The sequence below is a fragment of the Lissotriton helveticus genome, chromosome 5_1 (genome assembly GCF_964261635.1).
Source record: "Lissotriton helveticus chromosome 5_1, aLisHel1.1, whole genome shotgun sequence".
Taxonomy (NCBI): Eukaryota; Metazoa; Chordata; class Amphibia; order Caudata; family Salamandridae; genus Lissotriton; species Lissotriton helveticus.
The window spans coordinates 1498996421-1499068509 of NC_136065.1; positions in this window are offsets into that span (position 1 = coordinate 1498996421).

Genomic DNA, 72089 nt, shown 5'->3' on the forward strand with positions numbered 1-72089 from the left:
TGGTTATAACCCTAGAGGAGGTTGTTACTGGTGGTCTGTTTCCTGGTTCTTATTGGCAACTGGTGACCAATCTTTTCGCTGCACTCGTATGCTTTTTCACGAGCGACAGCCCACTTGGAAGCGGCTTTCTCTGCCAAAATTGAGCGGATCTCAGCCCTAGTGATGGCCACTGCCAGTTGAGCTGGATCTACCTCTCCCTTGGAGGCTATACTACAGCGATAAGGTTTTCTTCGGCTTTAGCTAATTTTGCCTGTAGCTCCACTAGCTGAGCTTTCTCCTGCCTATTTTTCCTCAGTGAAAACTGTAAAGTTTCACCCCGAACACAAGCTTTTAACGTGTACCAAACTACCATCCCGGGAGATGAGCCAAGGTTATTATCATGGAAGGTCTGAATCCACTGTTTCATGTGATTCTGATAACCCTCGTCTAGCAGAAGTGCTCTCTCAAAGTTCCAGGATGAGATTTCCTTCCGGGTAATCAAACCCCGAATAGTAAAGCTTAAGGGGTTATGATCTGATAAAATGTGGGGAAGCATATCAATTTCACTATTGCGATTAGAGCAGAAGAGACCAGAAAGAAGTCCAGGCGTGCAAAAGATTGATGGGGTGCAGAAAAAACTGTGCAGCCTGGCTGAGTTGGATTTAAGTGAGACCAGGCATCCACAAGCCCATGCATATGTAAAATATTTTTAATAGCTTGTAGCTCCTTGGGTTTACGTCTAGTCAACCGTAATTGTGAGTTTGTTTGTTCCCCAAAGGTATTCTGAATTATGCAGGTGGGAATAATCAAGATATTATCTGTAAATCCGTGTCAAAGAGTAATGTGGAATTACCAAAATTACTAGTATTTCTTTGGCGTAATTAAATTTGCTCCCAGGCCTAGGTACGATTAAATGCTCACCAGTGTTATGTTCCATATTGTACCCCAATATAGGCTCAGGGAATCACCAACCTTTCACCTATATTCTCCCCTACCATTACACTGCATAACGGTTCTTAACTCATAAGCTGATGTTTGGAGAAATATGGTTGCTTTTCAAAATACAAGCCTAATATCACACAAGCCCGTGAGTTCAGGGCTATAATCAACCGGAGAAGACACCCATTCACAGGGCCTCCCTGTCTATCCTTGGTGTGTGTCTCCAGTCGGGGAAAAAAAAGTGGGAGCTTGGCAGCTACTTTCCCCCTTTAAGCAGGGGGTTCAAGAAGCTCATCAGAAGATCACTGAAAGATTGAATGCCTTCGCCTAAAATTCGGCCCACCCTGGGGAATCTCTCTTGTTACTGGGCTGCAAAGGCCGAAAAGCGGGACATAATTAGAAGAGCAAATTCTTTCCTTCAGTGGTGGAAACTACCACACAGACTATTCAATCAGTTACTTGCTAACATCATGGCAAAAGGGAGTAAAAAATCACAAAGCCTAGGGAAAAAATTGCTCAAAACAACGGATGCATGCATGGCTATCGAAGAGGACCCACAAACATTTAAATCCCAAAGCGACAAAAACTAAAATAACTCTAACGAGACAGCAACATCAATTTCAGTAGCCCCTGATGCAGTTCCTGGTGTAAATCAACCCATTAAAGAAACAGCCTCCTCACATGACCGTAATTTTCCAACGATGGTGCCAACATCCGCAATCACACCAAGGGATGGCAAGGATATAATGAAGGACTTCTTCAGTAATAAAGGCATTTTGGGCACAGCGAAGAAAACAACAATAGCTGACTACTTCAACAGACAAACTCCTCAGCTGGTCCATTCACATACAACTCCTTCGACCATCAATTGGTGAGCCAATGGAATCCCTAGATTAACAACAAGCCCCAGGACAGACATAATATCTCTCATAACCCCGTCTCCAGGAACCAACTGCAGATCTAGCCAGGCATTGCAGCAGTCAGGAAAGTGCTCCGTAATAGAAATTCCACCAGGAAGCCTTTCTGACATTTTATTTGTAGAAATGGATCGGTCTCCTAATGATCTGGAAAAGGACCAAAGAAATGAGACTGAAACTCATGCCATAACTGATTTCTTACCCCCAAATCCCATGGATATCCCACTGCAGACTCAACCTCTACTGAAATAAAGCTGCAAAAAAGTAGCATCATCACGATAGCCCAGATCCATAACTTAAGGGGAAAAAGAAGACACCTTCCCCACATCAGAACTAGGCAATTCCGCAAGTGGCAAATGGGATCAATGGAGCCCACATCTAGGACAGGGCCTTGATGGGGAATCCCCCAGTAGTGGGGAAAAAAAGGAAAATCCCAACCACAGAGGAAATTGTTGAACTAGACAACATCCCCACGCAGAGCACAACCTTGTTCGAAAACCAATACTCTACTGTCACTACAGACACCAATCCCAACAGAGAACATGACAAACTACTAACTTCTATAAGCACCACATTAGCTACCACAGTAAGAGCTCTGACATGACAGTAAGACAAATTAGAACACCAACTCGACTTAGTCCAAGGCCTGCCAATCGCAATACTAAAAATAGAGGGAAAAGTCGATTCCCTAACAGAGAGGTCAAAGAATGTCAGATATATCTCATGCCCCTGGTGCTCCATATCACATGCCTTCATATTGCAGAAAAACTGTGTACTCTACCAGAGGCATTACATTTAATAATCATGGACATAAAATCAGCTCTACAACTGCCATCAAGAAGTAGCCCAAGGTGGTCTGGCACAAAACCTACAAAGAATGTATCCGGTCAAACTGAGCAAAAAGCTGTCCAAACACAGGAGTCTGCTTATAAGACAACCACATCAACACCATCACCATTGCTGGGCAAGACACCAACATCGAAAGCCACTCTAAATAACCTTCCGTCCACTGTATCGGGAAACTCAAACAAGGGGGCTCCCCAACTTATGATAGAACAAGATTCTGCCCCAAAAAAAAAGGCCAAACCTCCTGCAGGCATCCTGAGGACAGGACAATTCCTGGTGAAAATCAATGGTCTGTCACCTTATCAAAACGAGCAAAAAAAGACCAGAAACAAGGCTGAGAAAGAACGACTCTTAAATATACCTCTACTCAACCATAAAGCAGCAAAATTTTCCCAAGCATCTACCCAATGTTCAAAAGCAGCGGGAAGGAGAAGAGTGAACCAAAATCAGTATCAATGTCTGCACCCGCAAACTTAGAAACCTTGACTTCTGTTTCCACTTCATTTAAGCACACAACTTAACTTGGTAAATTACCGTAAGGAATCCACAGGAGACACAGCATCAATGTAACCAAGAGCAGACAAAAGCCTTGCCCAGAAACAACAGCAATGTAAAGAAAGAGTGAAATTAGACCAACTACCATCTTGCCCACCCCAGGGCAGTGATACATCAGCTGCCTCAGCAAAACATACAAAATACAGGTTCTACAACAAGTCAAAGCTCATCAGCTCCAACTATAGCACCCAGCAGCCACATACAGAGGACGTAGCATCTTCCAGGCTGGGTTTGACCTATGACCCATAGGAAGCGACATGCACCGTAAATAACTATGATTTTCTATGAGGAGCATCGACCCCGCATGCCAGGATTAGATCAACCTCTTCTGATCATTTTAGTCAAACCTGAGATTTTAACGAAGGCCAACCCGGTGTACGCTCAACTGGGGATGACCCCAAAAACTGGTACTCAATCCATGTTACCCATCAGAAGGGAGCCACAAAATGTTGAACCACTCGGATCTACTAAGGCTGTTCCATGCTACCCAAAGCCTACTCAAAATCAATTCTGAAGAAAGTGTTGAATTTATAATCACATCGGAGTGCAGAAATGGGAGGGAAGTTACAGTCATAACACTAAAAACAAATCAAGTGGCCAATACTAGAGCAAAGGCCGGTCCTTGAGAATTGGGGCATTGGAATCTCAAAATCCAAGCAACAAAATATCCAGTGCCATTAAAAAAGTTAAAAGATTAGTTTGAAAAAAAAGCTTACAGCCACAGCATTTTGCAAGGGACTTGGCACTTCTACAACCACTCACAACTAGAAAATATACACATAGTTCGCTCCTATTCTCCAACAAGGGGAGACATCAAGAAAGTTGCTTAGGAAAAACACTGGGAGAACATACATCAGATTGGGGCTGGGTTCCAGTCAGCTTTTTCAGGGCGATTAATAGCTGTGCCTAGCACTAAGACAAGGCCAGTCAGGACGCATCAATAGATAAAGTTCCTGACATGCCGCCGGACTTGAAAGACTACTCTGACCCCGCAAAAAAACTGCTGATGGCAACCGATGCCCTCTGTTTACAAGAAACATGGTCACTCATGCCACAAACAATTACTGGCTTCCATGGGGTGCACCAAATGGCAAGAAAAAATAACATCTTCAGGAGGCGATCGGGGGAACTATCAATCTTTGTGAATCTCAACTTGAAACTAATAGTAACAGAAATACCGAATCAAGACAAGATGCTCCAAGTGATCTCAATGGAAAGATCTATCACAACACCTCATCGAGTCAGGATCCTCATGATTAATATCTATGTCAATAGCTTTGGCATAACACAAGCAAAAAGATTGTGCAAGTTAACCGAAAACTTAGTCCAAATCCTCTCTGACCATATTAATTACGACATAATACCCTGAAGGGGTTTTAACTTCCTAGGAACTGGGATAGAATCATACTAGATGCTCACCAACAAATCGTCTAAGCAAACAACTTGACAAAATATTAGAAAAACATGGACTGAAGTCCATACAGATGATAATTGAAATCTCTAACCCATCTCTTCAGGTTCCATAAACATACAGGGGCATAAGCACCATTGATTACGTATTCGCCTCAGGAAAACTTATGGAAAACCACGAGAGCCTTGGCCTACTTCCCTTACAAGCTAATGACCACCTACCACTTCTCACAACACTTAACCTTAGTTTGGTTAAACTCGAAAGACACAGGACACTGCGCCTTTCTCCTAATGATGATACCACATCCCTATTTCGGGGAATAAAATGGGGCCCTGTCTGCGAGCAGATAATGAAACAATTGAAATCCACTATTGACCAGTCTCTCCAGGCCCAATGTGGCATAAATCTATTAGCCCATTGGGAACCAATAGTCAGGGGCATTCCCAAATCAATGACCAACTTCTCAAGGTGTGGGTGCACTCGGCAAAAAAACTCCAACAATAACCAAACTATCCTGACCAGTGCACAGCAAATTCGCAGCATGACAAAAGCATGCCATAAGACCAATAACCAAAACATTAAAGCCGCTCTACAACAAGCGCTGAGGGGACCAAGAAAACAACACAAGCAACTGGTATGGTCAGTAAAAAACCACCAGAGGGAAAAGGAGTGGCAGTATGTATACTCACTTATGAACAAACACAATCAGGTTGACCTATAGAGGCATATTAAAAACAAAACACGCCAGGATATCATCTGAACTAATGTCATTGATGAACCCACATGGACTCAGTAGGTACAAAAACTGTATACAACTGAGCACTTGAGTGCTCCTTTATTCTTATAAGAAAATTTAAACCCACGGATGATCATAGAGAAGTCAACAAAATGCCTACGATCAACACGATCGAATAAGTCTTACGTAAAATGAGAGCATCGGGTGCACCAGGACCAAACGGGCTCCTAGAATACTTGTTTAAAGATGACCAAATACTGTGGTTGGCGACACTCTCCCCATTGTCCGGCTCATGTTTCACACTCTTTCAAGTCCCGGACAGCTGGAGGGTCAATATTGCATCCAAATTTCAAAAAGCGTGATAAACAAAATCCTTCCAACTATCGCCTAATTGCCCTTTTGGACATAGAGGTCAAGATATATGCCTCAGTCATCTTAACAGATCTGGAGACCTGGGCAACAACAAATGCAATAATCCCATTCTGCCAAACTGGATTTAGAGCAAACTCTTCCACATTGGACAACATAATTACCCTCTCCTACCTTTTCCAACAGGCGAACATTCGGAAATCACAAGCTCTTTATGCATGTTTTGTTAACTACTCCTAGCCATTTAACCTGGTAGACAGGGGCATTCTATGGAGCAAACTCCAGGCATGGGGCATCACAAATGATCTGCTTAATGCTATCATTTCATTCTATTCTTCAACTTGGGTGAGGGTTAAGTTGTCGGTCACTTATATATAAAAAAAAATCAACACCAACCAAGGTCTAAAATAAGGATGTGTTCTAACCCCAATGCTCTTTAACCTATAAACGGCAGATATGTCCACATCACTGTACGGTACTACGGACTGTATAGTTCTCCTTGATAACTCCAAAATAGGGGTGCAGAGAGTCCACAATGCCCTCCATACCTATAATATGACAAACAGGATGGTAGTCAACACTTCAAAAAGAAAGGCAGTCTATTTTTGGAATGATCAATGAATCATCACTGGACACTTGGCCCCTTACAAATAACAGGAGCAAAATCATATAATTATCTGGGCACTTGGTTGTCGGCAAAATCGGGGACCTCAAATGCATCTGAATCACCTTAAATGTAAGATTGCACTAATCACCACCAGAGGTTGTATGATGTAACAACGTGTGTTATTACAACGCGTGCTGTTACATCTTAGTCGTTACAACGACTGCATGTTACCACGCTATGCCTTTACAACGCAAGTCTTTACATCGACTTGCGCTAGGTGGCGTGCTAACATTAAAAAAGTGTAATTTACTATTCCAACTCCAGTCCACTTATCAGTAGGGAAGGTGTTGGGATAGTAAACTACACCATTTTTAATGTTAGCACACCATCTAGCGCAAGTCGATGTAAAGACTTGCGTTGTAATGGCATAGCGTTGTTACATGCGGTTGTTGTAAAGACCGCGATGTAACAGCATTGCGGTGTACTGACCACGTTGTTGAGAATGTTTCCCACCACCAGACTGTGCCAATTGAATGCCTCCCTTGAAAGCCCTTATGCATCACCAATTCGAAAAGTGCTCAGTGCCACACTACCATCTGCCATCACTTATGGCAGTGAGGCCTTCCAGGGGCTTATTATCAAAAGTATGGCAAAAGTACACCTAAAAGCCTACAAAAGAGTGTTTAAGCTGCCATACTATACCAGGAGATCATTGGTGTGATTAGAATTTGGCCTAGAGGCCCTAAATTTGACCAGCTTGGGCTCTATCACAAAATATTATCACAGATGCATCTCAGCCTCACCTAGCACCTTGAAGTTTATACTTCAAATATATTTAAAATCAAAAATAGCCCATGGAGAGCATACCTAATGGCATCAACAGACGCCCTTCAAATTGGCTTAAGCTTAAGCGCATTAAATTCTCCATCTCTTCCTCACACAGCAGTGAAAAATATTTTGAAGAAACAGATATTATCTCTTTCGAAACTTGCTAATTTAGAAATCATCAAGACTCATTCTCACAAGCCTTGATAGCCTCGTACGAAATGACCACAAGGTCGGCCTAAAGCCTCAGCCATACCTCAGTTGCTCAATTCGGAAAGCTTCCCTCTCACAAATTTTTGCTGTGAGTATGATGACACTACAAAGTAAAGACTTTAATCCAAATTGGTCGCTCCTCTCCAATATTGTGAAGTGCAAGCTGTGTGACTACAAACTTGAATCCTTCCCACATTTACTCAGCTGTTGCCCGTAGCTACTCCACTCCAGGCGGACGTTAATAAAGCCACTATTTCTAATCTATGGTTTAAGGACCTGTAGCGACGTCACCACCTGGATATTTACTACTATGGCACCCTCGAAACTGGCACGAATCGGCAAATACTTCATGGTGGTGCAGGACCTGCTAAGTGCAGCCATGATGGCTGAACAATAAAATGCACATGGCACCCAGGTTATTTTTCAACAGATCCTAACCATATGATCTTATATGTAATGACTGCTGATTGCGAAACACATATTTAATTTTTTTGACACATTAAGTTTGTGACGGACATATGGTACACACAGATCTATTAACCTCAATGCACTATGCACTTTGACCTAATGGCAATTGATTTTAAATGATTGCATTGATAAAAGGTTAACTACACTCGTTTTAAATTCCTTGTGTCCCTGAACTAATCATTAATGTTATTTTTAAAACCTGTCTAATTCACTATATTGTTAAAGATTTAATTAACCATAAAATGTACTTATTTCTACTACTACTACTACTGTCTACCAATATTACATGTATGGTACCAGAGGCATTGCAGCTGTGGGTGTTACGTATTACCCGAGTAGAGGCATTACACACTGACAACGCCTTCTTTGCATTTCAGGTTGTAATCATGCACGAGGATCTGAGGTGGTCACTGATGGTACTCTTCATATGATGCCCACTAATGTAATTTGGTCAGCTGTAGCAACTCTTACAACCCTAATAACATTAGTAAATTGGGATGATTGTTATATAGGTATATTGTTTTGTTACTTTTACCAATGTTATTTAATGTATAGTATGCCTTTAAACTCTCGTGACATAGCGAGGATTATAATGTAACTGGGCTTTGTGTGTGTTCTGATTCTGGGTCAGTTGTTAGTGTAATGACTGTAAGCAGTCTAGCTTACACACGCACACGCATCCACACATCCGCAAGCCAGGCGTGGCCTGCGGCGTCAATAAAAGGAGGACGTTGCGCTCGAGCACGTCACTTCCGAGCAGAGACCCAGTGTCGGTGTACGTGCTTTGCTGCTGCGCGTCCAGCCTCCGCGCAAGGCCTTAGGCCAATTCTGGTCACAGGTATCCACACAAATCACGTCACAACATTGGCGACGAGGGGGCCCAACCCTCGCTTGCACACCTGTGCCTCGTCGGAGCGTCCGGCTCCACCCCGCGGTGCCTACCGCGTACATCCTGTTTGGCCTTTCCTGCTACCGTGGGCCCTGCATGCCTGTCCTCCGCCCTCAGTCCAGGGACACAACAGTACCCACGAGGCCCTGAGGAGGTAGCGGCGCCGGAGCGCGCGAAGCCGGCCTGCCTTCGGCGACACCATGCCATTTCCCACGCATCTCGCGTGAGACGCGGAACAACGCTGCACCCTGCCATTGCTCACGCATTGCGCGTGAGATAGGAATTCACCCTGCTGGAGGCTCCTGCATTGTGGGTGAGCTGTGGAACTTGCTGGGGGGGTACCTACCGCACCCCAGAGCACCCTCTGCCCGCATCAAGGGGTGGGGCAGCCTCTGGACCAGCGCGCGGCGTCCACACGCTGCTTGAAGACCGACGTCGCCGAGAGGGGAACACGGCCTACGGCGTGAACACCACGTGGCGTCCCTGAGGTCTACGATCCTCGCGAGGATACAAGGTGAGCTGCACAGCGACCACGCAGTATCGCAGAGCCAGCGCAGAAGGGGAACAGCGCCAGGAGGGACCCACGGACACCACCCTGACACGGCGCCACCATGGGGGACGAAGACGCGCCTGCGCCAATCATCAACATCCCATTTCAGCATGCGGCCACAGGGGTGCTACCGCCATTCAGTGAAGCGACTGACCCACCTACAGCCTCCCCAAGATGGAAGATATGGCTTGAAAGGTTGGAGAACTACTTTGTGGTGACTAGAGAGACAGACAATGCAGTGAAGCGGTCACTCTTGCTGCACTACGCAGGCGATGAAATATTTAGACTGTTCAAGCACCTGCCCAATACGGGGCCTCCGACCGACTATGACGCAGCAGTCGCCGCTCTGAATGGCCATTTTGACCCCCAACTGAATGTGGACTTCGAGGTCTTCAAGTTGGGGCAAGCACGTCAAAGGGAAGGCGAGACGATGGACCAATTCCATGCCCGTGTCAGGGAGCTGGCCAGCTCTACTGACGAAGACCAACCGAAAGCCATCAGAAGGGAGATAATCCAGGGATGTCGAGACAAGACATTGAGAGGGGCGGATCTACGGAAACCGGGCATATCACTGGAAGATATCCTAATCCTCGCTCGATCCCACGAACTCTCAAGCGTCAGAGCCACCGCCATGGAACAGGCACTACATAAGCCACCAATCAAGATAGAAAACATCAAAGTGGAACGGGCGGATGCAGTACGGTCCCAACCACGTGGACCACCGCAAAAGGAATACCGAAGGGACCCAACTCGAACACGATGTGGATACTGTGGCCATGAACCCCACGGGGCCAAGGACTGCCCGGCCCAAGGGAAAACATGCGCAAATTGTGGAATACCGAACCACTTTGCATCAGTATGTCGCAGGAGAAACACACCAAAAACATTCAGAAAGTCGCGGATGCCCAAAAAAGCTGTCCGCCAACTGTCACTAAATGACCCACCACCAGCAAGGGCAGAGAAACTCCTACCCACCATGTATGACAACTCGGAGTCAGAGGATGAGGAGGCATACATCGTCTCATTTGCACGAGAGCTTAAACAACGACGACGGCCACAGCCCACATGCATCGTACAGATGGCGGGAAACGAGGTCAAGGCCATAATTGATACGGGTGCCACGGTAAATGTGATGGGCCTGCAACAATTCAACAAACTACGCCCACGGCCTGAGGTAATACCATCCAAGACGAGAATCTTCGCCTATGGAGCGGACACACCGCTACCCCTCAAAGGCAAAATCACGATACCCATCCAGGCCGATGAGTCACAAGTGATGGCAACGATCCACATCATCAACCGGGAGGCCGACACATTGATAAGCAGCCACACAGCAGAGGACTTGAAACTTATAGCTTTTGCAAACCGCATACGAGCACATCAAGTAGACGAGCTATTGGCACGCATCCCCGAACTATTCAAAGGCTTGGGCTGCATCAAATGTGAACCCGTCAAACTCCACATTGACAGATCGGTCACCCTCACTGCATTGCGCCACCGCCGGATACCCTTCCACCTACCTGGAGAAAGAACTGGAGAAATAAGAATAACTGGGCGTCATTGAGAAAGTCACAGGGCCCACCCCATGGGTGTCACCCATGGTTATCGTGGAGAAACCCAAGCAGCCGGGCGCAATAAGACTATGCATCGACATGCGGCTTCCGAATGCCGCGATCCGAAGGGAAAGACATCTGACTCCCACCATGGATGACATCGTCGCGGACGTAAACGGGTCGAAGTGGTTTTCAAAGATAGACCTAAATGCCGGATACCATCAGCTGCCCCTAGCGGAGGAAGTCGCTTCATCACCACCTTTAGCACCCACATGGGGCTCCGACGCTACAAACGGCTGAACTTCGGCATCTCCTCGGCGGCGGAGGTGTTCCAAAACACCATCCGAGAACTTCTCTCGGGATTGCCAGGAGTCATAAATGTCAGCGACGACATCCTGATATACTCTGCCACTGCCTCAGAACACTACAAACACCTGAGGGATGTTCTGAAGAGACTGAGCACCCACGGAGCAACCCTCCATAAAGAGAAATGTCAGTTCTTTCAGCCCTCGATAGAATTCTTTGGTTATGTCTTCAACCAGGAGGGCATCCAAATTGACCCGAGGAAATCGAAGGCCATCAAGGACGCTTTAGCGCCGAAGTCCCCGACAGAAGTGAGAAGCTTCCTCGGTATGGCCACTTATTGTGGCCGATTCATACCGGGCCTGGCCACCAGGAGTGAACCGCTACGAGCACTGACTAAGACCGACGCCCCGTGGCAGTGGGGCTCGCGAGAAGACGAAGCATTCCGAGGGATCAAGGATGCACTCCTGGAGAAAGCCACACTCTCCTACTTCGACCCCACGAAACGCACGGAGGTGATCGTCGATGCCAGCCCGGTGGGGCTCGGTGCGGTCCTGACCCAAGAACATGAACCTGGCCAGTGGACGGCATTAGCGTTTGCCAGTAAGGCCTTAACCCCGACCGAGACAAGATACGCCCAGATTGAGCGGGAGGCCCTCGCTATCAAGTGGGCCTGCAGCCACTTTCATTTATACCTACAAGGTCACCCATTCGTAATGGTCACTGACCACCAACCACTAGTACCGCTCTTCAAGGGAACCGCCCCTCATCCGCCACCTCGCATCGAACGGTGGGTGATCCAATTACAATCATACGAGATGGAGGTCACCTACCGCCCAGGGGCCAAAAATCCTGCGGACTACTTGTCACGCCATCCCCCACAACAAGATCCTGAACCAGCGGACGACGACTGTGAGGAGTATGCTCGGTGGGTGGCCATCACGTCATGCCCGAACAGCATGACCATCGAAGACATCAAGGAAGCAGCAGCCACCGACAATACGTACCGGAGGTCGCTTCAGGCCGTCCAAGATGGTTCATGGGCTGACTACCTGCGTCCACCCACTTCCTGGGCTGCGGAAGATAAAGAATCGCTCACAAAATTCTGGCGAATACAGCACGAGCTGAGTGCCACGGACGACGGAGTGTTGCTAAGAGGAACACGGCTGGTCATACCACAAAGCCTAAGACACCGGGCGGTACAGCTAGCCCATGGAGGGCACCAAGGCATGACCAGGATGAAGGCACGCATGAGGGAGAAGGTATGGTTCCCGGATCTGGAAACCAGGGTAGAAGAATACGTGAGGAATTGCATGAGTTGCCAGCTGACGAGCGACCCGGAGAGACCTGTGCCAATAATCACGGAAGACGCCTGTACATCTCCCTGGACCAAAGTGAGCATAGACTTTGGAAGTTTCCCCGGGGAAGGACACACGCTAGTAGTTATCGACTCATACTCCAAGTACCCGATAGTGGAGAGAGTAGCCTCCACTGCTTTCACACACGTAGGGCCGGCGCTGGAAAGGATTTTCCCCATGTTCGGCTACCCAGTGGAAATACGGAGCGACAACGGGCCACCGTTCCAGGGGGCTGAATTCGCCACTTCCTCACAACAAGAGGAATTCAGCATCGCCGCATCACACCTCAGTGGCCCCAAGCAAACGGGGACGTGGAGAGGTTTATGCGGACCCTCAACAAAATATTCCGAATCGCCTTAGTGGAACATGCCGATCCCGAACAACGATTGCACGAGTTCCTGCGAGAATATCGGGGCACTCCCCACTACATAACCCAAAGAACCCCATGGACCCTCATGTTCCAAGGACCCCGGAGAGACCTCCTCCCCACAGCCCCGGGGTGGACACCACCCCTGGCTGACACAGAAGAAGCCCAGGCACGGAGGCGGCAAGGGAATCAGCCCATCAGCATGCAGAGGAGGGCCACTCCAAGAGACCTAAGCCCGGGGACTCGAGTGATCATCAGGAACAGACGTTCGGGGGGGGAAGTTCCAAACCCGCTACGAGCCGGGCACGTGGACCGTGACGGCAACAAAAGGCACCATGGTCACAGCCCAAAAGGGAGGAGAAGAGGTATCACGAAACACCTCGTGGTTCAAAGCACTCCAGCCGGAGTGTAGACAACGATCGGAGATAGCAGAAGAAGAAAGCCAGTCAAGTGGGGCGGCGATTTCAAGACGAGAAGACACAAATCCCCCAGAATGCCAAGTGGACGATCAGGAACCCGCAGCATCATCCCAAACATCGGCGGCTGCAATCAGAGACACTCACCAGAATGATGAGAGCGGCAGGGGAAGCGCCCGAAGATACAACTTGAGACCCAACCCACCACCGAGCCAGAAATTAAGAGACTATGCCTGCCTGCTGAGACCCTGAATCGGTCAACAAGGGACACGCAAGTACCCAGGCATTTTGATGTGAAGTATTATAAGACTGTCTTTATTTTCATTGATTTAAAAGAAAACAAATTGCATAGTTGGATAGGGATGTAATGACTGTAAGCAGTCTAGCTTACACACGCACACGCATCCACACATCCGCAGGCCAGGCGTGGCCTGCGGCGTCAATAAAAGGAAGACGTTGCGCTCGAGCACGTCACTTCCGAGCAGAGACCCAGTGTCGGTGTACGTGCTTTGCTGCTGCGTGTCCAGCCTCCGTGCAAGGCCTTAGGCCAATTCTGGTCACAGGTGCCCACACAAATCATGTCACAACAGTTAGCTGTGTTTGGAGCAGTCAGCTGTGTCCTGGCGCTCGCCTGCTTTGTTATTTATATAGTACTTTTATATACCAGTAAAGGCATTTAAATATTACCAGCGTCCTTCACTTCAAGTTGGCGACGAGGGAAACCATTTTTTATATGTATTTTCAAATTTTCATCAGATTTTCGGAAGTTTACAAAAAAAAAATCATTGGATATACTAGAAGGAGAAATCTTTATTGCGGATTGAAAGACTTCTCAACCGAAGTAAGAAAAGGAACGGAAATCTTTTTGAGTGAATGATTTGTTGACTTTTTAAGGTAAGGGAGCTTTTCCCTTGCATCGGAGTGGTGGCTGTTAGGGATCCGCCATCGACTGCATTATTAGAGCAGCGGCGACATTCGGAGAGGCGAGGACCGTGTCGTACTGCAGACACGCATTCTCGAAACGCGATTGCATCACGCTGCGTGACCTTGCGCAATGCCCATTTTGGATTTGACAATCTACTCAGCTTAGCAAGTACGAGTGTTCACCGGAGCCTTTTCAACTTGTTAACTTTATAAAAAAAAAAAAAAAGAAGTTGGAAATAAAAGCTGAGCGTATACATTAATATTCGTGACAGTTTCATGGAATTTACATTTACAAAAAGAAGAAGCAGGTGAGATTGTCGGGACCCGGCAAGAATACGGTAATTGATCTCTTATACTAGGAAAAGAGATTAAGTTAAAAGTTATGCTTTAGTTAAAGAAGAAACATTATATTAATAGGTGGTATTACCTTTTTATGGAACAAGGTGATCAAAATAGTGACACTGTAGAAGGAAACATGGCACAGCAACAATTTTCAATTAGTAATCCACACCCCTTTTGGGCTACAGGCTCACAACCTGACATTAAGTGGGAGGAGTGGAAAGAATATTTTATAAATTATATAAATGCAATTGACAAAGCAGGAAAAATGAAAGCAGAACAGAAAAAAGGGTTCTCCTCCATTCCTTGGGGCCTGTGGGGTTAAAAATACATTCCAGGATGAGTAAAATTGTTGATGCTGATTTGGACGTTTTTGAAAACACTGTTAAAGACATGTATAGATATTTTGCACCTAAAGTGTGCATCGGAGTTATTAGACACAGATTCTTCCAGAGGAAGCAGAATAAGAGTGAAATGGTTGATAAATGGTTTGATGATCTTAAGAAACTGGCTATTGACTGCAAATTTGGAACTCTTCATGATGATCTAATAAGAGACCAACTGGTTATGCACAATAATAACTCACCCATACAAGACCGTTTATGGGTAAACGGGGATGCACCGCTAGATGACATACTGGCTATCATAAGAAAATCGGAAATGTCAGATGGATGCGCAACAGTAATTAAAGAAGCAGGGAAAGATTCGGATAAGGGAACTGGAGCGGTGTTTAAAATACAAAATACAGTCAAAAACCATTCACAACCTAATCAAGGGAGATGGAACAATCAACCTTTAAGGAACCTGGAAAGAGATAGGAAACCTGCAGAAAGAAGATGCTATCGTTGTGATAGTAAAGAGCATTTGGCTTTTAGTAAAATGTGTCCAGCTTTAAGGAGGAAGTGTAGCATATGTGGTCTTTTGGGCCATTTTAGAAAAATGGGTCATAGAAGATCCAATGTGAAATGTATTTGGAATGAAGAAAATGGTTATGGATGAAGATGAGTATGATGAGGATGTGAACTGTGGGAAGAATGTGAGAGGGAATTTAGTGTTAAATATTAAAGAAGAGTCAATGGAAGGTAAACCCATTTGTGAGCTATCTCTTGGAGAGGTGACTGCAAGTGTTTATGCAGATTCAGGATCCCCCTACACGATCATAAATGAGGAGGTATGGAGAAAGAAATTTGTTGACAGAATTGGTGACAAGCTGTATGTGTCTGATGTGAATCCGGTTAGTTACACAGGCGAGAGGATTGACATGTTGGGTTTCAGATGGCTTGCATTTAATTTAAAGGGTAGATCTACTGGGGGCAAATTATATGTTTCAAATGTTGGACCATTTGCTCTGGGTTGATTCGACCAGAAAAACCTGCATATAATTTTAGATCCTAACAGTAAAGACAAGGTGCTTGTCATGGATGGTGAGAGTAAATTGGGTGATGTACTAAGTAAGAAATTCCCTAAAGTTTTTGGACAGGAATTGGGAGCTTTAAAAGGATTTGAACATATGATTGTTCTTAAAGGATGCGCGGAACCTAAAGTACACAAGGCAAGACATATTCCCATGTTAATTAGGGATGAAGTAAAAAAAAGAGATACAAGAGTTACTAGAAATGGGAGTAATTGAAGAAATCGATACATCAGAATGGATTTCTCCAGTGATGAACACACGAAAACCGAACGGAAAAATGTGTTTGTGTATTGATTTACGCCATCTGAACTATAATATTGGGATAGAAAGGTTCCCACTGCCAAAAATTAATGAAATGGTATCTTCTTTGAGGGGTGCAGCATGGTTTTCTACCATTGACCTCTCTGCTGCTTATCACCAGGTGGAGCTAGAGCCGGAATCTAGAAGTCTTACTGCTTTTATTACGCCTTTTGGTTGTTACCAATTTAGGCGTATGCCTTTTGGATTGGCGTCAGTCGCAGCTGTTTTATAGCGACTCATGCATAGGGTTTTTGGGGACATGGAGGGAATTTGTTTCTTCCATGATGACATATTAGTTGCAGCCCCCAACAAGGATGAACATGATTCCAGGCTAAATCAAGTATTTGAAACATTACAAGCAGCTGGGTTGACTGTGGAGTTATCAAAGTGTAAATTTGGGCAGAGAAGTGTGACATATCTGGGTCATATTATAAGTGAAGAAGGGGTTATGCCAAAACCTTCACTGGTTGAGAATATCGTAAAATCACCTGCTCCAACCTCTAAAGAAGAAATAAGATTGTTTCTTGGGATGGCAGAATATTGCGCAAAATTTATAAATAATTTTGCGTTCAATGTGCACAATATTCGATCTCTTTTGAAGAAGAATGAGAAATTTGTATTGTCCAAAGATTGTGAGAAAGAGTTTTTGCAAATTAAGATTGATTTACAGGCAGTGAGGGCATTATCCAGTTTTGATCCAAATTTAGAGTGTGTAATAACGACTGATGCGAGTGATAAAGGACTAGGGGCTGTATTATCACAAAAAGGAAAAAAAGGCACAGAGAAAATAATACTATTTGCTTCTAGAGCACTGTCCCCTGCTGAATCCAAATACCCCATTATTGAGCGAGAAGCATTGGCTTGTGCATGGGCTTTAGAGCATTTTCGTGGTTTTGTGTGGGGGAAGCCTGTAATCATTTGCACTGATCACCGACCTTTAGTTCGTATACTTTCAAGTGATGGAACTGCAGTTGCGTCAGCTAGGTTAGCGAAAATATCTATGCGGATGAAGGAGTACATTTACAAGATGATGTAAATGCCAGGAAGGGAAAATGTTGTGGCAGATTGTTTATCCAGGCTGCCCATTCCATTGGAGGAGTGTGTGGACGATTCTTGGGGGAAATTTAGTGTAGCTTTTATAAATGACTCGGGAGTACCTGCAATATGTAAAGAGGAATGGACAGAGGAACAACGTAAAGATAGTGTTCTAGGGAAAGTATCTAATTACATTTGTAAAGGATGGCCAAGAAAAGTTAACATCACTGATTGTTTGAGGCCTTTTTGGGAAGTTCGTATGGAATTGTCTTGTGAGAATGATACTTTGATGAGAGAGGACAAAATTGTTCCTCCCAGTTCTTTAAGAAAAAGGATTTTCGAATTATGTCATGAGGGACATTTTGGAGTGGTTAGAACTAAGTTAGTTGTGAAAGATGCATTTTGGTGGCCAGGGATTGACAAAAATGTGGAGGATTTTGTTAAAACTTGCCCTGTTTACTGTACAGCAGATAAATCGTTAAAAATGTTGAGACATAGTATGAGTGAAGGACTGATCCCTGATCTTCCTTGGGACACAGTAGCGGTGGATATTTTAGGGCCTATTAGGGATTTGAAAGAATTTGGGCTGGTAGCTATCGACCTTTTTACTAAATGGCCTATTGTAAAGTTTGTGGAAAAAGTTGGCACTGAGACTGTTCTGCAATTTTTAGATAAAATGTTTGTAATGGAGGGATTACCAGTTTGTATTCTAACGGACAATGGCGTACAGTTTTTGTCTAGAATGGTTAAAAACTATTTTGAAAGGTGTGGTATTAAACATAAGACAACCTCACTTTACAATCCAAGTGGGAATGGCACAGTGGGACGTTTTAATAGAGTGATATAAGGTGTCATACAAGGGTCCATCAATAAGCATTTAGACTGGAAAATAGAGGTGCAGAAGACAGTGTGGTCCTATAGCATTACTTCACATATTAGCACAGGGTTGTCTCCATTCATCATGATGAGAGGAAGAACACCTAGATGTAAGTTTAACCCTGGGTGGCTAGCGCAGGGCAAAGTTCAACAGTGGTCACCTAATGATGTAAAACAAGATTTGGTTTCAGTACACGCTAAGAGTAAAGAGTACTACGACAAGCACCATGGTACTAAAGATGTTCAAATTAAAGTGGGTGACTGGATTTGTGTTAAAAAACCTTTTAGAGTCCCTAAAGGTAAAAGCAGATTTGAAGCACCTAAACAAGTCATAGAAATTTTAAGAAATTCTGTTAGGCTTAATGATGGAAAAGTATGGAATTTAAAGAATATTGCTATTGATACAAATAATAATCATGTGGAAGAAAATCTGGAACATGATAGCATCCAAAACTTTGAATGGATTGAAGATTATTTTGAGAATAGCAATTTACAGTCCCAATTAGGTGGTGATGATTCTCAGAAGACGGTGTTTAGTCAGGATAAACCAATTGAGAATGTGAGATTATCCGCCACTAATGATATTTCAGGATATTCCTTTTCTCCTTTCACAGGGGGGGGAGGGTGTGATGCTGAAGATAATACAACTTCTGGAAATACAACTTCTAATTTTGAAATTGATGTTGATGTGGGCAATAAGAGGAAAAGGGTTTTACCTAAGTGGCTCAATGAATATGTGGTGTAACGTATTGTATTTTGATTCTTCTGGTTCTTATGTTGCCTTATGCATTGTTTTGTATTATCAGTATTTTAATTTCGGAGTAGTTATTATTATGTTATTCTATTTATTTTTCTTGCGTTTCGTTATAGGAGGTGTGGATGTGTTATATACGTATATTGTGTTGTTACTTTTACCAATGTTATTTAATGTATAGAATGCCTTTAAACTCTCGTGACATAGCGAGGATTAGAATGTAACTAGGCTTTGTGTGTGTTCTGATTCTGGGGTCAGTTGTTAGCTGTGTTTGGATCAGTCAGCTATGTGTCCTGGCGCTCGCCTGCTTTATTACTTATATAGTACTTTTATATACCAATAAAGGTATTTAAATATTACCAGCGTCCTTCACTTCAATGATTTTCATTTATCACAAATACCTAATTGCTGTAGGGCATAGTCTGTAGTTTAGGGAACAATTATTTATTACAACGTTCCTTCGGCGTTTCATTGATATGTCATGATAGTGACTACGCTTCCCAGTCCAGAAAGCTGAATTTGCTGATGTTCACAGCCGGCATCGTTGATAGAATCATGGAGTTTTCTCGCAGTCTGAAATTCATACTCATTCTTTTGAAATTTTTTTGTAGAAAAAAAGAAGAACACAACAATTCGTTGGGTAGTGCCGCCTTGACGTGGAACCCAAAGATATCTTCTGATGATTACCATGTAGTCTGGTTGTAGGCCGGAAACTATTTTCTCATAATTACAGAAATTAAAAGCGTTTTGATAGTAACCTTATCCAATAACTGGAAAAGGTTAAGTAACTTGCAAAGCATGTTTTCTTCACGGAGCATTCTCACTTCATAAACGACTTAATAAGCAGGATATTTAATGTGCGGATATAGGCAGATATTTCACACGATTGACTCATATTTCGCACTTATGGTGCTAAATGCATTAGGAACGCGAAAACAGCTGCAGATTGTGCTAAACGCTCCCATTGTGGTGTTATGGGATCTGCTTATCTACACGCTGCTGCACGTTTCATTTGACAGGCAGTGGGAAGTATTCCACATAGGCTCTCACATGCATGCCACCGCTAAGGGGAAAGCGGCCTGACAGGCAGAAAAGAAGGATTGGAGAAAGACTGGCCATGTTAATAAAATCACAAGAATTGTCCGTCGTGGAGGGATCGAGGTGAGGTCTGCGACCAGGGGCATATGTCACAGTGGTGCGGCAGGTGCAGTAGCACCGGGCCCCAGAGGATTGAGTGCCCCTTATTGAAACCTGATAATCATGGTATTTTACTGTCCAACCAGAGGTGAGACTGGCCTTCATCCTTGCTTGCCCTAGGGCCGAAACATCCTTGTTGTGGCATTTACTCTCCGCAACAAGGTACATTCACAGGAAGCCCGTCATTTGTACTCGGGAAAATAACACATGCTTTTCTTTCAGTGGGCGAAGCCGTATGATGACCGCCACAGTTGGAGATTGTGACAAGAATAGCAAACGATAATGAGGGCGTTAAAATGGTGGGGAAGGAAGAAGCAATGGGAGGGAGGAAGGGAAAGATATTGAAAGAGAAATGAGGACGAGAGAGAGAGAGAAGAGAGAGGAAAGAGAGAGAGAGAGAGAGAGAGAGAGAGAGAGAGAGAGAGAGAGAGAGAGAGGGAGAGACGGCTTGAACTGTTAGAAAGCAATAGAAATCTTTACTAGAGTTAAATATATTCCCATAAATTTGCAGAAGACTGAAATAGCTTCCACTTTGTGGCGGATCACCACCAACGAATGGTTCCTCAAACAATCTCCATCTTCGTCCCAGTCTTTAACACTTGAGAAGCACTCTCTCGTCTTATAATGTTTTATAGTGAATACACACTTTTCACCATATTACTAACATTTTATCCAAATATGTGTATATGTGTGACATAATGGGTCGTAGCAACTCTGTAGTGATGGTTGCGATTGACATTTAAACTTCTTTTAATTCCACAAATCGCCTTGATGCTTTTCGACAAATGTGCACACAATGTGCACACTTATGACCCACTCTACTCAGGTTCCCTATTTCAAATCTTGCCTGCTATATTGAAGGGCGGGAAAAGCCCTTTGGGGTGAGCTAAAAAAATATTTCCCATTTTAAGTCCCTAGTTATATTTTAGTGCTACAGAAAACAATACTGCACAGAATAAGACACAAATGTCAGTATTTTAAAAAAATATTTGGTATACAAAAATCGTTTAGTGTGGGTTTTTAAAGGTTAGTTGTTTTTATAATTGGACCACTGTTAGACCTGGCATTTCTTGGCATAGTAACCCCTAACCTTTTGCCTCTACCTCCTCTATTTTCTATTTTTGATACTGTGATGGATTTCATTTTGCTGGCTTAGATGCTTTGGACACTTTGCCACTGCTGATCAGTGTCAAAGTGCAAGTGCTCCCTGTATAAAGTGTAATGGTAATTGGTTGTCCATAATTGGTATGTTTGTCTTACTAGTAAAGTCCCTAGTAAAGTGAACTATATATGCCTGGTAAGGAAAATGATACTAGTTGACCCTCAGCACTAATTGTGCCACCCACATAAGTATCCATACAAAGAGATCTGACCTGCCACTGCAGTGCCTGCACGCAGTTTGTTAGCTGTCTTGTTGTCCTGACAAGTGCACCCACTTACCAGGCCTTACCCTTCCCTTTTTTTTGCACATCAGACACCCCTATAGTAGGCCCAAGGTACCCCCTGGGCAGGGTGCAGTGCATGTGAAAGGTAGGACATGTACTGAGGTGTGTCCCATGTCCTGACAGTGAAATACTGCCAATTTCGTTTTTCACTGTTGCAAGGCCATCTTGCCCATAGGACAAAATGGGGAATGCTGTGTAACATGTTTCCAGCATATCTTCCTATGGGCATAAGATGGAGAGATGGAGTTTAGTGTGCCTGAACTCAGAATTTAATAACACATTGGTAGACTTGGGATTTCTGGTTGGCTAAGATTTTCACCAAAGCAAGTCAGAAACCACCACTCTAGTCAGGATAAGGGAGTTACACTCCTAAAATAACCCCGGCTCACCCCCTGGGTAGCTTTGCACAAGCAGTCAGGGTTATTTCAGAGGCAGTGTGTAAAGTATTTGCACATAACCAACAGTATTACAGTGTAAGAACTACAAATGGAGACCACACGAGATTAGAAAAATATCCAATATTTTTATATACTAAAAAAAAACGAATACAATAAAAATCCACAATACAGTACTTTTAAAATTGCTGTGTTGCAAAATGTCTTTAAATTACAAAGTTACGTTGAAAACACATTTCGTACGAGTCGGTACCTCGGTCCGAACCTACCGCGATGCTGAAAACAACAGACTCTCACAGTTCTAGCTGAACCCGTCGGTAAGGGCCAACTACAGCGGGACAGACTCGTTTACAGTACCTTTCTTAGTGTGACTCACACGGCGGTGCGAGTCGGTCTGGGCATCCGTCGCGGTTGCAATACAAAGTGGCAGCGGTGCACGGTGCGGTGTACCTCGATGCGGTGGAGGACGAGACGGTGAACGATGCGGTGCTGGCAAGTTGCAATGCAGCAACAGAGCCGGTTGACGGGAATCCGTGCAGGCCGAGCTGGACAGCTGTACGTGACGAGGCAGTCACAGGTGTCGAGCCAGCCGTGACCATTTTGGTGAGCCCAGGCCAGCGAAGTGAAGCGAGGCAATGCAGGATGCGGTGCCCCTCGATGCGGTGCGAGCAAAGACTCAGGGGCGATCGTCTAGGACAGCGTTGGTGAGATTGAGGCGGGTGGTGCAGGGCGAGGCGGTGCTTCGTTGCAGTGCCTTCAGGATACAAGGCCAGTGTCGGAGTCGGATGACAGAGGCAGTGGATGGTTCCCTCTCCTCTGTGGCAACTGAAACAACAGTTCCAGAGGCGGAACCCAGAGGTTGGTGAACTCTTTGCAGTCCCTGAGACTTCTTAACAGGAGGCCAGCTCGGTTGCAGGCCCTTGGAGATACTTAGCACAAGTAGAGAAAGTTCAGTCCAGTCATTTATTTATTTAATGAGTTTTATATAGCGCTGGCTAGACCCGTAGGTATCAGAGCTTGGGTCCCAATATTTATAACAGCAAATCCTTTGTCTTCTGAAGGTAGAGGGGCCTGGACCTAGTTCAAAACCAGTTTGTGGTGCATTCTGTCAGGGTGCACCTTCTTTCTTTGTCAGTGTGAGCCAGGGTCTTCAGACGCACTACAGGAGGTGGAGCCAGCTTTGTGGAAGGTGATCTTAGAACAATACAGACCTAGGCGCTACTCCTCCCACCCATCTGGGTGTAGATGTGCCTATTCAGCCTGCCTGAATCACCCGGTCTCCCCCCAGCCCTGTCACTCACAAACCAGACAGCAAATACACACGCTCGCAGAGGCAGACTGGATGGTTAGGTCAGAAAATGCCCTTTTGTACCGCTTTTGGCCGCCATAAGTGTGGCAGGGTATGCTCAAACGTGATTTCCTTGCTCACTTTGCCACTGGATTCAAGCAAGCCGGGCTGAAGACGGCTGTAATGCCAGAAACCGGGCCTCAGAAGCTTGTTTCCGGTCCAGGGAAGGCATGGCTTGGCAGTTCGGGCTGGACTGTTCCCATGAGGCACAGGGTCAGTCTGATTTGCATATAGCCATGTCTGAACTGGGGTGGCAGAGTGGGCTAAAGAATGGTGATGGATCAAACCCAGATCTTTTGACTGGGTGTGAGTGTTTGATTGGTTCAGATGCTCCGTCCATCACCACCCCCTTTTGTACCGCTTTTGGCCGCCATAAGTGTGGCAGGGTATGCTCAGACGTGAGTCCCTTGCTCACTGTGCCACTGGATTCAAGCAAGCCGGGCTGAAGTTGGCTGTAATGCCATAAACCCGTCCTCGGAAGCTTCTTTCTGGTCCAGGGAAGGCATGGCTTGGCAGTTCAGGCTGGACTGTTCCCATGAGGCACAGGGTCAGACTGATTTGCATATAGCCATGTCTGAACTGAGGTGGCAGAGTGGGCTAAAGAACAGTGATGGATCAAACCCAGATCTTTTGACTGGGTGTGAGTGTTTCATTGGTTCAGATGCTCCGTCCATCACCACCCCCTTTTGTACCGCTTTTGGCCGCCATAAGTGTGGCAGGGTATGCTCAGACGTGAGTCCCTTGCTCACTTTGCCACTGGATTCAAGCAAGCCGGGCTGAAGACGGCTGTAATGCCATAAACCCGTCCTCGGAAGCTTCTTTCCGGTCCAGGGAAGGCATGGCTTGGCAGTTTGGGCTGGACTGTTCCCATGAGGCACAGGGTCAGACTGATTTGCATATAGCCATGTCTGAACTGGGGTGGCAGAGTGGGCTAAAGAACGGTGATGGATCAAACCCAGATCTTTTGACTGGGTGTGAGTGTTTGATTGGTTCAGATGCTCCGTCCATCACCACCCCCTTTTGTACCGCTTTTGGCCGCCATAAGTGTGGCAGGGTATGCTCAGACGTGAGTCCCTTGCTCACTTTGCCACTGGATTCAAGCAAGCCGGGCTGAAGACGGCTGTAATGCCAGAAACCGGTCCTCGGAAGCTTGTTTCCGGTCCAGGGAAGGCATGGCTTGGCAGTTCGGGCTGGACTGTTCCCATGAGGCACAGGGTCAGGCCGATTTGCATATAGCCATGTCTGAACTGGGGTGGCAGAGTGGGCTAAAGAACGGTGATGGATCAAACCCAGATCTTTTGACTGGGTGTGAGCGTTTGATTGGTTCAGATGCTCCGTCCATCACCATCCCCTTTTGTACGGCTTTCTAAAAGTGCCATTTTCAAACACAGAATGTTAAAACCAACTTCACTAAAATATGTATTTTATCATTCTGAGTTCAGGCATATTAAACTCAAAGTTCTACCATGTTATCTGAGTCAGTTAGGATCATAGGATGTAATGATCAAACTGCCGAGCCTGGTCTATTGAGAACAGGTAGCCTTGCAATAGTGAAAAATAAAATAGGCTCTAATTTACTACCAGGACATGTCACACACACCAGGGCATGTCCTGCCTTTTACCTACAATGCACCCTGCCCATGGGGGTACCTTGGGCCTTCCTTAGGGGTGACTCACATGTAGAAAAAGGAAGGCTTAGGGACTTGCAAGTGTGTACACTTGCCAAGTCAACACTGCAGCCCCAGGCTGTGCACAGGATCTGTGGTGGCAGGCCAGAGTTACACTTTACGGGCTGTTTACGTGGGTGGCACAATCCAATGCTGCAGCCCACCAACAGCATTTTATCTATAGGCCCTGGCACTCTTAGTGCACTTTACTAGGGTCTGACACATAGATCAAATAAGCCAAACATGGAAATAACAATCCATAACACATTTTGTGATGTATTCCTATAGGTTCTGTATCGATCCCCCTATTCCTGACCCTGTTCTGGTTAATAATTAACTAGCAGCCATCCCACGGTACAAAAAAAACGTTATCTGATTAAGCCACACCACGGCACAGGAACGCGTTATCTGATTAGGTCATAACGCTTGCCATCTAATTAGGCAAGCACTATTCCTCCAGCCCCTGATAAGGCATACGGAGTTCTCAAAACAAATCAAACCTATGACAACCTGGGAAAATCCCTGCGGCCATTATTTTGATTTCACCGAGAACTTCAGTAAAGAATGTGCTAACGACCAGTCCGTATGACATCCTTATTGACGTATCTATGTCCATCCTTACGTCAATCTCGGCACCTTACAGGTATAAATATTACCGACATTGCCTTAAGCGGTGGTGACGAGATCGGAGCAGCGAGACTTGCCGAAGAGGCCAGCACAGAGCGGACCCCGCTGGCGCTGCCCCGCCTTCCTGACGCGCTGAGAACGAGACGCTGCTTTTCTCCTGCCGAGAAATCCAGCTCCGGCGCTTCCAAGCAGCCCTCGCAGGCAGCTGGAATATCAAGACCAGAGACGAGAGATACCAGCCCTCAACCATTCTAGATCTCAGGTACAGAACTGAATAACCCCTTGCAGAGAATTCTTGAGTCAGTCACTTGGCAAAACAAACTTAACTTAAACTGCTACTTATCTACTCCCGCCCACGTATTAGGCTTAGGTCAGGTACACTGGGGTAGGCGTGGTTAGAAGCACCAGTTGAGTACGATTAGTCAAATGTATATATGTATGTATCTATTTTATCAGTTTTAAATATCATATGGCTTAGAAACCATATCAATGCTTCTGCAGTATTATTTTATACTCCTGCTTTTATTGTATGCACTTTACTTAACCATAAGTATCGCAATAATATCGATTCATTTCTCTTGTACGAGAAAAGAGACTGATCAATAAATAACATCTTTTATTGAACACGCCCGTCTCTTCCTTTTCTCTACAATCTGGTGAAACTAAGAATGCACTGAACTGACTGAGTAAAATAAGTTGTCTTTTGTTTTCACACGACTCTAGAGATACACTCTTGATTAGGGGAGAGCAAAGTTGACATGTTCTATGGTTGTCAGAAACTAAATCCCTTCTTGTCTATCCAGGGAGGTTAAACTCCTCCTTGCCTATTCGAGAAAGTTTCTAGTGAACTCTGAGCTAGCTGGCAAAACCAAAAACTTTAAGTCTAATATCGTCAGTAGAAGACCTAGTTAACCTCTGTCCTAGGTCTATACTATTGAAGGTATTATTCCAATGCGCAGAGCCTATTGGGATAATAGGATCTACACTACATGGCGCCCAACCGTTTGGATAGGCGATAAAACTAACGCAAGACATTAGAGTAACTCAGTCGTGCTTTTTCACACAGAACCCCTTTTTTCCCATAATACTCCAAAGACGTCTGGAGTGGGTGAAACTATCCGCCAAACCTCGCAGGAGGAGACTCCTATGTATGGTTCTTGGTTTAGTCAACGTTGAAGGATACACTGTTCCAAAATATTGTGCATCTAATCTTTGTTTCCATAGAAACCTGATCTGCAAACAAACAGAATAACCTTCCTGTCGGTAAAATGATAGACAGTGATGAAGAAAGGGAGACAGCTAGAATAGCAGCTGAACTCCTAGTAGCAGACAATACTCTGCTGGAAAATGACCCAAATGCAATACTCATCCCGGTCAACATAAGGAAATCTATAACCTTAAAACTGATAGAAAATGGACTGACATCGAGAGGTGGTACAGTCATATTCGTAATTGCATACAGCCAGGTTCTGAAACTGGGATGGTGCAATGAGCTAAAAAACGGTGTTGGATCTAGCCCTGATCTCTTGACTGGGTGAGAGTACTCTGCTTAATTCAGAGACTCTGTCCATCACCACCCCTTGTTGTAAAATATTCGTAATTGAGGCACACGAATATCGGCAGACAGAGGTATTCTATTCATGGATAAACTTTCCAGCAGCAAACGCTGTAACAAAAGAGTTCCACTATTATAAAATAGAGGAACCACCGGATATCTACACTCCTTTCGAGGAGGTGGAAATACCACTCAAATTCCAAGAGCACCTGCTCTTGTTTCATGGCGCCCTAAAACATAATAATCACATCACCAGGCTCGGTCCAGTAGGTAGACCAGGAGCAACGTGGCCGGTCCTAGCCGGATATACACCACATCCAGACATTGAAGAAATGCCTGCATCAGAGCTTTTAATACAGCTAAAACAACTAATCAAAATACATAGACTATTAGTCCAATATGTAATGCGGACTTCAACAGTCCAACCAGCAATTAAAATTCCACAGCTGAACCCTCATCAGGGTAACACAAATAAAATTACACCACAGAACATAGAGTCCTGTCTGGGTAAAGTACCCGCAAAACGGGAACAAATACCTTTCTGGCTAGCACAAAAAATCACTCAAATAGAGGCGGTGTTTCCAGACACCACCCCGGTAGAAAAACACAGGATTCTGACTATCTGTCTTCCAATGGGAATCGCACCACACGTGGAAGACTGTGACACTTGGGGTACAGTCTTTGCTTCCATATACACAAAAACACATGGTGTACCATCCATGTCAGTAATACCAGATGTGCTAAAACAAATTCAAGATGAATATGGTCCAGAACCCGCCTTAACTCTTGGTATGAAATTATTGAAAGACTTCAAGCAGGTCTCGGCTATATTATTAGCCAACATAAAGGGAGAAGCAGCAAACGTGGCGATCCGCCAAAGGTTAAAAGAGACAGATATAGCAGACCAACCAACTGAAATTGCCAGAATCATAGAGAAATCCTATGAAGAACTAGGAAGAGATAGTCTGGGTGGAATACCGGTAAAACCTCAACTGATTGAAAGTCCTGAAAAGGTATTTATTAAAAATAATTTAAACACTCAAAAAAAGAGCTGGGATGGAAACAAACAATCCAATCCTAAAGAAAAAAGATTCCAGTCCAGAGGAAGGTCTCCTCGGCGGAGAGAAAGATCTCCGAACCAAGGACGCAGGTCTCCCCAAAGTGAGCCCTCTGGGAAAAAATACAACCTTAGAAATAGGGATAATATAAAGAAACCTGATAGATATCAAGATAATGATACACGTCCCTCTCAATCTTTTCAGACTTCCTCGCAGAAATCGGAAAGAAGAGGACGATCAGAACACAGGGAAGAGCACGTCAAGTCCAAAGACAAGGAACCTGCTCATCCAAATAAAAAGTTACAATTTCCAAAAAAGAAGGTAGCCAGTATTAAAGTAATCAAAGATGCCGAGAATACTGAGAACACAGCTGAAAAACGGAGAATGGGCTCAGACAATGCTAGACAGCGCAGCAGAAGTGAGCATAGCTCGCAAAGTCCTTATGAATCATCTGGAGACAGTGGACACGAATGAATACATTCAGGTGGAAACTGCAGATACCAGAGTTAGCAAACCTCATAAAATATATGAAATTACATTGCGTATAGAGGGGGATAAGACTAGAAAAATAAGGGGACTATTTTGGGATAATCTGTCCAAGGGCTATGACATCCTTCTAGCTGAACGAGACTGGCCTCCAGAGTTTGTCAGGGAGTGTCCTCATGGCGAAGAAATAATTATGCCTGCCTTCTCAAATCATATTCCAATTCATAAAAAATATACACTTGCTAGAAAGTGGGCAGTAGCTCAAGCTCCTGCTTTATATAAAAATCATGTAGGATGGGATGAGGACTCTCCTCCCCACAAAATCCAGTTAAAATCACAACCTACTGCACAGAGGCAGTACCCAATTAAGCAAGAAGCTAAAAAACAGGTAAAAGAGATCCTAGATCAACTTGAATACCAGGGGGTGATTGAAATTTGCACCTCACAAATGAACAATCCTTTGTTTCCTGTCTCCAAACCAGACAACTCATATCGTCTAGTTTTGGATTACAGACACCTTAACTCATGTTGCAAAACATTTGCAGTACAAAACTCGCATAGTGCTGCACTAATGAATAACATAGTGCGCAAAAAATACAAAACAACATTAGACATCTCTAATGGATTCTTTTGTCAAAATATAGCACCCGAGAGCAGATATTTGACTGCGCTCTCGGTAAATGGCTCGCAAAAAAGTTTCTGCCGTTTACCCCAGGGGCACAAGAACAGCCCAGGATTATTCTCAATGAGAGTAACAGAATTACTACAAACATACGATGACGAGGCATTATCATATGTCGACGACATTTACCTAACAGATGATGACTTGGATACTCACTTGAAGAGAGTGAACACCATAATACTTGGGTTCGCAGCAGAGGGTTACAAATTCAACTTTAAAAAATCAAGAATTGCCCATCTAACAGTCCTGTTTTTAGGATATGAATTATCAAGTGAAGGCAAAAGCCTGGCTGACAATTTCCTAGAGAAATGTGCTGTACTCCAAGCTCCTAGAACACTAAAAAACTTACAATCAATTCTAGGCTTCCTAAATTTTGGAAGAACATACATTGCAAATTACGCAGAAAGGATCAAACCCCTTTATGATCTAATAAAACCAGATTTTAAAAGAATCAATTGGACTCAAAAACACACAGAAATTTTGAGATCTTTACAAACAGACATGTTAATTAAAACAAAATTAGAAACACGTGACAACACACGCAATCTTGTGATTCGAGTCATCACAGGAAGATGCGGATTCACATACCTGACCTCTAATGAGGGAGAAAAGGTACCAATTGCATACAAATCACACTTGTACACAGAAGCTGAAAAGAAGTTCAGTATTAAAGACAACATTGTTCATGCAGTTCAAACGGCTATAGCAAGAGAAAAAGACAACGCTGACGGTAGACGTAACACAGTCAGAACAGCGGAGTCAGCCTTTGAGGCATTAACAACCCCATGTAATTTACCAACAACAGCGTTGAATCCAGAATGGATACAATGGGTGAATTCAATTACAACGGACAAAGTAAAATACTACTTTGATCCAGAATTAAAGGAATTAAAATATCTAGAATATGAAATGACATACCCTCTGCCAATCGACATTCTGCCTGTACGACAGTACGCCTGTGTAATACATACAGACGGGCATGCTCAACCCTCAGTTTGGGGAGAGCTGGCTTACAAGGCCACATGCGAAATTGTAAAAGAAGTGTGGCGCGGAGGTAAATTAAGACCTCTACTTACAAAAACACACTCAGTAGAAAGTAATTCAGAACAACAAACTGAAATAATAGCGTTAAAAATGGCGCTAGATAATGCCGATCGCGAATTCCCGACACTTATTGTGTGCGATTCGTATTACTGCGTCAAATCATACAATAACGATTTACAGAAATGGATTCAAAACGGTTACAAAGATGACACAGGTGCAACAATAAAGCAAAAAGTGCTTTGGGAACAAGTAGTTCATTTGCAAAAAGAACAACCAAAGACTCACGTGATACATACACTGAGTCATCAACGTGATGGTGTTCACGTTGCAGGGAATTCATTGGCTGAGAAAGCCACAACGGCAGCAACTGAATCGGCTTCCGTAGTCAAGAAAAAGCGTGCAGTAAAATACATTGACGGTGAAACAGTGCTGGCGGTGAAAACGTCATCAAAAGGCGACTGCTCAGCACTACCGATCAACTATCCACTCAATTATACATACATAATCGATGCAAACTCCGTTCCTTTTGCTCGAATCCCTGGAGTGGGGGACAGAGTGATTCCAAACATGGACAGGAGAGGTTTGTTAATAGCAGACGCACATATGGGTGAGGGTCTCAGACACCTCAAACTAAAAGATTCCCTGGAAGAATTACAATCAGTGTACTGGTGGCCAGGTATGAGCCTGCATCATCACATCTTTGTAAAGAACTGTCCAGACTGCAATAGAGATCGCAGTGGCGAGAGAAACGGTATATTAGCATGGCGTTTCACTCCAGAATTGATCAACAATAAAAATGAATGCGTCCAATTAACATATAAAGACTAGTTTCCACTTGTGATGTAGACCCCAGCACTCGGCTGACGTCTGGACTGTTATAAAAAGATTTGCGAGTCTATAATGGCATATACGCTAGAAGCATGCTACGTTTGGCTGAATGTTTTTTCTTCTTGCCCTAAAGCGTATGAAAAACATGGCCAAATGAGCATAGCATAGCGGGACTCTTCTCACTTCCTACCTGAGGGAACGGGATGGTGTAAAGAAAAAACCAAAGGCATAAAGCAATCTATAACAGCGAAGGTATTAGGTTCGGGAGCTGGGAGGGTCAAACATCTAATAAGTGTCCAACGTAGTCTAAATAACCTGCCAAGAAATTCTCTGAGGGGATTCAGTCCGTACAAATTATTGTTTGGAACTAGAATGATGGTCTTAGATCTTGACAGTCAGACTTCAGTGGTTAAAGAAAAAAGCTTTGATATCAAAGATCGTTTGGCTATTTTATAGGACTTAAACAAAACAAGGAAAGACCTGAACAACAAAGTTGAAACAACAGCCAACGACCACTGAAGAAAAACCACCTGTCCCAGCAAGAACTGTCTGGATTCCAAAAGTCGGGGATCTAGTCAGAGAAAAGATCGCGGTAAAGAAGGAATTTGGGCCTTCTTACAGAAAAGCAGTTCCTGTCTTGTCTATCAACGGGACAAGATCAGTAGTACGACCGCCCCTTGCTGGTAAAAAGGAGAACAGAGTTGTATCAATCGACCTGATAAAACCACAATCATGTGGCCGATAACGAACAGTAGGCATAGTGGACTCCCGATAAGTAGTAGAACACCAAGGTTTGCTACAAACACAGAGGTTCAATCTAAGAGGCTACTCACATTTGAAATGCCAACAGAACAACAACAAGGACTATGCAACAATGCTATGGAACTTAAACCTCTAAAAACCCAAATAAAAACATTTAGCAGAGACACACCAATCTACAATGAAGTAACAAATGACTATGCTGCTGCAACAAAACACAATAATAAAGCAAACAGCAATCCTGAAACAATAGGAACAATAGACAGAACGGCATCCGGTTACTTCATCAACTTCAATGATTCATCTGAAAACCTGAGTGAATCAAAGGAACAAACATCAACAAAAACCTTTAAAGACAAAGCTAAGGAACTTTTTCAACATCTGAAAGAAACCTATCTGATTTCTCCATGGATTGAATTCTGGGTGGCCTTAGGTGCACTTATCCTCATACTTTGGCTCATCATGGTACTATGTTTGGGACACTTCATTGAGGGAAAATATGCTAAAATGGACACAGCAAGCCAGAAAATCAACTTGGTCCTCAAACCACACACGTCTTCACACGTCGAGAAAAGAGAACTTTCTTCAGTCAACTTCACAGCCAATCCTATACCCGGTGGGGTAGCATGGGACAATACTGATTATGAAATCTATGGTCCGGTTGAAATCCTGAAGTATCCACATCAAATCAAGATCTCATTGAGTGACTTTGTAAAACCAAGCTCAGTTGCTGATGATTGGGACGTTGAAAGCATTAATAATATGATGTCTGACCTAGTGATGTCTGCTAAATTTACAAAACATGATTATTTGCAGGGTTCGTCTAATTATGATAAAATGTTCTGCTATAATCACTATAGTAATCATTATCTGCATAAATCTGCACAACCTAGAAATGTTTTAAATTATAATCAATGGGAACACTGTGCAACCCCTCCAAAAGGTAGCTCAAGAACTTTTTATGACAAATATTCATATTTTTCAGGGTTCAACACAAGTAATGCAGAAACATTTTATTTCAAATTATCAAATAAGACAGGCACAAAGACCATGCTTACAAACACTAAATTGATATATTCAGACTCATTTTTTGAGCAGATGAGTACATTTGGTTTTGAATACTGGGACAAAAATGTTGAAGTAAAAAGTGTTTGGGGTACAAAGGAATGGTAAGTACAAGGTATAGAATCATTGTTTAGAGCCTGCATGATCCCAGAACAAATTATATTTTTGAATGACACTGTTCAACAAACTACCTGTCTTGGCCTAGCCAAAATCAAAGACTTAAACAAACCGTCTATTCCAAAGCCATCAATGAACGGTAATATATCTTTAGATGAGGAGATAGACGTAAACCATATATTAAGCCAAAAAAGAACACATCCTGATTGGAAACAGTGGTTGATCTGGCCCACAGATACTAATAACTGTCAAGACAGATTCCTGAACAAAATCCAGGGGTTCAAATTGACAAGGCCAGACCCTAGATATTCCCAAAGACAACACCCAGGGATAATTACCACGTACAGTGTGGGCAAGCTCTGCCTTCAATGGCTACAAACATCCACACTGGCAGAAATTAAGCAACACCTGACTTTACTTACTGATGGTGCTGACTTGCGTGATTTCATTATGGGACCGCGCAGACAGCGTCAAAAACGCTTCATAGCAGCCTCTGTATATGCAGCTTATAACGCCTGGAAAATAACTCAAATTGAAACGTCAGAGAGAATACGGGAAATTGACCGTATTAATTTGGAAAATCACTTTCTGTAGTGGACAATGGGTTAATGACTCTGTCCTCCAGAATATACTCTTTGGACAGCATTGTGTCTTCAGCAATCGACATAATATCGCAAGACTTACTGTTGTTACAACACGGTCAGTCCCAATTGCATTCTATTGTACAACTTGGCTGGACGTTACAAAATCTGCGTTCAGGCTATGTGCCTTGGCGTTTAATCAACACAACGTCACTATTCAATATCTTTAACCTTACTGATAAACAAATCAGTATGGCACAGAAGGGTGCTGATTATACAATCCTGAGCATTGAGAAACTCGAGAGATTACCATTGACAATGTCAGAACGACCTGTCAGTGAATGGATAATACATGGAATAATTATTATTCCAATATCTACTTTCAGGTTTCAATACTGCCAAAAATATATACAGGCTGGCATGTACGAAAAATTGGGTAAAGGGTACATTAAGTCAACATGTAACTTGCCCTATTCACATGCTTGTGTCAGTAATAAAGGCCGGAAAGTGTTTCTTAGTGGCAATAATTGTGCGATGTCACTAAGCGGTACACTTCTGTGTAATGGTATTAGTTTACACGGAGCCTGTGAAGGGTCCTCAAATAACCTTTCATGTCACCAGCTAGGCACACCTGCGACACAAATAGAACCATTCTTTAGGAGACTATCGAACGGGAGTTACATTATAATTGTAGACTGCAGATGTTGTAGCTTGGTGCCCGGAATACCTTATCTCATAACTACGACGGCGAAGGTCATGTGCTGTGAACGAGTATTGTTCCCCAGCGCAATGCCGGACAGGGAGGCAAGGTTATGGCTGAATTTGAAAATTGCTTCCATTCGAGTTGATACTTTAAGCAGAATGAAAACAGTGCTCCTTCAGACGCCGACCAGGCTCACGTCATCAAAAGAAACGTATGATCTCCAAGATGCAAGGACAACGGCAGAGATTCATTCATTGTTATCAACTAATTCCCCCATACATTTCGCAGAAATCCTGAACGAAATCTTAAATATTTCTGATACCAGTGGAGTCTCAAATGTATTTAAGACAGTGTTTTCGGGGGCTTTAACACCATTTAAAACCATTCTGGGTATTTTTCCGGACTTTGTCCATTCCACCTTTGGTGGACTTCCGCTCCTTTTGGAACTAGTGGCGGGAATCCTATTTTTGATCCTGTTATTTCGCTATGGCAAACCGTGTCACAGACAAAACACCTGCGACAAGGGAAGAAACAATCCTAGCCATTGGATACGGGGACCAGATATCTAAAATCCTTGGACTGTCCCGTCTTAGAGACCTGAACATGACTTGGTTTCTTTCATTTAGACCAATGTGGCAAAGCTGTGTTTTACCTGTATTAAGGTGCTTGCTATGCGGAGAAGAATGCGTGTTGGACACCTGTCTGACGCTACAATCGGATGCGCCAATGGATGCAGAAACTTTGTTGGGTCCGGTCACGGCTCATGCATTGTGCTGTCCCCAGCGGCTACCAATCCTGATGACGGCATTCGTGGAGACTTCACCACTACGATTGAGGGGTAGTGAGGTTCAAGATGAAAGCAGCATCGATCAGGTACGACCTTCTGTCAGCTATGCTGATCGAAACATCAATGAAGGCAATCATGCTCATGAATGCATGGTAACATCTTTTTCCGAGTTAATGGAACTTTCACAGGAAGCTGTTGACAGCTTTTTCGAGAGTCTAAATGATATGATGTTCTCACCAGAGCAGAAATAATGGCTTTTGAGCAAGCTAGCACACGGCGTTCCCAACACCCTGAATTTGGCCTTCAACTTTGATAATAAAGTATTGTGAACAATTTTTCTCCAGTTTACGGACAGCGGAACATAATTTTTTCAGCGGCCCCAAAATATGTTGCAATTTTTCGGGACACTTATCTTCTGCTTAAAGTAGAAACTATTCTTAGAGAACTAATATTCTATTTTAGGAACTTTAGAGACATTAGCTGCCCTCTGGCATGTTCATATATATTTTATTTTGTGATGAAATGGTCTCGCATTTTTTTCTTCTGTCTTAAGAGCCATTTCATGTGTAATTTTCATATTTTATTAATAATGATGTATGAATATGCGTAATTTATTTAGCATTGTTATACTGCTTGAGTGCATATAATGCATATATATATCTTTTCGTATATTTCATGGTTTCAAAATGCATATGGATGTATTTTGGGGTGGTACGGTATACACGTGCTCTACTAGTATATTTACTATGCCTAGATTTGTAAATATGGACATAGTCTGCGTGGAGTGGGTGTGATGTATTCCTATAGGTTCTGTATCGATCCCCCTATTCCTGACCCTGTTCTGGTTAATAATTAACTAGCAGCCATCCCACGGTACAAAAAAAACGTTATCTGATTAAGCCACACCACGGCACAGGAACGCGTTATCTGATTAGGTCATAACGCTTGCCATCTAATTAGGCAAGCACTATTCCTCCAGCCCCTGATAAGGCATACGGAGTTCTCAAAACAAATCAAACCTATGACAACCTGGGAAAATCCCTGCGGCCATTATTTTGATTTCACCGAGAACTTCAGTAAAGAATGTGCTAACGACCAGTCCGTATGACATCCTTATTGACGTATCTATGTCCATCCTTACGTCAATCTCGGCACCTTACAGGTATAAATATTACCGACATTGCCTTAAGCAAACACACGCGGTGGTGACGAGATCGGAGCAGCGAGACTTGCCGAAGAGGCCAGCACAGAGCGGACCCCGCTGGCGCTGCCCCGCCTTCCTGACGCGCTGAGAACGAGACGCTGCTTTTCTCCTGCCGAGAAATCCAGCTCCGGCACTTCCAAGCAGCCCTCGCAGGCAGCTGGAATATCAAGACCAGAGACGAGAGATACCAGCCCTCAACCATTCTAGATCTCAGGTACAGAACTGAGTAACCCCTTGCAGAGAATTCTTGAGTCAGTCACTTGGCAAAACAAACTTAATTTAAACTGCTACTTATCTACTCCCGCCCACGTATTAGGCTTAGGTCAGGTACACTGGGGTAGGCGTGGTTAGAAGCACCAGTTGAGTACGATTAGTCAAATGTATATATGTATGTATCTATTTTATATAGTTTTAAATATCATATGGCTTAGAAACCATATCAATGCTTCTGCAGTATTATTTTATACTCCTGTAAAGTCCATCCCCTGTAGGGAAATGGACCACCTCAGCAGTTTTGGATTCTCACCCTCATCTGCATTAACCACCTGAGGGGGTCTGTGGTCGGTCTGAACCCTGAAGTGAGTCCCAAACAAGTATGGTCTCAGCTTCTTCAGTGCCCATACCACAGCGAAAGCTTCCCTTTCTATGGAACTCCACCTCTGTTCCCTGGGGAGTAGTCTCCTGCTAAGGAAGACTACAGGCTGATCTAGGACCTCTTCATTGAGTTTTGACAGCACCGCTCCCACACCATGCTCGGAAGCATCAGTCTGCACGACAAATTCCTTGGAGACGTCAGGTGCCTTGAGCAGGGGTGCCATCCACATGGCTGCTTTGAGGGTATCGAACGCTTTCTGGCATGACTCAGTCCAATTCACCTCCTGGGCTGCCTCTTCGAAGTCAGCTCTGTTAAGGGGGCAACAATGGTACCGTAGCCCTTAACAAATCTCCTATAGTAGCCGGTGGGACTTAAGAAGGCTCTCACCTCTGTCTGGGTCTTGGGGGGTTCCCAAGCCCGAATGGTGTCAATCTTGGGCTGTAGGGCATCTGGCCGCTTCCTACCTGGTGTCCCAAGTATACCACCGAACCTTGCCCGATCTGGCACTTACTAGCCTTGATCGTGAGGCCTGCCTGCACCTTGCAGAGCCCTCAACACTTTCTCGAGGTGCTGTACATGTTCTTCCCAGCTGGAACTGAACAAAGCAATGTCATCCAAGTAGGCGGCACTGAAATCCTCCAGCCCAGCCGACACCTGATTGACCAACCTCTGAAAGGTGGCAGGCGCATTCTTCAACCCAAAGGGTATCACCCGGGACTGGAAATGACCTCCTGAAGCGGGCAGTCTGGTTTCGGAAGGCCAGCATCTAAGTAAACACATTCTGGGGGGGTCTTCCTCGGAGCTGCCTCCCAGCCCTCCTTCACCAAACTTAGAGGTCGTCTGACAGGGTGGCCGTACTGGAGCTCAAAGGGGCTGTACCCAAGAGACTTCTGAGGCACCTCCCTGTAGACAAAGAGTAGGCATGGTAAGAAATGTCCCACTTACACCTCATGGGTTCAGTTAGACCCGTGATCATGCCTTTCAAGGTCTGGTTGAATCTCTCCACCAGACCGTTTCCTTGGGGGTGGCAAGGAGTGGTGAACTTGTAGTTTACATCACACTCCTTCCACAAGGATGTCATACACTTGGATATGAAATTGGTCCCCCTGTCCGAAACCACCTCTCTGGGGAATCCCACATAGGAAAAGATCCCCATTAATGCCCGGCCCACCACTGACTCCGTCGTTGTCCTGAGAGGGATTGTCTCGGGGTACCGGGTGGCATGGAACACCAAGACCAGGATGTACCTGTTGCCCACGGCTGTCTTGGGATCCAGTGGCCCCAAAATATCTACCCCTACCCTTTTAAAGGGTGTTCCAACAACTGGAAATGGTTGGAGAGGATCTTTGACCGTCCTCCCACTCTTACCACTTGCCTGGCAAGTTTGGAAAGACCTACAGTGCGCACCTGACTGCCTTTGCATTAGGGGCCAAAAGAAGTGGGTGACAAGCTTGTCAAAGGTCTTGTCAAACTTGCCAGGTCTAACACACATCTTTTTGTGAAGATGGTTTTTAAATTGTGTGTTTAGAAACCACACTTTTAGAAGTGGCTGGTTTCTTGTCCTAACCATCCTGCGTACCTCTGCCTGGTGGTGTATTGACTGTCTGGGTTTGGATGTGACAGGGTCTGGGGAGGTGTCCTGACACCAGGGAGGAGTAGGTGAGACAGCAACAGGCTGGCCTGCATTTGGATTGGTGGGAGGGGTACCCCCTGGATGTGAAGAGGGCTGTGCTCCTGCCACAAAAGGATGGCTCCACCTCCTGCAGAGCATCTGAGGCCCAGACCCTCACTATCAAAGGAAGAGGGTGTGCACTGGCAGGAACCCACCCAGAACTGGTTTGGACCAGCCTAAGAGCTCCCTGAACATAAAGACTTCAAAGGCATTATGGGGTATAAATCCGAGAGCTGAAACCCCTGACCTTAAGACTGAACTCAAGACTGGAAAAGGATTGAAACTACTTTGTGATCAAGAGGAACCTCTGCCAATGAAGAAGAGTTGAAGATACTGAAGAGAAGGACTGCCCTTGCTATGTGTTCTGGGGCTGGCCTGCAGTTTGCTGATGTGACAAAGGAGAGGACAAAGGACTTTGCTGTGTGCAGTGTCCCCCTGCTTGTAAAGGCTTTGCTCTGTGCTGTGTACTGAAGTAACTTGTCTCCAAGGGCCTGAGGAGAGCTGGACCCTGTTGTGGAAACTCAGGAACATCAAAGTTTCCAACTGTGTCTCAGCAACGCTATGTGCGCGTACGTTTGCACGCCTGAGACTGCTGTGTGGTCTGTGGTACTGTTTACTAGGTGCCCCATGACCGCATTTCACCGCAATGTGATACAACGTCCACGCTGCTGCATTGCTGTTTGTTCCAGAAAAGGGGGTGGTGATGAACAGAGTGTCTGAATTAAGCAGACCACTCTTACCCAGTCCAAAGATCAGGGCTTGATCCATCACCGTTATTTAGCTCACTGCCCCATCCCAGCTCAGAACCTGGCTATATGCAAATCAGTCTGTCCCTGGCCCAGTGCATCATGGGAACAGGGCAGACCAAACTACCAAGCCAATTCTTCACCAGAAAGGAGTGAGCTAAAAAACGGTGATGGATCAAGCCCTGATCTTTGGACTGGGTAAGAGTGGTCTGCTTAATTCAGGCACTCTGTTCATCACCACCCCCTTTTCTGAATCATTTTGTCCACCATAAGCGTGGAAGGGTATACTCAGATGTGAGTCCCTTGCTCATTGCACCATCAGGATTCAAGCAAGCCGGGTCGACGACGCCTGAAATGGCAGAAACCGGTCCCCGGAAGCTTGTTTCCTTCCCAGTATAAGAATTGGCTTGGTAGTTTGGTTTGCCCTGTTCCCATCATGCACTGGGACAGGAACAGACTAATTTGCATATAGCCAAGTTCTGAGCTGGGATGGTTCAGTGAGCTAAAAAACGGTGATGGATCAAGCCCTGATCTTTGGACTGGGTAAGAGTGGTTTGCTTAATTCAGGCACTCTGTTCATCACCACCCCCTTTTCTGAATCATTTTGTCCACCATAAGCGTGGAAGGGTATACTCAGATGTGAGTCCCTTGCTCATTGCACCATCAGGATTCAAGCAAGCCGGGCCGACGACGCCTGGAATGGCAGAAACCGGTCCCCAGAAGCTTGTTTCCTTCCCAGTATAAGAATTGGCTTGGTAGTTTGGTTTGCCCTGTTCCCATCATGCACTGGGACAGGAACAGACTAATTTGCATATAGCCAAGTTCTGAGCTGGGATGGTGCAGTGAGCTAAAAAACGGTGCTGGATCAAGCCCTGATCTTTGGACTGGGTAAGAGTGGTCTGCTTAATTCAGGCACTCTGTTCATCACCACCCCCTTTTCTGAATCATTTTGTCCACCATAAGCGTGGAAGGGTATACTCAGATGTGAGTCCCTTGCTCATTGCACCATCAGGATTCAAGCAAGCCGGGCCGACGACGCCTGAAATGGCAGAAACCGGTCCCCAGAAGCTTGTTTCCTTCCCAGTATAAGAATTGGCTTTGTAGTTTGGTTTGCCCTGTTCCCATCATGCACTGGGACAGGAACAGACTAATTTGCATATAGCCAAGTTCTGAGCTGGGATGGTTCAGTGAGCTAAAAAACGGTGATGGATCAAGCCCTGATCTTTGGACTGGGTAAGAGTGGTTTGCTTAATTCAGGCACTCTGTTCATCACCACCCCCTTTTCTGAATCATTTTGTCCACCATAAGCGTGGAAGGGTATACTCAGATGTGAGTCCCTTGCTCATTGCACCATCAGGATTCAAGCAAGCCGGGCCGACGACGCCTGGAATGGCAGAAACCGGTCCCCAGAAGCTTGTTTCCTTCCCAGTATAAGAATTGGCTTGGTAGTTTGGTTTGCCCTGTTCCCATCATGCACTGGGACAGGAACAGACTAATTTGCATATAGCCAAGTTCTGAGCTGGGATGGTGCAGTGAGCTAAAAAACGGTGATGGATCAAGCCCTGATCTTTGGACTGGGTAAGAGTGGTCTGCTTAATTCAGGCACTCTGTTCATCACCACCCCCTTTTCTGAATCATTTTGTCCACCATAAGCGTGGAAGGGTATACTCAGATGTGAGTCCTTTGCTCATTGCACCATCAGGATTCAAGCAAGCCGGGGCGACGACGCCTGAAATGGCAGAAACCGGTCCCCGGAAGCTTGTTTCCTTCCCAGTATAAGAATTGGCTTGGTAGTTTGGTTTGCCCTGTTCCCATCATGCACTGGGACAGGAACAGACTAATTTGCATATAGCCAAGTTCTGAGCTGGGATGGTGCAGTGAGCTAAAAAACGGTGATGGATCAAGCCCTGATCTTTGGACTGGGTAAGAGTGGTCTGCTTAATTCAGGCACTCTGTTCATCACCACCCCCTTTTCTGAAGCATTGCTGTTTGTGGCCCGAGCCGTCATAGTAACTGAGGCTGTGAGTAAGGTTCACCGCCACTGGCCCGAGCCGCAACGTGCTAAAGGATTTCTTGAAGCTAAGGAAGCTGCAAGATGAAAGGGATCGTGATCGTTGTTCGCCTAGAGTAATCTGCCCAAGATCGTCAGTGAAGGAGAAGGCAGAGCCATTACAGCGTTATCTAGCAACGGAGCTGCAACGTCATCGGGACCGCCCAACAGGACGCCCAATGAGCGGGGAGAGAGAGAGAGTGAGGCAGTGCACCCCCCCAGGTAAGGCTTGGACTCTGGTCGGGAGCCGCAAGCATGTGGGGCCTGGGGAGGCATGCAGGAGGAGTACAGGAGTGCTCCAATATCTCTACTGCTGCACCGGGTTAGACGCGCTGAGTCCCCGAGCAGCCCGTATCTGCCCAGCAGTACCGGGGCCGCCCCTTTAAGTTTACGACCGTTGTCTCTGTTGTTGGGGCCTGTTGATGCCTGAGCTGACCGTGCAGATTGGCTTATAGTATTATTTCTTGCAAGATGAACTGCATTATTCCTTGCATTAAGAACTGCATTATTCTTACACTAAGAACTGCATTATTCTTACACTAAGACCTGCATTATTCTTGCATTGCGAACTCCATTATTCTTGCATTATGAACCGCATTAGTACTTGCATTAAGGACTGTCTTATTTCTACATTACAAACTGCATTACCAACTGCATAGCATTGCATTAGATCATAGTGAACTGCTCATCATTAATATCGCAAGAACCTACCCGTGTTTGTTGGCCTAATAACCGGCAAAGTGAAATATTACAAACACGCATATGTTGGATTTCAATCATTTGGTCTTATCATATTTCTTTTGATAAAGATACCGCTATTTTTATAAAATCAGTGGGGTGTCCATTTTTGGTGTTTTCACTTTCTCAAGCATTTTAAACTGTTTGCGGCTTGATTTAATAAGCATTTGTATTTTACTTATGTGTGGCAATACTGCTAGATTCTCGAAGCATTTTACCTGCCAGACACCTCTCCTCCCTCTTACTCCACTCGGGCCACTCTCAGCTGAGTATAGACGCTGAGAGATCGGTCCCGAGGTAGACGCACTTTCCATAGCGGCCATATTGGGGGTGTTAAGCGCGCTGCCGCGCTCTAGTTTAGTATAAAAGGGGTTTCCTGGTCCCCTGCGTCTGTTCTAGCTGCGCATTTCTTCACCCTTCTGAGGCGGAAGCCGGGAGGTTCTTATTCTACAAACTTTCTCGAGCGTTTTAAACTGTTTGCGGCTTGATTTAATAAGCATTTGTATTTTACTTATGTGTGGCAATACTGCTTGATTCTCGAAGCATTTTACCTGCCAGACACCTCTCCTCCCTCTTGCTCCACTCGGGCCACTCTCAGCTGAGTATAGACGCTGAGAGATCGGTCCCGAGGGGTGACGCACTTTCTATAGCGGCCATATTAGGGGTGTTAAGCGCGCTGACGCGCTCTAGTTTAGTATAAAAGGGGAAGTGCTCTCTCCGCGTAGCGGACGCGTTTTGCGGACACGCCGGACTCACGCCGGAGTCATGCCAGAGTCCTGCCCGTCTGCGCCCGTCAGCGCTAAGGAGGCGCCAGGGGCCTCGGACTCTGTACCTTCCATGCCTGTCGGGGGTCTGTATACTAGGGAAGACCTTCTTAGTCTCCGACAGCTGCCCTCTCACTGTGAGCATCGCTCTTTTGATCCGCTCTGCGGCCCCTCTCAGTGCTCTTGTAATAACTTTGTGCTTCCTTCCCCCGCTCCTATCAGTATCTTCACTAAGCCTCCTCATATAGATCCCGTGCCCCCCAAGCATTCAGTTTACCATGACCTAAAGATCTGGCACATTAATGTTAGGTCACTGGTCAAACATCATGCCGAAATCCACGACCTTGTTCTGGATAAGGCCCCTGATGTTTTCTTTATGACCGAAACTTGGCTGCACGACGATGCCACAGTCGAGATGAACCTAGCACTCCCTCCGGAATTTTCCATCTACACCCTTAATCACAATTCTAGGGGAGGGGGCATTGCAGCGATAGTTAAATCATGCTACCCTTTTGCTTGGAAGAAATTGGTTATAGCCGGCTGTGAGAGCGCACAATTCGCCATTTTGATCAATAATCACTTTACCTTCTCAGGTCTCCTGATCTATAGACCCCCTGGCAGTGATGTTACTTTTAGAAAGGCTTTCCCAGATACAGTGAGCTCCTTGGCGATTGGGTCTGCCAACTTCAGTGTCTTTGGCGACCTCAATCTTCATTTCGAACTTGGCCACTCCCCTGCTATTTATGGTATATTCGCTGATCTAGAGGCACTGCAGCTAAGGCAGGTAGTTACTCACCCCACGCATGAGGGAGGACATTCCCTGGACCCCATATTCACCAATCTGACCGGGGCTACGACCTCGCCGCCAACCCCGTTGGCTTGGTCCGACCATCATCTAGTGGAATTTCAACTTGCTATTAGTACCCCCCTTTTTAAAATCTCAGATAGGGTCACTCTCAAACGCCCATGGAAGAAGTTAAAACTTGAGGACTTTCATCGCCTGCTTAGCGAACATCCGCCTGGCCCTTTAAATGACGTTTTGTCTGGCTATGATATTTTTTGCGACTGGGTCTCTCGGGCCCTCGATCTCTTGGTCCCTGCAACATGGAGTAAATGTCACCGATGCAAATCTAGTCCTTGGTTTGACAGCGCCCTTTTGCTCTTAAAAAAATCATGTAAACAAGCTGAAAGAGCTTGGCGTAAAACCTATGAGACAGAGAAAAAAGCTCTTTATTTAGCTAAAGTTAAAATATATCATAGAGCTATCTGTAGGGCTCGTGCTGCTTTTTACGCCCAAGAGTTCAAGCGTAGCTCTAATCCCACTAAGCTGATCTTTAAAGTCCTCAAAGATCTGACTGCAAAAAAAGCCCCAGCAGCTGAGATCTGTTCTGAGTCTCACTGTGAGGCACTTGCTATTTTCTTCCAGGATAAGGTGCAGACCATCTATCGCTCCTTTCCTAGCGCTACCCTACAGAGTGAGGATCAGACGTCCAGCTCCACCACTAGTGTGGCTCTATCGATACTTCCAGGTATCTCTGAGGTGGAGTTGGACAGGCTCGTGGCGAAAGTCAAATCCGGGTCTCCGGCGGATCCGCTTAGACCTGTGCAGTAGAGAGAGTCGGCTGCTATGTCTCTTCCCCTTATCCGCAATCTTATTAACCTTTCGTTCTCTTCTGGCATAGTTCCCACTAAATGGGTTTCGGCCAGGTCATAGCACCGAGGCAGCTCTCCTTGCTATGACGGAACATCTACGTACCATGTTGGATTCCGGTCAGACTGCGGCACTGGTGTTACTTGACCTCAGTGCCACGTTCGACACGGTTTCACACATGATACTGCTGCGTCGTCTAGGAGAAGCAGGTGTCTCGGGGAGGGCACTGGACTGGTTTCGGTCATTTCTATCAGATCGCACATTCCGGGTTGCTATTTCTCCATTTGAGTCCAAACCCTATTCCATCGAACAGGGAGTACCTCAGGGGTCGGCACTCAGCCCCACGTTGTTCAATCTGTATGTGCAGCCGCTGGCTGCGGTCGCCAAGCAGTGGGGCCTGAATATGGTGTCCTACGCTGACGAAACGCAGCTGGCGGTTGCACTTAGTGGGGATGCCGACTCCGGGGCCTCCAGGGTCAGAGATGGTCTGATGGGAGTGGCGGGCTGGATGACGGCGAACTGTCTACAGCTCAATGCAAAGAAAACGGAGGTGTTAATCTTGGGCAAACACAGCAACCTCTGGGGCGATCAGTGGTGGCCATCTGAGCTAGGTCCAACCCCCATTCCAGTGTCTGAGGTGAAAAATGTGGGTGTCTGGTTGGATCCCGCTCTTAGTTTTTGTGGACACACTAAAAAAGTTGCTGCTACCTGCTGTGGTATACTGCGTGAGCTTAGGCCAGCCCTGAAATTTGTTGATGCCCCGACCAGACAATTGATAATTCAGGCCACCATACTCTCGCGTTTAGATTATGCGAGTTCACTCTTGCTGGAGGCCAATCAGGCAGAAGTCATCCGGATGCAACGCGTACAGAACGCTGCGGCTAGAGCCCTGGTGGGCCTACCTAAGTTCTACTCGGCGAAAGCAACCATTCATAAGCTCCATTGGCTCCCTGTGGCTCAAAGGATTGAGTTTAAGACTCTCTGCCTCTCTTTTAAAATTCTCAAGATGTCTTCCCCCCTGATCTTGGAGCATCTTCTTACCGTCTATGTTCCCTCCCATTCCTTAAGATCATTGGGCCAAAATCTGGTGACAGTTCCACGGATCAAACGCTCTCGGGCTGGAGGTCGGTCTTTCCGTTACCTCGCGGCCATGCTCTGGAACTCACTACCAGCTCATATCTGTGCCCTTGAGGAATTGTATGCTTTTAGGAGGGCCATCAAAACATACCTTTTTCCTCCTGGCCCACTATAGTTTCTTGGTCATTCTGTTTCTGCTTTGTTTCTGTTATGTATTGGTATCTTTTTCTGCCAGCTAAAGCGCTGGGACGCCCCTTTGCTGGGGCAGCTGTGCGCTATGAAAATTACAATAACATAACATAACATAACATGTTACTGGGAGTGTGATTCAAAATACTTTACACATTGCCTTGGAGATAAGCCTGGCTGCTCGTCCCAAGCTACCAGAGGGTAGGCAGGGGGTATTGTGTCCCTCCTTTCCCTGATAAGAAGCAAGGGTCCCTATTTAGACTAAGCCTACCTCAGCCAACTAGAGACCCCCAGTTCTCACAACCACTAATTTGGAAATTAATCACAGAGAAAATATACAGATAAAATATACCAATATAATCAAATCTGACTGTTGAGAGTGCATTATATCCTTTCAGCCATTTTGGGAACTGCAGATCCAAGGAAATTCTCAATATGCCATTGTGTCTCTTCTTAGTCTCAGCATTCTAGTTGGTTGCACAATACTACAGTACACTGCTCAACAAGCCAGAGAGCTGCTTAATATGCTGCGGAGTGACACACTATGGCAGAGTTCCACTTATGTTTGCATAGCAGTGGTCAGTGTACAAGATTGCCATTTTGTATGTATGGCTACCGGTTTCACAATGTTTTTGTTCAGTGTGGAAGGGTCCAGCACTATGAACCTGGGTGATAACCAATGTGCCTAGAGTATTTTAACATACCTGGATTTCCATTCAGTTTAAGCAGATCAGCAGTGGGAATGCACCCCAATCTTTGACACCATCTCACTTGAGAGATCCACTGTTCTTTCTGTAAATCATGAAGGGCGCTCAAGACCAAACCAGTGTTGAAATCAACAACAGGTAAATACAAATATATGCTTTAGTAACTATCAATTTAAGTTTTAGTTGAGGGGTTGTCTATGGTATGCACCTGATCCAGGCAGAACCCATCACTCTAGTCAGGGTAATAGAGTTAAAGACCCAGGATGACCCCTGCTCACCCCATTGGTAGCCTGGCACAGAACAGTCACGGTTATCCCTGAGGCAATGCGTAAAGCATTTGTGCAACAAACCCATGCCAGTAACACAATAAATGCACCAAAAGAGACTCCACACAATATTATATGAAAATATAAGCTATATTATACATAAATCATAGACCAAACCATCACAAATCAGTGATTACATTGCCAACTGGGCAATTGTCACAGACCTCACAGTGCATGCAATAAAAGAAAAACTGTTACGTTGCAAAACATCATGAAAGAAAGCATTTCTCTGCATATTATGCAGCTTATAAAAGAGTATTTAAGAGTATTTGTTATCCTCTCAGCGTATGGCATAAACACGACGTACATTGTCACATCAGGGCCCAAAATGCAAAACATATAGCATTACCCAAGCATCCATAAGTACAAATCACTACGATACATATCACCATAAAATTATAGAGCGCAGCTCTCATGTGCTCCTATTAGGCACTATATGGTAATGTGGCACTCAAAATACCATGTAGGGCCAGAAGCATTTAGGCTCCTACTACCACAAATGTGTTAATTGTCCCGGTGGCAAGATCAGGACCTCCCCTGAGGGTTTTCCCATCCTGCTTTCACCACAACCAGCAAGTGCCCCCCAGGTACGTCTCGGGAAGTGGGGGACAAATATATTGTGAAATTTGGCTGGGAGACCGTACTGGGCATCTTACTGGTTGAACCCAAACAGTGAGGTGGAGCAATCAGTACTGCTCCCTCACTTTCAGTGCCTCTCTGGTGCAGATGCCCTCAGTCACGCACGCAGCATACAGTAAAGTCTCCACCACGTGGCTGCACACCACACTTGGGGAAGATTCCTCTGGCAACTGGGCCTAGCCCCCGCTGTCATCGGCCAAAGTTCTCTTGGTACCGGTGCAGGCAAAGACACTCTTCTACCGGCACTATCTCTGGAAAGGTAAGGTGCAGCGCTTACAATGTGCTGGATGGCTGCCAATGAAACGCCCCAAACGGCAAACTTTGTGGTAGTGCCTCTTGGAAGTGGAGGTCCCTGTCACTTACCGCCGCCATCAAATGCTGGAGGCATGCATTCCCGACCCCTCGCTTCAATGTTAGGCTACGTAAGGACACCGTCTGAGATAGCCCTGCTCACATCCTTAATCGCTTGGCACGAGCGGCCAGGCTTATCTCCAAGGCACGAGTATTCAGTATGTGCAACCACGCTCACAGTAACCCCATGATGTCATCACAAATAGACTCCACACGTGTATTGATAAAATGAGTATAATCTTTATATAAGCATTATACGATGCGACCACAGGATACAAAATCAACATATAAGAATAGGTAATATTCTTTCCGGTGGGTTGGTAGGTTCTAATCCCAACAGCCGCTTCTAACCAGCAGTTATACTCACTTCTAACCGTTTCCCAAAGGTTAGTCAAGTCGTATTTGCTAGAAATACACAGACGTTGCAAAAGGAAACAATACTGCAGTGTGTAATAATATTCTCTTATACTGTGCAAAAAGAAAAAATGCCATACGTAGCACCACATTCATGTAATTTGCATTTGAAGGAATAATACAATGCGTATTACCACCAGCATGCTCTGTAACAGGAAGAAACAAAGCAATGCGTCACCCTACAATCCTGTACAGAGCAATGAAGAAATAACACACTGAGCCACGCTATACTCAGATACTGTGCACTGAAGAAATAATGCAATGCGCCACGTTACAATCAGGTAATATTCGGGGGGGAAATAACGCAGTGCGTAGCGCACCCAGCATACAGTTTGTAAGGCACAAATCAGGTCAGGCATCATAGGGCAGTTCGATAGTTTGTTAGTTCGTAGCAGCAATAATGCAAAGTGTAATATGACAGTTTTATATGCTCCATTAACAGTGCCCCCGCTATGGATCAAATGATGACACAAAAAGTACTGCTTCCTACTCCGGCCCCAGTACCGCCCCGTCTTGGGTCAGCATGGGCCGGGATTCAAGCCGAAGCACCAGCTCGCGCAGCAGACTGAAGCGGGAGGCTGAGAGAGTGTCCCTCCGGGCCTACACCCCACCCCAGGTGTTGATCCACGAAGACATTCTGGCTTTTAGACAAGCCTTCAAAACTTGGCTTTTTAGGCAAGCTTATCCATAGATAATTTGTCCTTTTCTATTGTTGTGTTATGTCTCTGCAAACCTCCCAATAGCGCCATGAAGCCTACGGGCGTACGTGTGCTCAACAAATATTATTTAACATAACATAACATAACGTTACCTGGGCGGAGCAATCCCACTCTCCTCCCCGACGTCAGCGACTTAGGCCTTGATCCAGAACTCCATCACTGGCTGCGGCGGACTTGGGCCGTGGCTGCCTGTCAGGGCCGATGCTGATTGACCCCGAGGGCACCAAATGATTTGGCCCTCACTCCGGCAGTCTCAGTCCACACCAAGACCCGCCCTCAGCTCTGTGGAGAGTTTACTTCACTACGGTGCACACCCTCACCAGGCACTCCTCACCAGCACCTCAGGTTGCACTTCGACACGCACACTGCACGTCCGAGACTCGCCTCTTCTCTGGTGCTCACAACGATCTGGCTCTCTTCACCAACACTCCGCTTGCAACTCAACACGCACCCTGTGAGTTCGAGACTCTCTTCTTCTCCCGGTGCACACGATGTCCAGGCGCTCTACACCAAGGCCCTGGCTGCACCACAACATGCACTCTAGCGCGTCCGAGTCTCACATCTTCTCCGGGTGCACACAATGTCCAGGCACTTTTCCCTAACACCCTGGCTGTACTACGGCATGTACACTGCGAGTCAGAGCCTGGCTACTTCCTTTGGTGCACACAAGGCCCCGGCGCTCCTCACCAACACCCGGGCTGCCCCACGACATGCACCCTTGCGCATCCAAGCTTCGCCTCATCTCCCCATACACAACTCAACCAGACGCTGCTCACCAGCACCTTGGCCTGCACCATGACAGTCTGAGACTTATCTTACTCCTGCATGCCCACTATCACAATGCACAACTTCTGAGGGTCTCAAGCGGCAAAAAGCACGTGCACATCGCGTTGCTTGGGACTACTCCGGAAACTTTTATGATGCTGTATTTCCAAACAGGGAACCAGCTCATCTCGGGCCCTTGGGGTTACAAGACACAGCACAAAGCACAGCCTTCTGCAAGCAGGGGGACCCAGCGCCTCCACGCACAGTCCCAACAGCCTCTTCCTTAGATAGAACAGCAAACTACAGACCAGCCCCAGATCACTAGGAGCAAGGATTGGTCTATCTACAGCGGTCTCTTCAGTTTTTCCTTCTGTAGAAGAGGTTCCTCTTGACCACAGAATGTGTGGCACAAGTGAAGCGCTCACAAGTCACTGTGGGGAGTCAAACAGCAGTTTGTTGGCCATACTCTCTAGTCCCACGCCCGTTTCTCAGGCAGTCTGGAAAGTTCTCTTGAACTCCCTGAAAGCCCCTCACAAGATCATGGGGATGGGGAGGCAAGCCCACGAGCCCCTGGAGAACAATGGGAGCACCAAATGGAGGGCACAGGCAGGCAGACTAGCACACAGATCCTTGTAGCAAAGTGGCAAACCTTCTCTCAGCCCAGCATGTCAGCACTATAGAGCAGTTAAGTCCAGTTCCTCCTGGAAATCCTCTGGCAAAGTGCAGCATGAAGAGACAGCAGTGTCTGGTTACAAGTCCCACACGGTGTCTAAAAACATAGGGTAAGAGCCCCTGTACTTATGCTCAAAATGTCGTTCATCTAGGGTGTACTACAAAAGAATCCTTAGAAGTTCACAATGCTCCCTTTCAACTCAGCCCTGGATCCAGGGATACAGTAGGTGGTGCACAAGCCCTTTGTGTGAGGTCAGGACACAGCCTATACAAATGTAAGTGTGTCCCTCCTACCTCTTTCCCAGCCCAGTAAGACCATTCAGTATGCAGATGAATGCATATGCAACCCTGTTACACCCAACAGTCCCTGCGTGATGGCTATCTGGAAAGCATGCACAAAGTGTAGCTGTTACTCTTCCCCACGCGTAGATTGGAGTCAGGCTGCTAAGCACATAGAGTTATAAGTACAGAGAAATGCCCACTTTCTAAAAGTGACATTTCTACAATAGTAATGAAAAATTCACCTACACTACTAAGCCGGATGTATCACCACTATTCCAAAAATATCAAACATGGCAACGCTACTCCTTTCAGATCAGGAATTACCATTGAAGTACCTTTAAGGTAATTCCCAATGGTAGCCAATGAGAGGAATAGGCCTCACAGCAGTGAGAAACCAAATAGGCTGTTTGTCACTACCAGGACATGCCTCAGAATAAAGACATGTGTCCTACATTTTACCTTCACAGCACCCTGCTCATAGGGTTAACCAGGGCCTACCTTAGGGGTGAACTATATATATAAGTAAAAGGGGAATTTCAGGCTCCGTAAGTAACTTTGAATGCCAAGTCAATGTGACAGTAAATTGCGCACGTAGGCCCTGTAGTGGCAGGTCAGAGACAGCTTTGAAAGGCTACTTCTGCGTGTGGTGCAAGCAGCACTGTAGTCCCACTAGTATAATTTAATTAACAGGCCCTGAGTATATAGGATAGCACAGTATAGGGGACTTATGTGTAAATTAAATATGCCAAACAGGTGTCAACCAATCATGCCATGTTTAAAGGAGAAAGCACATGCACTTTATCACTGATTAGCCATGGTAAAGTGGCAAGAGTCCTAAATTGACAATAAACAGAGAGGGACCCTTACACAAACACAAGGGAATAGGGTACTTACAATAAGTAAAATTAATTTCCCTTGCTACCTTCACAAATTAATAGAAACTTTATGAATCCACACCACACACTCTAACACCACTCACACATCACATAGAATGCAAATGGATTAATTAAGCCCATATAGTGGAGAAATGTAATCCAAATACAAAATTATCAAAAATTATATTTATTATCAAAGAAATCGTTACAAAAATTGTTTAAAATGATTTAAACACATCATCGAAGTAATACAAATGTGTGTCATAATGCAATTAAGGATTTTAACAGTTCATTGCTGGGTCCCATACATTACACAGTTGATAAAAATTCGAAATATATAGAAGGGAGAATGGAAAACAAGCAAGCAGATCAAATCACCTAAAACAGAGAGAAAAAAACACAACCAGACAATATACTTTGTTATTCAATATCACATATTCGTTGGGACCAATATTTTAGAACCAAGACCACGGTGCGCAGCTTTGTAAATGCGAAGTATCCATGGTGGAACAATTTTTTTTTTCTGTGATGCAATTAAACTGACACATCTCTGCTAAAATGCAGAGATGCCTCAGTTGATTGTAAATCTGCCCCTATGTTTGTATCTAGACTCATATCTATCCATAGATTATCAAATCCCCAAGGTGGCCAATGTTTGCTCCAGGCAGCTTAAGCGTCTGAGGAAAATCTTACCCTTTATAAACATGACCTATTACATACCCGTTGTCTTGTCTGTTGTTCAGTCCGTGCTTGGCAATGATAATTTCTGCTACTTGAGTCTTCCTAACAAGCTCATAAAGCACCTTCATTAGGTGCAGAATGAGGCAGGCCGCTCACTACAGGCTTCCATAGGCGAGAGCATTTCTCTCACCTTGGAGCACCTTTTTGGCTACCTATAAAGAAGAGGTTCCAGTTCAAGACACTAATGATCATTAATTTGGTCATTCACAGGACGGCCCCTCAGTTTATAGCTGCTAAATTCTAATTCTAGTTATAAAACTGCTTTGTGTGCAGCTACTGTTTGTTTCTACTGGAGATCCTGTAAACCCCAACAGTCACGTTTGACGAGACATCTTTGTGGCTGCCGGTGGGAATGGAATCATCTCCCAAGCTAGCTCCTTTCCAACTCCTCGTTACTTACCTTTTTTAAGTCTGAGCAGGAGCCCCACTCGCCTAGAGGAGGGGCTCCCTTAGTTGCGCCATGTGACCAAGCATCACTCTGGGGGCTGGTTTGAGGAGGGGTCCAGACTGGCTTAAGTTGCGGTTTCTGGAGTGTCCAGGGGTAAACGAAACCGAATCTTATCTGGCAGGTATTTAAGGCTGTGCATCGAGGGGGGGACGTCCTCTTTGTCTCCCTGGACCACAGCCGCAGAGTGACGGAAAAAGACGGCCAAGAGTGCAGAGCTTCTGGTCGTAGGCCGAAGAACAACGCGGTGGGTTCAGGGGGGCCGGCGTAGTTTTATTTACTTCAGGTTTATTATTAGGTGTATTATTTATAATGACTATCTGTATTTTAGGTTTTGGTTTTCTCCTGGGAGCGTTTTAATTTACTTTGCTGTAGGCGCGTAATGGGGACCATTGCAGTGAAGTGGCATTCGACTTCATCAGTCGGCTTCTTTAAGATAATGGTATCCGGTAGTTTCACCATAACTATCGGGGCAGTGACTGTGGCTCAATTGTTAGAGAGCGCGCCTTTGGCCTGGGCGTCCGGGTTCGAGGTCAGGGTTGGCGGGAAAAGCGTGTCATGTTGAGGAAAAGAGGCTTAAATAGAGCTTTGCACACAATGAAGAACTTCGTCTGTAGGTTGATTTTTATGGCTGTTTACATTATTGTACAAAGAAGGGAGGGGGGGTGCATACGGTTTCTTCCACTTTTTCTCCTGTTAAGGTTTTCACCTTTAATCAGTTTACGTGCAAGCCTGGTTATAACATGGTCCGCCCGAACATGTGTTTATTCAACAATTGAAGTGTGGGGCAAGGTAAAGCAAAGCGAATCGGGATGTTTGGTTCTTTTCCGATTGCTTTTTGCCCTGGGTGACATAACGCGCAGAGCGCTTAGCAGCAGGGCCGTTTCTAGGTGTTTTGCCACCCTAGGCGAGAATTGAAAAATGCCGCCCCTCCCTTTTACTACCATCACTCTCTTCCACGTCATCCAGTGTTGGGGAATAGAGGCCTGCTTTGGTGCCTCTATATCTCGTTTGGACTGTCAAATCCATATTAAAGTAAGTCATCTGTATCAATTGTTGCAGCTATGTAAGTGTTATTGCCCTTTTCTGAGGGTATTAACTCAGTTATGCTATCATGGGTTTGAGTTGGGAGAACAGTAAGGCTACTGGCCTCTACCACCTCCAATCACACCCCACACAGGCAGATACACAGACCCACGCAGAATCAAACCAACCCATAGAATGCTGCTTTATGGGGCGAGATGGACTGGGCCGACCATAGACGGATTCTAATAGAACCCTGCACACACAGGACGCGGCTCATTGACAGAGTTGCGTTGGGAGAGGGATGCCCTATATCTTCGTTTAACAGTAGCCCCTTGATTTGCTGTGTCCAATGGAAATACATTTTCTGACCCATGGGACATGTGTAAGCCGCTACAGGTGGATGTGTGGGTGGCATTGCCAATGTGTTTTTATCTCTTGTAAGCTGTACCCTAGGCTTGACTTTTGTTTTGCTTTGTTCCATGCAAAATCTAATAAAAAGTTGTTATATTAAAAACGGAGGGTTCTGAACAAGCAGCAGGCAAGTGTCTGAACTCCCAATGCCATTACTAAGGTTCTCAGATATCCACAGCACCTCAGAACCACACTATTCTTAAAGCTGTGGGCCACAGACACCAGAAGCAGGCGGAATCAGAGACTGCCACTGAGGGCTCCGAGCACAGGAATTAGGCTCCTTGAATTTAAAGAATAATTCATCTGAGCTCGCACTGCCATTAATTCTAAGGGTTTCAGACACCGCTAGCATGCCAGGACCACACTATTCTTAGAGCTGAGTGCCTCAGACACTCGCAGTAGGACAGAAACCCCCCGTGATTTAATCTGAAGATCCCAGACAGGCAGGAGTCCAAAATCTCACTGCCATTAAAATGTAATATTACATGGGGAGAGCATTCCTAGCACTCGGCCCCTCGTCCCCATGTCCCCTTCCTTTCCCCAGTCATGTCTGTATCCCCCCTCCCTCCACCACCCTTCTCTCTCTCTCCCTGTCTCTCAGCGAGCTGCTCCTCTCTCTCATTTATCTCCTTCCTTCACCGCCCCCCCAATTCAATATAATATGACCATTTCTCCGCCCCTCCTCCTTTTTTGTTAAGCTCTGTCCCTCGCACCTTCCTCTCCCCCGTCCATCAATTCTCGCCACCTTCGCCCTCCTCCCCGTTCTCCCTCGTCTGTCTCCCCATTCTCCCTCGCCTGTCTCCTCATCTCTCATCGCTTTCGATCCCGAGATTACACGTTCTCCATGTCAAGTGTGAAGGGCACGTGTGGGAGCAAACTACAAGTTCCAAGATGCAAAGCCCGGATCCCCTGGAAGACGACGGACCTGCACACCCCGCCACCTGCTCGGTACAGTTCTACACAGGCCTCTTTGGATGGCTCTTGGTTCTGCAAAGTATAGGGTCAAGCTCAGGCGGGCAACTAGAGCCAAATTTCAGGGGTGGGGGGCTGAAAAATATTTTGGGGGGGCTAATTCTTCGAACCATAGACAGAGTAACTGTAAGAAGGGGTGAACACACAACAAAAGCCTCATTTGCAAGTAAATGGTTTTTTATAGACCTGTTAAGTACTAGGTGCGGCTGCAATTAGATGGTCGACAGCCCGGGCTGACACACACAACGGGGGGGCTGAAGCCCGTGAGCCCAATAGGTGTTGCGCGCCTGGTCAAGCTCGAGACAGGACGACACCCGATATGAGGCACACAAACTGGAGATCTGTGACTTTAGAGCTGAGCTGTGTGCAGAGGAGATGCAACTGTCGGGAGCTGTCTATAGATGAGATGCGCCAGACTGTCTAGGCTCGAGCTCTGCATGGAATACTTCTAAGACTGTTTCTAGAGCTGTATGCAGATGAGATGTAGGATTCATTGCAGCTGTACACGCAACATTCCGTGACTGCCTCTAGCAATGCATACAGATGTGACGTGATATCAAGAACTGTCTCTAGATGAGATGCCAGACTAGAGCTCTGTGTGGAGTAAGACTGTTTCTAGAGCTGTATGCGGATGAGATAGTACATTGTTTAGAGCTGTCGATGCAATATTGCGCGACTGCTTTTAGAGATGTATACAGAAAAGAAGTAAGATTGACTAGAGCTCTTAGTAAAATATTTGTGAGAGTGTTTCTGGAGCTGCATACAGTTAGATGCAATTATCTCTCTAGCGCTGTCTATGCAAAGATGTAACTGTCTAGAGCTCTAAATGGAATAATTGCTGGACTGTTTTCAAATGCTGTTTTATAGATGGTGTGAAAGCATAACAATTATGAAAAAAACGAGATGCGCTAAATGCGTTTTGCCGATGGGACCTGCCACATTTCCCTCTAATCACAGTGTCTCTGGTAATCTGTATTCTAACGAGTACAGCACAAATAAAAGGGGTATATTTATTTAACAAAAGTTTAGGCATGCATGTTTTTTGCCGCCCTCCCCCTTTTGCCTCCCTAGGCAGCCGCCTAGTCTTGCCTAATGGCAGAAACGGCCCTGCTTAGCAGTACACAGTCTCACACGAAAACGAGCTGGATCATAGTATATACAGTGCACGCCTCGGTTCTCTCTTCAGGCGGCACGGACCTCTTCTTACAGCTACCAGAGACGGGTGCCCATGAGTGGCGGCGGTTGATCGCAGGGCTACGATACTGGCATGCTTGTATGCTGGCCCCTAGTTGGCGGGTGTGGGTTTAAAAGCTGTGTCGCTTTTGGCTTTTGCTGCAGTTAGTCATGGCAATTAACCCGGCGCTATTCAGCTCAGGCGGGTGTGTTGGTGTGAGAAAAAGGTGTGTTTACCGACACTGTTTGTGATTGTAATGTTGGCTCGGAATATGTCAGACAGAGGATCGGAGGAGCAGACCACCCGTATCTCCTCCTTAAATAAACTTCCTGCTTAAATAAACATGTCTATGTCAATGAGCCCCTTGGGACTGAGTGCCGCTTCAGCGCTTTTAGGTAACTGTGGCGTTATATGAAATGCACTCTGCATTAATACGCTTTTCCGCTTTTATGCCTCGCGCTTTGATGCGCTTCAACCCTCATGAGTGAGTGGGGGAGGGGGAGAGGCGGGGACTTGTGGAATGTATGCGAGGGTCAAGGGGGTGGTTTGCTGTCTGGCGTGGACGGCCTCCGTGGAGTTGGTCGTGTGAGAGTGCATGGCTGTTTCACTTAAGGAGAGATGCACGTAGAGTGAGAGTAAGGCTGCGGGAGCGGGAAATGGGCAAGCGCTTCGTGGTAATTCGGTCTGCCGAGCAGCCTTCATTCAAAGGAACACATGGCCCAGCGAGGAAATGGGCGTATCACTTACTCTCCCTGTGCCTGCAGGGGGAATGTCTATAAAGGGCAGCTAAAGCGCTCCTGCACCTTCGGGTCGAGTTCGCGCCATATAAATGCGCACGCATTACTAAAAAATAAATACATAAATAAATAAATAAATAAAAAAGCGCAACATGCTGGCGCAGTCTCACTGATGATATGAAGGTATCAGATGTAGGGCTAACGACGATGTAAGGAGGGGCATGGGTCCAGTGGAGAAGTGTGGCTCAGGGGTTAGAGGCAGCAGACCCGGAAGCTAAGATCGGTCCTGGACCAGGGTTCAATTCCCCACCTCGGTGGCCCCGGTGCCTCCTCGACTCACAGGTTCACACTCTGCGACTCTGGGCAATAGCTTGCTTAATCTCCACAACGGCCCCTCGCGGCGGGATACCTGACTTTCACCTTGTGGATACCCTGCTATCTCACAGGGGAATACCAGGAAGGGTTCCCTAAGCAAGCGCCGGGAAACCCACTGCGGGTAGCTGTGCGCTATATAAGCTCAACTACATTTACATTATTTACTCTTAACCCCGAGAGCTGGCGCAGTCCCACTTATGATATGAAGGTATCAGGAACAGGGCCCCAGAGAAGGAAGAGCTGGGCCAATTCAGGAAGCTGTGTTGGTTGATTTATGGTGCGCATTTTTAAACAAGGGCGCAATGGCTGCAGGAAATGTTCCACCCCACACCCTCCTCCAATTATTTTAAAGTGGTGTCCCTGTTAACAAAACATAGCTGGGTTTCAGTGGACATGTGATCTGGCGTGGCGATAGGTGGATTTTGGTTAGAAAAACTGGTGAAGGCGCCTAGGAGGTGGTTCTAGCATTTGGTGATCATAGGCACGCTTCACGTATTAGTTCTGGGTTACTGATGGGGTAGCTTGTAATACCCGGTATTTTGGGGGGACAGTGGGGGTTGTACCCATTAGCCGGTAGGGGGTGTGTTTCATGGCGATATTATGAAGTTCACAGTTGTCTTTTGTTTCTGCTAGCAGGCTTACATGGCGCCTAAGCGTGCTCGCCCCATTTCCGGGAAGCCCGGGGCACAAGAGGATTTTCGTGCTCTCAATGAGCTTTGGAAGGCGGCACAGCGGCATGGCATGGAAGCAGCGCTTCAAAAGTTGGCTGGAGAGCCAGAGCAGCGGCCGGATGGCAGGGCAACAAAGCAACAAAGGAAGGTCCCTGCCCGATATAGAGAGGGGCAGCAGGACAAGTCACACCCACAACCGGACACGTTGGCCACGGTGGGGGGTGAGTCAATCATTCAGGCCATGGCAGCGCGTGGGACAGACAAAGCAGCGCAGGGGCCCGTGCTCAATATGGCGGTGGGGCAGAACATGATGGCAATATCCACAACAGCAGCATCGGGGGAGCCACCACGGGGGGGGCACCAGTGGTTTCACAAGCGGCAGGCAGCTCTACAGCCTTGCAGCCCCCGGGAAATACGGCAGGGTTAATGGTGCTGCCGACGCAGGGGCCAGGGGGGTCTTCTGGAACTTCCGGGGGCTTGCAAGCGACGGGGATCTCTGTTGCACATCAGGCCCCGGGGGCGTTGGGAGGGGCGCCAGCCATACCACTATCCGGACCACTGCCAGTATCTGGATCACAAGGGACGGTGGCGGCTCAAGTGTGGGCACAGACAGGTGGGACTCCAATTACAGCGGGGCTGGGGGTAGGGCAGACTTCCCCCTCGCTGACTGCAACTGGGGCGAGCGTAGTACAATCACCCCCAGTGGTGACTCCTTTAATATTTGGGTCTACATCCTTGGTGCTGGCCCCCTCTTCTGCGATTTCTTGGCATGTTCCTTCGGAGACTAGGGACAAGATTCACAAGGGGGAATTTGTGAACGTTTTTGATTTGATCAATGCAGGGGTGGTTCCAAGTCGTCCCAAAGCAACTAAAGAGAGTGAGTTTAAACCAAAAACTGTGTGGGTGGAATGGTCCTTGCGGAACTGGGTGACAGGGTTTGCTATTTATGCTGCGATTTTAACAGAAAAAACACCATCATTAGCACCGCAGTTGTTTGGGTACATGTCCCTCATACACGGGGCGGCCTCCGAGTTCCAGGGTTCGGCGTGGATTCAGTACGATACTAAATTTAGGCAGATGAAGGCTGTCCATCCGGAGATAGCATGGGACCAAAGAGAGATAAATATTTGGCATGCAGAGTTTAATATGGCTCAAACACCTGGGAAATCAGCTCAGTCATTTCGTTTCAACAAAAGTTTGGGAGACAAAAAATTGGCCTGCTGGCAGTACAACAAAAAGGAATGTAGCAAGGGGGCGGCCTGTAAGTTCAAGCACATTTGTTCATTCTGTGGGGGGCAGGTACATCCAGAGTTCAAGTGCTTTAAAAAACAAGGCAGGCAAAGAGAACGAACACCATTTAAGAGCATTCTGCCAAAGCATTAGTCCCGAGCGTCCGTCACCAATACGGATGCATGTTCTCACGCACCTTCTCAGTAAATACAATAATGTCAAAGATGCATACATGCTGTATTATGGTTTCAGGGATGGGTTCCGCATTCCTTCCCGCGTACCCCCTTCATCAGTCCCGCCAAAAAATCAACAGTCAGTCCTGCAACAGCGGGAGGTGGTCCGGGACAAGATTATGAAGGAGGTGCTTGCGGGCAGGGTGGCGGGGCCTTTTAATTCTCCACCTTGTGAATCTTTAGTCTGTTCACCACTGGGGTTGGTGCCAAAGAAGGAGCCGGGCAAATTTCGTTTGATTCATAATTTGTCGCACCCCATTGGGCTATCGGTAAATGATGGTTTGGATCAGGCCTTATGCACGGTATGGTACATCACCTTTGACGAGGCCATTGCAAAATTACAGAGATTAGGCAAAGGGGCGCTAATGGCCAAATCAGATATAGAATCGGCCTTCCGCCTCCTTCCCATCCACCCTGAGGATACCTGCTTGCTGGGCTTCACGTTTGAGGGACAGTTCTTTATGGACTTGTGCATGCCTATGGGATGTTCCATCGCATGCTCTGTATTTGAGACATTCAGCCGTTTCTTGGAATGGGCTGTCAGGGACTTGGTGTCGTCAGAGGATGTGGTACATTACCTGGACGACTTCTTGTTCATGGGTCCCCCTGATGATCTGGCATGCGGGAGGGCACTGCAAGGTTTCCGGCAGCTTGCCCAGGCGCTGGGGGTTCCGTTAGCTGCAGACAAGACGGAAGGGCCTACCACCTGCCTATGCTTCCTAGGTATCGAGATAGATTCAGTGGCAGGGGAATGTAGATTGCCTCAGGAAAAGGTGCAGTCATTCAGGGAGGCGGTTAACGCCTGCATCTCAGCCAGGAAGGTTACTTTGCATCAGCTGCAGGTTTTGATAGGTCAATTGAACTTTGCCCTGAGAGTGATTCCCATGGGGAGAGTTTTTTCAAAAAACATAGCTAGAGCAATGTCTGGCTTACGGGCTAAGCACCATCACACAAGGTTGTCAACAGATGTTAGGGAGGACTTAGAGTCATGGAGGGAGTTCTTAGATAACTTCAATGGTACACTTTTATGGCAGCAGCCTGAGTGCAACAACACTGAGTTAGACCTCTATACGGATGCAGCGGGTGGCATCGGTTTTGGAGCAGTGTTAGGTTCTAAGTGGTGCATGAAACATTGGCCGGAGCAATGGGTTGAGTGTGGGCTTACACGCAACGTTACATTTTTGGAATTGTTCCCTATCATTGTTGCCTTACACATTTGGGGGCCTTCTTTAGCGAACACTAGAGTAAAGTTTTGGTCAGACAGTATGTCTGCGGTGTTGGCCATTAATAATCAGAGCGCAAGATGCCCCATGGTTCTGCGGTTGTTGAAGACGCTTGTTCGCCTGTGTCTCTTGCATAACGTGCATTTTGCTGCCAAACATGTACCTGGTGTGGATAATACAGTGGCTGACGCTTTGTCTCGATTTAAGATGGCAGAGTTCAGGGCACGGTGGCCGCAGGCAGACGAAGTGATGGCAGAGTTCCCAGAGGAGTTATGGAGGCTTGGTGCCCCATTGGCGCAGACCTAATTACAGCAGCATTGGCACCCCAGACAAAACGTATGTACGAGAGGGCTTGGGGGGTGTACAATGCGACATTCAGAGCAGACACGGAGCAAAAACGTTTCACACCAGAAGGTGTGTTGGGTTTTCTGGTGGGCCAGAAGGAGCAGGGAAGGTCACTCTCCTTAGTGCGGAGGCAGATGTCTGCCATTGCTTTCTTCGCAGGTTTGCATGGTGTTGGGGATCCCACTAAAGATTTTAGGGTGCAAAAGGCCATTAGGGGTTGGGAGCGTTTGGCACCGGGAGCACGAGACACTAGGCGACCTATAAATGTTGAAAGGTTGGGTAGGCTTGTGGGGGCCTTACAGTCGGTGTGCCGGTGTCAATATGAGGTAAAGCTATTCAGTCTGGCTTACTCGCTTGCCTTTTTTGGGGCGTTACGTGTCTCTGAGCTGGTGGCAGCATCCAAACAGGGGGGAGGTGGGTTAGGCCTGGCAGATGTCATTCTGGAAGAAGGGGCAGTCCACATAAGGATCCAGCGGTCAAAGACAGACTCTTGCGGGAGAGGCACTTGGGTGAAATTGTTTGCAGCTCATCAAGTTGCATATTGTCCAGTAGCATTGACACGGGAATATCTTAAAGTACGCCCGGTGGTCCACTCAACAAGGCATCTAGTGCACAAAGAAGGCGTGCCAATGACAAGGTATCAGTTTACCCAGGTTTCCTAGGAAAGCGTTGGCACATCTAGGTGAGGATTCCACGCAGTTTAGCTCCCATTCTTTTCGCATAGGGGCGGCCACCACAGCAGCAGCGATGGGATTGACAGCAGATGCAATCAAAAAAGTGGGTCGTTGGCAGTCAGATTGTTTTCATCGGTATGTCCGGCCAAGTCTTGTTTAAGGAAAGAAGTGATGCTCAGGGTGCCTTCAATCTTGGTCTTAACACCAATTCTCTCTCTGTTACAGTTGTTTCCCGCAAAACAGTGCATATTTGTTGGTGTGGGCATTCTTTGATTTGCAGTGCGGAGCAGCAATTTCATGGGTCCGGTTTGGAGGCAGCACAAGGGGCGGCTGGGTTTACACATCACTGGCTTGGGGTACGGGGACTACGGTTACAGGATCTTTTGGTACACCTACAACAAGCGGTAGAATACGGAGAGATGCCTCGCCCGGACGTTTTGGTGATTCATGTGGGCGGGAATGACATGTTGCCTTTAGGCAGACTAGGAGTTCGTGAGGCCTTGTTTTCAATCCTGGCTAGGATTCGAAATTATCTACCTACAACATTGATATTGTGGTCAGAGGTGATACCAAGGTCGTTCTGGCTGGGTGGGGCCTCGGTGAAGGCCATTAATGACTCTGTGCGGAAATTGAATTCTTCAATACATAAACTCTTACGTGGCCCTTCAATGGGTACAATACAGCATAGATTGCTTCATCCGGGGTCTACTGAACTGTTCCATCACAATGGTGAGCACCTGTCGACAAAAGGAATAGAGATATTCATCCATACAATTTTGGGGGCTATTCGGGAGCACAGTCAACGCCGGTGGGGGGGAGGGTGTGTGCGCCGGGTAGCTTCTCGCCCTGTGGCGGAGCGCTGACAGTTAACAACGAAGGGGCATGCTCAACAAAGGAGGTTGAGTGACTGGATGGACCCCAAGATGGGGTAGGATTGAAGTGTGCAATGGATTGGCGGTAAAAAGGGGGACCGGCCTGCTTGTGGTCCTCAACGCTACTGCTCGAACACTTCACTTAAGGACTGAGATGAATCTTGGGGAAACCGCCTGTGTTCAGGCACCTCGGAGGGCCGATGCGCTATGCGGTGCCCTGGATTTCAAGTAAGGTAACTGTTTGTTGCGGCACGCTGTGGCCTGCCGGCACAAGGTGCGCAGCAGAGGTGTCAAGACTACGAACAACATAAGGCTATGCTCACCTGTGATGACAATTCTAATGTCTTGATGTATTTGATAGGTGTGTGCTGGAAAGTTTTGACATTGTTCAGGTACCTCTGAGAGCCTGTGCGTTATGCCATGCCCTGGTTCAGATAATGCAACTGTTTGCTGTAGCACATTGTGGCCTGCCGGCAGAATGTGCGCAGTAGTGTTTTCATGAGGATGGACAGCTTAATGCTTTGCTGAAATGTAATAATTATTTTAATATCTTAGTGCCTTTGACATGAAAATATCACTAGAGGGTGCAACATGTATATTCTGTGTATCCAAGTAGTTTACTTATATCCATGTAGTGGTTGTCTTGAATTATCCTGCTTGAAGTGAATAAAATCTACGCCCTAGACAATATAACCGTATTATGTGACTTTATGGGCCTGGCAAGAGTGGGGTGTGAGGGATGTTGGCAGTGGTGGTGAGGAGTGTGTCACGTTGTGCGCACACTATGAGCAGGAGCCCCACTCGCCTAGAGGAGGGGCTCCCTTAGTTGCGCCATGTGACCAAGCATCACTCTGGGGGCTGGTTTGAGGAGGGGTCCAGACTGGCTTAAGTTGCGGTTTCTGGAGTGTCCAGGGGTAAACGAAACCGAATCTTATCTGGCAGGTATTTAAGGCTGTGCATCGAGGGGGGACTTCCTCTTTGTCTCCCTGGACCACAGCCGCAGAGTGACGGAAAACCACCCAGCCACCCGGCATTGAGGTAAAGCGGGGTGGCGGAGCGCTGACAGTTAACAACGAAGGGGCATGCTCAACAAAGGAGGTTGAGTGACTGGATGGACCCCAAGACGGGGTAGGATTGAAGTGTGCAATGGATTGGCGGTAAAAAGGGGGACCGGCCTGCCGGTGGTCCTCAATGCTACTGCTCGAACACGTCACTTAAGGACTGAGATGAATCTTGGGGAAACCGCCTGTGTTCAGGCACCTCGGAGGGCCGATGCGCTATGCGGTGCCCTGGATTTCAAGTAAGGTAACTGTTTGTTGCGGCACGCTGTGGCCTGCCGGCACAAGGTGCACAGCAGAGGTGTCAAGACTACGAACAACATAAGGCTATGCTCACCTGTGATGACAATTCTAATGTCTTGATGTATTTGATAGGTGTGTGCTGGAAAGTTTTGACATTGTTCAGGTACCTCTGAGAGCCTGTGCGTTATGCCATGCTCTGGTTCAGATAATGCAACTGTTTGCTGTAACACATTGTGGCCTGCCGGCAGAATGTGCGCAGTAGTGTTTTCATGAGGATGGACAGCTTAATGCTTTGCTGAAATGTAATAATTATTTTAATATCTTAGTGCCTTTGACATGAAAATATCACTAGAGGGTGCAACATGTATATTCTGTGTATCCAAGTAGTTTACTTATATCCATGTAGTGGTTGTCTTGAATTATCCTGCTTGAAGTGAATAAAATCTACGCCCTAGACAATATAACCGCATTATGTGACTTTATGGGCCTGGCAAGAGTGGGGTGTGAGGGATGTTGGCAGTGGTGGTGAGGAGTGTGTCACGTTGTGCGCACACTATTTAAAAGACTTTCTTTTTTGCCCCTGTTTTATAATTCGGTTCTACAGCACCAATAAACGTAGGTGAAAAAGTGCTCTGTAAATACCAAACTACTATAAAATCACATCGGTACACGGGTCCATTGGGTCACCATTGTTTATTTTATAATTTTTGTTTGTATAGTACATTCCCACCACTCGTAGGGCCCTGAAGTGCATTCTGAATTTGGATGTGCGTTACTCTTCTGGAATTATTGTTGGTCAGAGTCAAAGTGGCTGTTGACATTGTATCAGCGTGTGTTTCTTATTGTATATGGGTTCTTTTGGATAGTGTCCAGCAATGTTGCCGTAGACTAATACATAGAAGAATACAATGGACAATGGCCTGCTATATCCCTTTACTGCTCTATCTGGAAGATTGAGACCATTGCTGTGGAGCTGATTGACATTGACAGACGCTGTTTTTGGTTTTGTTCTGCTAGAGTGCCAGAGGTATCTTGCTCAGCTTTGAGGAGTTATGTTTTGAAACTTCTTTGCCCATGTGCGACTTTGATCACATTCTGTCTGTATGTGCTGTGGATGCATGTAATTGGAAGTACAGTGATATTGGCAACTGCTTAGCCAAATATGTGGCTTGGAGCTGTGTAATCACAGGATTGACCGGTACTATGAGGATCGCAGGGAGGGGTCCGAAATGAACGGGAGGCGGGGGGCAAGAACACAGAATATATGGAGAAAGGGATATAGACTAAAGCAAAAGGGATGTCTGGATTTCAGCTCAAGGTTAAAACATGTGAAAGATGCCGGGTATAAATAAGACTAGTTTTAGTCAATACTGCCAGATTTGCCTCCCTCGCCTGTTCCGAGGGCTTGTAAAATGACCTCAAGCAAATAACTAATGGTACTATACAGATGCGCAAACACTATTGCTGAATTCCGTTTGCCGCAAGAAACATATATTGCTTTCAAAATTTCGGGAAATTCAAAAGTGAATTTGGCTTTTTTGAGCATGACATTATTTCAGTTTTATGTAGCGGTTGCGTGTAGATGATTACGCCCAGACCTTTGGTGGGATGCAAGTGGAATAGTGCCAACCCCTTCAACTATACAATATGTGCGTCAAGGGCAGGCAGAGAGCTAACTAACTCATCAATTCAGAGAGTGCAGCTTCTCATGTGCCTGTTTAAATGTCTCATTGAGTCCTTAAAGGTAATATAGCATAACAAGGTTAAAAGCACAACCCCCTCACGTCAAAAGAGATTGAACGCGCCAATTTAAGTTGGACCAGCAGTGTTATTTCTCACAGATGCGTTCATTTAAAAGCAATAAACACAGCTCCACTTTCATAAATCCTCAGTTTACTGAAACCATGGGTGGGCGCGCTAAATGTCTGCTGTATATAAAGGTTTATGACAACAGCGCGACCAAGGAGCCGGCAAACAATATAAAAAAGAGCGAGGCGGGAGAATGAATCTGCATACAATAAACACGTTGAGGGATCTAAACGCGCTACCAAAAATGTCACTTTTATTTCTCTACCCAAAAAAATACACATGACATCCAGGGGGCGTTTCGAAGCGCATCTGCTACATTTAAGTTTGATATCTTCAAACTAAGTCAGCTACGCGATGCTTAAGGTACAAGTCATATCTGCACCAATATATACCAGGCTGTGTTAGTGGTGCAACAAAAAGCAAGAACCCTTCAAAAAGAATAACAATAATTGCGAACGTAGGCACCTAAAGCCAAGAACAAAAGTCACTCTAGCACCTTAGCTTAAAAAATAAAGAAAAAAAACAGGTGTCGAATTGATCTCGTGTTTACTGCATTGACTCTGCTCTCACCAGTGTAAATACACATTGGCCCTGATTACAATCGACTGGGAAAGAGTGAGGTATTTAAATACTGACAGCATTTGTTTATTGGTTTGTTATAGCGCCTTTATCCAAGAAGCTTTGCATGCAGGAAAGGACAAGCTGGTACAACAAAAGGAAAACATGGTTCTGCCTAGGTCTAACAAGATTAGCCTCACTCTGCTACAGTCAGCAGATGTGTCTTTAGTAGGTTTCTGAAGACAGATAGCGCAGGAGAAAACAAATAGAAATAGGGAGATCATTTCAGAGATAGTGATCGTGGAGTGGGAAGGAATGAAAGCGCGAAGAGGAACACGGGAAGGGAGGGAGACAGAGTAGAGAGAAGACATTATGAGCTTGGATGAAGAGAACGACTTGGCGTATCAAGAGAGAACAGATAACGTATGTAAGGTAGAGCAGGTGAATGTGAAAACTCAGAAATTTTATGGAGAAAGAAAAAGATCGAAAAGGTTTGATTTTATGATTATTAAAACGATGATAGCGGGAGCGCTTGGTAACTAGGGTGTGGTATTTATCATGTTTAACAAATACTGATTTTCTGCTGGAAATAATGAGGAATCGCAAAAGCCCAGGTCATATGTCACTGGGCAGGAATAGTAACTTGCCATCTCCTACCCTTCTAGTTCTGGCATTACTGCAAGCTTGACTGCTGCACCTACCTGTTGCACTAAATAGCTGGCAGTCACCTCGCACAGAGAAACAGATGCTTGAACTGTGAACGTGGTAGCACATGCTGACATATTGAGGAGTGGGGCGCGGGTCTGGTCCAGTTTATCAGTGAAGGAGCAGGGAGAGACACCATCTCTTCGCTACTGTAGACACCGCTTTCACTTTCGTTCCATTAATAACACCTTTATCAATAAACTACAGAAATAGAAAGCACATTGATGAAGCATGGCGTTTCTTCTACGCGCTATTGATGTGTTTATCTCTCACACTCCTGTCAGTATTATTATATTGGCTACTACAAAAAGTGAAGAAATGTTAAATGTAGTCATTAAACGTAGTAACCCCTAGGTGCTAGTTAGAAGTATTACCAGGTCGCAAAAACAGTGGTGCTAATGTGTTGATAATAGAAGACTCCAAGGGGTATATTCACAAGAATGTGTGCTAAACGTCACCAAAAAATGCTAATGCAACTTTACACATCGCAGCCTATCGCAGGAAAATAACCCCGTGTCAACGTGGAATTCACAACAATGTACTATGAGATAGTCTGCCGAAACCGTGGCCAATGTCTGCGATACAACCACCTCGACGGAGATAAAAACACAAACCTCAACGCCAAAAAACATGCGATGGGCCACAGCACGATGAGGAAATCAGCGATAAACAGCGAGAGACCAGCAATACACACGCGTAATGTGGGAAAAAGCACAAGAACAGCATACGAAAAATGCCACTAAAAAATGTTATCAACTGCGGAGTATCACGGATGCACCCTGACCAACTGCAGAGGACAACATGAACACCACAATCCCCACGGAGGAATACCCAGAAATACAGGGTCCGTGGGAGGCCAATGAGAAGAGGAAGACAGGGTACAGTTGCCAGGAAAACCCTATCATCACCACGGATGAGCCAGAACACCACCACCAACTGTACGTCACCTCCAACGTGTCATTGGCAACAAAGAGGCAAAGATGGCATACCACCTCGGGCCATGTGAATGCAGTTGCATGGCAGAGGAGGACAATGGAAGAGCACAAGAGGCCCTGGACTGATGTGAATGGCAAAACCAAGCAGAAACCCGCTGCCAACACGAAAACAGCAACGAACCCTGGAGGAGGGGGGCCAGCTGAACACCAGGAACTGAATGACATGGAGAAGATGGTGGCCACAGTCACCAGTCAGGAGAAGGTGACAGGAGTCAGGGATCCGGACACCGTCCATCATGACCCGACACCACATCAACAGGGTGCGCACCGACCAGGGAGTGGGTGGACGCGGGGGATATGGATACAATGGCACACAGGCACAATTAAGCAGAGCACACTGCACACCCACAATTACTCAGGATCATGTCCCTGATCCCACAGGAACACCCCAGCACAGCAAACATGCATATACATCAGCCACACTGACAATGCAAGAGACACCACATGAAGAGTAGCATGGCTGCAGTCTAATCACCATGACAATGTACACAGCACAACACTGAGGTGGCTGAGTGCGGACCACAACCGGAAAGGAGCAGGTCACACTCGGACACAACCACATGCACAAACAACCCCTGATGTCAACGACACATCTGTGGACAAACCATGCCCAAGAGTCACAACTCAACAAAGAGCACAAGTTACCCAAGTCTGCAACATCTCAGCAATGTGGAAGCACAGAACTGACAGGCACACTACATGAAAGGGACCAGTGGTAGACAAATCAGAACTGCAGAAGCGAATCACCCACCGTGCAGAATGCGCACATAAGTATAAGTGCACCTCGACATTGACAACATCCCGGTACAAACAGCAGCACCTACACAACAGAACACAGGACACAACTGGTGCTGCAAATGTGCACAACATGGCAAATCACAACTGGCACAGCAGGAAACTGTGACATGACATTGTACAAGTACAACTTGTAGACTGCAAATATGTTTTATTCACACATGCTGTGCTTTTGGACATTTTGTACTGTCCCATGATTGCCAGGGACAGCCACAATGTCACGTGCTCTTGAGAAGTAATAGTCAATGATGGTGTTACTACGGGCCATTCCTGCCGCAGCTGCAGTGGGATGTGGGCCACCTGCTCCATCGTCCCCATCATCGTCCGGTACTTCTGGAACTGGGATCCATGGGGCATTGGCGCTTTCACAGATGTTGTGCAACACACAACATGCAACGATCATCTTGCACACGATGTCCGGGCTGTACAGGAGCTTTCCACCTGTGCCGTCCAGGCACCTGAAACGTGACTTCAACATGCCAAATTTCTGTTCAACAATGCCCCTGGTACGTATGTGGGCCACACTTTACTGCCTCTGGGCGGGTGTGTTCGGGTCTCGAAGTGGTGTCATCATCCAAGGGCAGAGTGCATATCCTTGATCACCTGTGACAGTGCAGGGAAAAAAGAGTCAATAATTGGTTCGGCAGGATGTGATGGCAGGCCTACTAATCCAGTGACACCTGTGCTGGCTGTGTGTGGGGTGAGTGTAAGCCAGCCCTCAGGGAGCAGCTGGTGCTGGCAACAACTCCAATAGTCATCAAGCACTCAGAAAAGCAATGTCAGAACAACAAGGGGGATGACTTGAATAGCACAGGGTTTGTGGCCCTGGATGCACAGGGGTCGACACAGGCCCACCGCCATGGGACCCTGACCTACGGGAGACTGGGGAAGGGTAATGGGGGCAGAGCAAGGTCACGTATGTGTCATAGGTGCCCTCCATGGTGTGTCTCAGGGGAGAATGGGAGGTCTACCCCCAGGGCATGATGCAGAAGGCACATGCCAGCTGTGTCCGGCAACATGGCAGATATGAATGCCACAGACTCGTGCCAGACACCAAGTCTGTACCTGTCCGTTGCTGATGACAACCCCCAGGCCACAGGTTCAGACACTAACAATGTTCTGCCGGAGGCTGACTGTCACTCATGGCGCACAGGATTAGTGGCACCACGTGTCACAGGCTTGCATTGAACAGGGTTAGTGGCACCACGTGTCGCAGGCTTGCATTGAACAGGGTTAGTGGCACAACGTGTTGCAGGCCAGCGACATGGAATTATGCCTCACTGATCGAAGGGAGTCTGGTGCTGTGGCTGATGCCACGGACTTAGGGTCACTGCTATTCAGGGCTCAGGAGGACACAGTCCCACATGTGGGACCTACTGGGACAAAGAGTACGCCGGTGGAGTATGTCAGTGAGAAAGGAGTAATGTGGGCCAGCGTCATGGGGGGGCAGCGATGGTCTGTGGAGGCTGCATAGGTCACAGGACTGGGGCTTGGAGCTTGCACCAGCACGTGGTGGGACCTCTTTGACACACGATGGTGTCGGCGGGTGATCAGTGCAGCCTTGTGGTGCTGGGGCTGGCAGGGCTGGTCTGGGTATCAGCGTTCTGGGATGCAGCAGGCGCACAGGGTCGCAGGCCATGCAGCTCACGGCGTCGGCCTCGTGGCAGACTGCGAGGCCTCGCCCTGTCAGTGACATTGGCCTTTCCAGGAGAGAACCACGCTCTACTCCACAGGGTTTTTAGGCACACTGCTGCGCAGCCCTGGCGTTCTCATGGCCAACCCACTACGATCACACACACATGGGGGGATGCAGCAAGCGACATTTCTGCTCTCTAAGTCACGGCTTGGGATGACGTGGTAGCGTCCACTACTCTCCAGTCACCAGCAGTTCAATCAATCAATCCAATCCAATCCAAAAATTCTTTATTTCGGTCTAAAAGACCATAAAAGATACATGATATATACATCTAGCAACATTTAAAAAAAAGAATTACAAATATAAAAACACATGTACATTAAATGGGTAACACATCATTCCAGGGACGATGGGGGAAAAAGTGAACATTTCTTAATCAGGAATAAAATAGACATAAATTGATAAAAGCACAGTCCATAATATAACGACAAGTTCATAGTTTAGGGTTATGTGCAGTTAACAATTTTTTTCCTTATGAGCCACATAGCCATATTGAATTTCGCCACAGCAAAAACTACATGAGGCAGAGTACTGGTTCTTAAAACTCTGTAGGCATCTATATAGCTCCTGAAACCCAAATTCCTGCAAAGAGGGACCAACCAGTATTTCCTTGGTCTGTAATATGCAGGACAGAAGAAAAAAAGATGGGTTTCTTCCTCATCGTGGGAGTTACAACCTGGACAGGATTTATCATCCCTCTGAAGCCATTTGGAGGTAAAAGTTTTAATCGGTAAAGTGCCAAACCTCCACTGTATAAACAGTTTCCTGGCCAGGATTGGGAAAATAATATCCATAAAATCCTCAAACTCGTAAGAATTTTTGGATTGTAGAAAATGTTCAGTTAGGGTGCCGTTGTTGGTCGAGGTCAAAAGTAAATCGAGGCTTTTTTCCTTATAGATTTGAACAAGTCGTTTCCGGGATAGCCTTGGACAGCCTACTGCTGGGGCTTCCCAGAGTTCGGACAGATTTAAACGGTACAGTTCCTTCTTAACAAAGGCCAGCCAGGGGATTCTATCTCATTGATTCAGGGCCAAAACGTGGGTGAGATCACTCCTGTAATGTTCAAGCTCGCTGGTGGACCAAAGGCTATGCCAGAATCGTACTGGCTTAGACTCCAGCTCAGCAGCGATAGAGGGTAAACCCACGCCCAATCTCAGGGGAATCAGGGGTGTGCCACGAGGGAGGGCCAGTAGGCGTCTGAGGAAAGTGTTTTCTGCTCTGGCGAGATCCAGACCTGCTCTGTACCCCCAAAGCTCGCTGCCGTACATTGGAGCCGCCTTGGCTTGCGTTTTGTACAGTTCCAGTGCCGGACTTATAGGTTTGTAGGTTGAAGTATTTGCAACCTTCAGGATTGCACCAGATAGTTGGGTCAGCTTTA